Source organism: Tauraco erythrolophus, chromosome 16 (assembly GCF_009769465.1).
Source record: "Tauraco erythrolophus isolate bTauEry1 chromosome 16, bTauEry1.pri, whole genome shotgun sequence".
NCBI lineage: Eukaryota > Metazoa > Chordata > Aves > Musophagiformes > Musophagidae > Tauraco > Tauraco erythrolophus.
In genome coordinates, this window is record NC_141480.1 from 6587770 (window position 1) to 6654991 (window position 67222).

Below are 67222 nucleotides of genomic sequence, written 5' to 3' on the forward strand. Positions count from 1 at the left end.
TCCCTCGATCGGGACGCCCCTGCTCGCCCCACGCTCCTGGCAAGCTACGGAAAGCGTCCGCAAGTCATTCAGATTGGATTGCTTTAAGGCGCTCCTTCCTTCCTAGTTTAGGTGGCTGGAAATCTCCTACCCAATTCCCAACCCACCCAAATCTCAGCTAGGAAATCAGGCCACACCAGCCTCTAAGACAGAGGGAGATTCATTCAGCTTTATCTGAAAGCCGTTTCAAGTATGTCCAGATTCCTAATGAAACTTGGATAAAACCCCAGAGATTAATAACAGCGCAGGGCTTTTTTGGATCCGAGGGTTTTTTCTGTTTCCAAGAGAAACATATATATGTGCTTTGGTGGAATCTCTGCGTACATTTTTTGGTAGAAAAGCCAAAATAAATTCCTTTACTGCAATAACCCTCGAGCAAGATAAGGCAAGAATGTGTTTGCAATTCCCGTGCATTGTTGTCACATGCAGATAAACGGGCATCTCTGGCCCATCTCTGGCCGTGCTGTCCCCTCGGCAAGGCAGGGAGGACAGGGACTAACACTGCTGCAGGAGCCCAGCTCTGCTGCCCAAGTTGGTGCAGGTCCAAGCCTGGTCCTCTCCCATGTTACTTCTACGCAAACACATGTGTACATGTTGTTCCCACGTGAAACTTGAGCTTTTCTGGTACATCAAAGTCACATCAATCTGGAGAATGTGGCTGGAGCCAGCGTGGGGCTGCGTCCCACCCAAGCAGAGAAGGAGTGCTCTCCAGCTCACCTGGGAAGCCCAGGAGGTGACAGGTTTGGGTACCAGGAGCACAAGTTTACCATCCTGCCCACTCCCTTGTCTGGCAGGGGGCAGGCAGAACGGTCAGGTAATGGTCGAGGGTGGTTCACTGAGTGCTCACTCAGAGAAGGGTCTCCGCGGGGTGGGAGGAGTGGGGCATCACCCACTGCTCTGCTTGAGCTGGCTCCCACACCACGCATGTGTTGTATCACCTTGCAGCAAAATCCCCCATCACGAGAGGGAAAGCCACCTCGAAACGGACCTAGTGGGAGGGATGTTACTCCAGGCATGAGCAGGCACCTGCCTGCACTGGGTGAACCACCTCCTCTGCTGTGGCTGCCTGTCCCGGGCAGGGCCAGGGCTTTCGACCTGCAGCCAGCCAGCCTGGCTCAGCACTCATGCTTTTGGAGGATGAGGATGCTGTAAGCAGGACCATCGCCCCGGCCTCGTCTGCTCACGTCACGAGCATCAGGAAGGGCTGGCACCACCACAGCACGAGGCAAGGCTCATGCTGGATGTGCTCATGCAAGTTTCCCCTGCCTTCAGATTGAGCCCTGCCAAACGAGGGTAGACCTTTGAGGGGTTTCATGTTCCTTGTGGGGTCTACCCTCAACACACAGTCGCTTGGTCAAGGGGTGCAGGTCATGGAGAAGCAGTGCTCTTTACAACCCTCCTCCTTCTGAGGCAAAGCACTTAACGAACAGGCCCTCCGTGACTGCCCAGGGCACTAATGCATCTGGCATCTGTCCACTGCCCTCCCTTAACCACTGCGGCTTCTTCCATTTTCATGAGCAGGGAAAGCAATCACCGTAAGGAACGTCTCTAGAGCTCTCACCACGGCACTCAGGATGTGCTAAATGAAATAAACACACATCAAGAGCCCATTAACGGTGCTCTCCTTGTGCCCAGCAGCCACGGTCAGGCACGAGGGGGATCAGGAAGGGACACTAACATACAAAGCAGAAACCCTCAGAAAGGGAGGACTGAATTCTTACCTATTTTTTCCCCTTTTTTCCCTGTTTTCAGGTTGCTGCACCTCCATTGCCAGCCCATGGCAGAACGGTGCTGGCAGAGGAGGGCAGTGGGACACAATGCCACACAGTGATGCTCCTCGCGGTGCACTCCCCTCTGGATGACCCACTCTGCCAACCACTCCTCCCCAGCAAGTTTTCCTCTCTTCCCCAGCCTCCCAGACACAACACACAGTGCGATTTCAGAGGAAACCGGCTGGCTGCAGGTGGTGGTTATGGTCAGGGACTGTGAGGCGAGACCCCTGGGTTGGGGGGCAAATGCTCCTGGTTTACACGGGAGGATGAGCAGGAGCCAACTGTCTTAGGGCAAAGTTATGGGCTGAGAGAGCTGGGGCTGTTCAGCCTGGAGAAGAGAAGGCTCCAGAGTGATCTTATAGCAGTCTTCCAGTACCTGAAGGGGACCTACAAGAAAGCTGGAGAGCAACTTTTTACACGGGTATATAGATAAGACAAGGGGCAATGTGAAAAGTTTGTGAAATCCCCTAAACTGAAAGAGGGGAGATTTCGATTAGATATAAGGGAGAAATTTTTCACTCTGAGGGCAGTGAGGCACTGGGACAGGTTGCCCAGAGAAGCTGTGGCTGCCCCATCCCTGGCAGTGTTCAAGACCAGGCTGGATGAGGCTTTGAGCAATCTGGTGTAGGGGAGGGTGCCCCTGCCCATGGCAGGGGCGTTGGAACTAGATAATTTTGAGGTCCTTTCCAACCCAAACCATTCTATGATTCTATGGTTCTATAGGATACAGCCACGCTAGCAGGGCAGCTCACTGCTGAAAAATAAGGGATTGTTCCTTCTCTCTCAGGCTGATGTTGGGCCATTTAACCAGGAGCAAGAGTTTTGCTCTCGTCAGAACCGAGCTGAGAAAGCTCAGGAGGCTGGAAAGGCGCAAGCCATGGCGCAGGTCCACAGCACAACCCCGGCACAAGCAGCTCCTGCCTCTTCCTGCTCCCTCCTTCCCCTTCTTTTCCTGCCGCACAGCTTTTGACTTAAGTTAAAGCAGCAAAAGACACTCGATGGGGGAAAAATAATACTCTGGACCTCTGGCTTCAGGAACGCAAACACGGCGCCCTTTCCCTCTCCTCCCAGGTAGAGCTGCTGAAATCTGGATAAACACAGCGGAGCTGTTGTGGCTGTTGGTGTTGGCTGTGCTCCGTCACGAGGCTGCCAGGCCTTTTAACAGGGATACACTTACAAACGAGAGCAAAAGCCTGTGGGAAAGCAGGGCTGGGATGGGGGTTGATTAATAATAACAGCCCTTCTGCTCGCTGCATCGACATATTTTAGATCTACTACCAAAAAAAATGAGAAATTAAATGGCTTAATGCTACTTAGCTCTTCAGTGCCAGTGCTGAATAACTGCCACACCAGTAGACACACAGGCAGTTAGACGTAGCCAGAGACACATTTCCAACCTAGATTGTTAAAATTAAGCGTATTGCAACCAAATTTTAATGTCACGTCTTCTGCTTGTCGGAGTTCTCAAATCTGTTCTTTTCAGCTACTGAAACTAAAAGACTGCTTTGTATGCTTCAGGCTTAGAGGTCTTTTTTCCCACAATTAATTAGTTTGAAACTAACAGGGCTGGGTCGCTACGAGTTTCAGTGATGGAGCTGTTGGGATGTGTGTGTATATATATACTTTTTTTTTTTTCCACTTCTGAGCTGCTCTTTCTCATCTGGCAGTAGGCTGCTAGCGACTGAGTCAATATTATTTGATGCCTGCCTGATAGCTTACATGAAATGATCTGATCACTCCAAGCAAAACTCCAGCAGCAAGTGGTCACATCACAGAAACCCCCCTCTGCCTTGGCTCCATGGATCCATCCCAGCCATGGGGCCATGGGGCCGAGGAAGAGGCAGCTATGGAGGCACAGCCCAGCTTTCCAGAGGGGCCAAAGGCTAAGGTGGAGGTGGCAGGGAGGGCTGTGCTGCAGCAGGTCGAGTTCTCTCGATTCTGTTCTTGCACCTTGTGCGGAAATCCTATAAATGTAAGATGGGAATTGAGCGTCGTTTACAACCCCACATCCCCAAAGGCAGTGCGGACCAGATGTTTCAAAGCGAGCTGCTGGTTTCGCCACTGGTAAAGCACTGTGGGCTTGCTTTTGCCTCCACAAATGCGGCTGGTTAATTTATTAATGTAACTTGAACACCCAGGTCTCGGAGGGCACCTGCCACCCAGCTGGCACAGACACCTAAACGACCCTAAGTTTATTTGCAAAATTGTAGGCAGAAAGCTGTCCAAGCAAGGCCGAGCCGCAGCCGGGGCCGTGTACACAAAACAATGCCATGATTCATCTGAGATTGCCATAACCCATCTCGTTTTGTCAGGATGCCGTGGCATTTAAAATGGCATTTCCTCCCATCTGCTGTGCATTAGCAGACAAAGAAAAAGGAGGAGGGGGAGAGAACAGCAAAACAAAGCAGGGAGGAAAAAAACGGGATTCCTGAGTCAGACTGCTCCCAAAGCAGCTCCTTGTCCTTGCAAAGCCCGAGCCCACCCCGCAGGGCAGAGGGCAGCGATGCTGGCTGTGGACAGTTTTGCCCCCAGCGCTGCCCAAGGCCTGGCTGCGGCCCGGGACACGCTCCCCAGGCGTGTGGGGAGAGATGCCAACACCAGCCCTGACTCCAAGCCCCGCGGAGCAGCACCTGGCAGCCCTCCCTCTGCACACCCAGAGCTGAGCACTGCCAAAGCAGGGCTATCAGCGAACAGATCTCCCCAAGCCAACCACTGCTGCAGCTCTCTTCTTCCTCAGTAATTTCCTCTTCTCTTCTATCCCTCCTGCAATGTTCCATGGCTTGCCACTTCCCTGCCTCATCTTCCCTTGGAAATAAGAATCCTTTCCTACATCTCTGCTTTTCCCTTCACCACCACCCTTTTCCTCTCTCTGCCTGTGCTCCCGCCTCCTCTCCTCACTGTCCCTTAACACTTTGTCATCCTCCTCCTTTCATCTCCATTTCTCTCTTACACTCCCCCTGCCCTGACCTGTCTCCACCTCCTTGATACTTTCTCCTCTGCTCAGCCAAGGTGGCACCCCCAGGGCACTTTCCAGGAGGGAAAGAGCTCTTCAAAGCCCTCTTCAAAGGGCACTCAGAGCAGGGAAATTCAGTTTAGCTTCTGAACTGGGCCATGAGGATTATCCTCCTAAATGTGGCTTGCACTTCAGCCAACCATCTGACTTGTGAGACACATCAGAACTAATTGCTGGGGGTAACAAGGGCCCTGTCCTAGGTCACCCATCCACCTCTCGGCTGGGGGATCCTGCTCTGGACCAAGACAGAAGGAGTGCTGTGTCTGCAGCTCACACTTTGGCTGGTATCAGCAGCCATGACACAGGTCAGGCGAGGAGCTGCACCAGCTGAGAAGCAGGCTGAGTGCTTTTTCTGTTGTCCCTGCACCACCACCATGGTATAAACACCAGCAGCTGGAGGCAGAAACTTCCTCGGGCAAACAGCCTGGGATCCCCCAGAATCTAGACCCCACAGGTGCTGTGTACCACGCTGGCATCCCTACGGATCGCAAAGTCCCTTCATTCTACAACTCCACACGGGCATAAGTAACCCAGTGCACCAAACAACAAGGTCGGACCACAGTGGGAGATGTCCCCCGCTGCTACAACACGCTACATGCCAGAAACCTATGAGTGGACAAATACATTAAATCGAAGCTTGCAGAGCAGCAAAGTGTCCCTGCAAGCCCAAGGGTCCAGCAGACGTGCCTAGAGGCTGTCAGCTCCCATCGGGCACAACGGAGGATGGGCAGCGCTCTCCAGCCTGCTAGCACGCTCCCTGAACCCGAGTTTGGCCCGGACACAAGCACTCATTCAGAACGGGATAGGTGTGGACAGGTTTGACCCCAAGCAATAACCAAAGAGCATGTGAAAGTGGCAGCGAGCAAAGCTCTTGGGCTGTACGGCTGCGGACAGGGTCGGGCTGTGCGGTTATTAGCAGACGGAGCTGAGCCGGCTACTCAACTACAGCTGTTTTATTCCCTGTCTGGATTCGAAACGGCTTCCTCCAATCTCTTCGTGACTCAGTGTCTTGGCATGGAGATCGCATACCCAAGAGGTTAGCTTCTGAAATCCACCAGGGACGTTTCACCTTCCTAAAATAAAGAGTGGGCAAAATATTTTCAACCTCCCTCCAAAAAATGCTCACGCACACAAAAAATCACTCCTTAATAAACGTACGTTGTTGGGTCTCAGCTGGTGTTGGGCTGGGGTAGATTTTCCTATTTATAACCACGCAGCTGTTTGCTGACTGAATAGCTCTATTTATTATTCGGCGTGTTTACTGACCACCTCAAATACCTTTTCTACCTGTAACTGTGGTGCAGCACACATATTATTTTTTTTCAGATTTCTTCATTCAAGTGGGTTGTGTTATCCCAGGCCCCGCGCTGCGGTTTGCTAAGGGTATTCTTGGGTTGAGGGTATGGAGCTTTGGACTCAGCTGACCCTGCACTGCAGCAGACCTGCATTAGACACTTGGGGGGAAAAAATGGAGTCAATTTTTCAAGCCATTTGTCCGTGGGCACTCAGGGCTTTAACATCCTACATTTGCCTTTCTTGAGAGCAGTCTCTCCTGAATGTTTCCTCCCATCTATGCTCATCTAGCTTCTTCCTTTCCATGTTTTACTGGAATTGGGCAAAGCCAAACCCTTTCTGCTTTCTAGTGCATGTGAGTCCTGAGCCATGGGAGAAGAGAGGAGGTCTTAAAACACACCATAGCAGGGGCTGGTTGGACTCCTGGTACCCTGATGCTAAGGGAAACTATTGCACTTGGTTTCTCCAGTGACCCTGTAAAGCATCCTCCCTTGGCACAGAGAGAACGGAGAGGTCTGGAAAAGCTGGCCCTGTGGAGTATCTCCAACCCAGTCCCAGCCCACTGCCACCATGTCCTGCAGGACTTTGCTCCCCTCTCCTGCCCATAACGTTGAGCTGATGAGTCTGCCTGTACTGTCCCACCTCCGAGAGTCATCAGGACATACTCGCCCTCCTTTATCTCTCTGCTGGTATCTTGATGACATACTTATATGGTCACCTGCCATCCTCCCAGATCTCCTCCTGCCAGTGCTAAACGTCCCATCCACCCTCCCTTCAGACCAATCTAAACAGTACATCACAATTCCCTGGCCCCCACAGGGCTCCTTTAATGGTGCGACATTTGCTTGGAGAGCTTCATTGCCCAGGAGGGACCTTCTGCTTCTTTCTGCCTCGGGCCTGGGCAGCACCTCCTGTAATTACCAGGCTCCTGATGATAGTGGGCAGAGATAGGGGCAGAGGAGGGTTGTTTTTGTGTTAAGATTTGGGGTTTTTGATAAACAAAGCAAACTGAGCAGTTCTGGGAAGTATACAACCATTCCAGACCATGCCAAAGTAGGTCCAGATCTTTTCATCAATATTCCTGCAGCAGGCAGTGTCCTTCGCGGACCACAGGGGGCTGAATCTCCACCCAACCTCATTTTTGGAGGCCCATGAAGTCAGCTTCCCCAGCTTCTGCCACAGGCTGCCTCCGCCCGTTCAGCCCTGTTCCACACCCTCCCCAGCAGACACCTTTCACTGCTCTCTGCCACAGGATGCTTTTACCTGACTCTTCCTCTCCTGTTAGGAGAACTGGGTCTCCAAAACAGGTCACCAGATGATCAGACCTCACACCTCATGTCATCTCAGAGCAGTGGCAGTCACGCTGGGACCCCATGCCCGCCAGCCACCCCATCGCAGCATGTACCGCGGCCACGTTTACGCCAAGCGTCGATGACCGTCTGCGCAGGGGTAGGTCAGCCCCAGAACGGACTAACCAGGTCTGCACTTCATTTACAGGAGCTGTAAAACTGCCACCTGGCCAGTGGCTTTATGGCTTTGGATGATGCTGGTGTCAAAGACATTTGGTGCAAGAGCCAGCTGGAGCCAAGCCAGTTTTATATTTAATCTTGCCTATAAATACAAATAAAGGGTCTGTATTTCGAGTGAGCGACAGGCACACCATGGACATTATTAAACCTTCCAAAAATAAATCTCTGCCAAAGCGAAGTGAGCCAGATTTTTCCTGGAAAGTATCAGCATGGGGCAGGGGGGTGGTAAGGGGACAGCCCCTCTGCCGCACGGCCCCTCTCCAACAGCTGCTCTACATCAGGAGCTTCTTCCTCCCCCTCGCCGTTTGCTTATTTCAGACCAAAAAAACGCCTGAGCAGCTCCTCAGAGCAGCTTAATGTCCACCCAACGCTAAACCGGCCCCGAGGATCCAGCTCCGCAGCGCTGCAGGATCGAGGCCTCTGCCTTCGCAGCCAGAAAATCGGGTGGATGAAACAATCGCCGCCGTGCCCGCCCCGCGCCCCTTGGCGGCCCGTCCTCCCCGCTGCCCCCCGCTTCGCCCCCGTCTCCCACCGCGGAGGCTGTAACGGGCGCCGGGCGCGGCGCCGCCATGAGGCCCTCACCCCCCCTCGGTACTACACTTCCCAGCGGGCCGCGCGGCGGAAGCGGGTGTGACGCCGCGCGGCACGCGGCGCCCGCAGACTGCGCCGAGCGGGCCGCGCCATGGCGGCGGATGGCCGCGGGGGGCGGGAGCTGCTCGCCCTCATCCACCAGCACCTGCTCCGCGGCGGCTACGCCCGCGCGGCCCGCGAGCTGCAGGCGCAGACCGGGCAGGTAACGGGCAGCGGGGCTGGGGGGGGCCGGCCCCGGGGCGTGGGCCTCGGCGGGGCCCGGTGCCCCGTGCTCGCTCGCCCCCGTCGGGCCCGCGCCGGGGGGACCGGGCCCGCCGTGGGACCGTGGCTCCACGCCAGACCCACGTGTTGGCCCGGCCCTGAGCCGGCCGGGAGAAGGGCTGAGACCGGCAGCCCGCCGGCTAAATCCGCACCGTGCCGGGGGGCACCCGCTCCCCCAACACGTGCTGCTCGGTGCCGCCGAGGGGAGGAGGTGCAGCGGGGTGGGCCACGGAGCGGGGTGGGGGAGGCTTTACTGGGAGCGTGTGTGCGGGGAGGACGCATTCCCGTTTTCCTGAGGTTTCCCGGGGGAGTTTCTGTGGTCTCCAGTTCTCCTGTCTGGTGGTCGCATCCTGAAGTGGGGCCGATGCCTGACGCGTGTTCTCTCTGCTTTCGCAGAAGTTACTCCCTTCCCTCTCGACCTCTCTCGAGGACATCTTTACCCACTGGGAAAAGTAAGTCGAAGGGGATAATGACTATCAAATAGATTCCAGACTGCGTTAACAACCAGGCTGCATGGCACGTGTGATCTTTATTTGCTGGAATTTCCCGTTGTCAGAGTATTTCCGATGATAACTGTGCTCAGCAGACTTTCCTCCTAGCCTCTGGTTTTGGGCCGATTCGTTTCAGATGTTAAAAATGTTTCAGATATTACTTTGGCTTAAAATTTCCTGAGTTTTCAGCAGCTGATGTTGTTCTTGCTGGTTGGAGTTAATACTGGAGTATTGTGGGGCTCAGGGTCATGCTTTACTGGCAAAAATCTTTTCCCCAGTTCTGTTTCACTTTCTTTTTAAAGCCACATGCTTTGCAGGCATGTTGACCCAAGAACAGAGATTTTGAGCAGATGCTGAAAAGCAAAGGCTGTTGCAGAGACTTAACGTTGGCACAAGTCACGTATCTTCTGACTTGGAGGAAGTGTCTTGGTTTCAGCGTGTCCTTTCAAGCTCTTACATGTTCAGCCCAATGCCTTCCCGCATAGTTATGCCACTGAGTGCTGCATGTCAAGATCTGCAGCGTGGAGCCTTCCCGTCTCTGGGGTGCAACGATGTTTGTACCCCACCCTGTGCACCACTCGCTTTGTTTTGATGCAGAGGGGGCTTGCTGGCAGCCACAGAGCCGGGTTATTGGGGAATCAGTGGAGCTGGGCATCTGTGCCGATGGTGAGGAGTGCTGGAGTGAAGACACCTCTCAGTGTAGCTTAGCCAGCAGCCTTTCGAAGCAGATGTTTGCTTCAAAGGTGTCTTCTGCTAGAACGCCTTGTGCCTGTGTGCTACTCTGCTTCTTGCTCATGTGTCACCACGATTTTCTTACTTGAGCAGGAGAAAAACTGGGTCTAGATGAGGATGAGCAGTGTAGAAGCACGTTTACGGTTCCTCTCTCCAACAATTTATTGCCCTCTTGGGTGTTGATAGTGACCTTTCTCTGTGCTAGTTATCCTGGGTGCTCAGCAAGCCCTTCCAGACACTGTTACTTTCAAAGCTTGAGATGCAACAGGGCACTCGCATCATGTTTAATTCCTTTTTCTCTAGTGTCACCCTTGTGTTCTGGTCCTACCCCACAAATAAACCTTTTATTCCTGGTCCCCTGAGTTACGCCTGGTTTGGGGTCAAAATGAGGGATGTATTGACCAGTAGTTTTGTTTATCCAGAAGGTGCCCTGCCTAGCTGGAATGCTTTCATGTGGATGAGCTTGGATTCTTGCATCTTGTTGCTTCATAGGCTTTTGGCCTGAAAATGCCTTTCCTCCAGCTGTGCTGCAGCTCTTGCCCATCCAACTGAGGTCATCCTTGGTGCTCTCCTTCAGAAACTCTTTCAAAGTGAACTTAACAGTTGAGATTTCCAGGTACTTAAGAGTGACCTCCCTCCAGGGCTAAGTTTAGCCTGAGGAGGCGGAAAGGTGCCTGAGTGCAGGGGGAAGCTGAACCAGCTCAGCCCCAGAAGCAGCTGGAGCCCTGCAGCCCAGCTGCTGTTGGACCAGCGCCTGGGGGCACTGCCGTTTTCCCCTACGAAATATCCCTGAGCCCCTGGCTGCTCTCAGCAAATTCTCACAGTAGTCTCTGTTGTGCTGTCAGCTGCCACTGAATCAGGAAGGCATTGGAGTATTATAACTGCCCATATGCCTTGCCCTATTGTTTATTAAAGGCATTACCGGAGTAGTGTCCTGGTTTCAGCTGGGACAGAGTTAGCTCTTCTTTTTAGCAGCCAGAAGAGCTCGGTGTTTTGGTTTCAGTCTGAGACTTGCTCTGAGGAGAACGCTGACAGTGCACTGATGTTTGTAGTTGGCACTGAGGCCTCAAGGACTTTTCAGCTGCGGTGTTCTTTCCAGTGTGCAGGAGCACAACAGGATAGGGGGGAGCATGGCCGGGACAAAGGGCCCACAACTCCCCTTACAATTTGAACTTAGACTTAGGATTGAGGGCTGAATTGGCCAATGAAGTATCCCATATCATACAGCGTCATGGCCAGTATATAGATGAGGGTTGACTGGAAAGAAGGGCCTTTGCTCTTCCGGAGGCTTGCACTCTCGGAGTGCTCTCTCTCTCGCTCTCTTCTCAGGCCTCTCGCTTGTCAGGGATTGCAGTGTTGGGACTTAGCTGTTTCGGGATCGTTAGCCAGAATGGGACGGGTCTTAGTCACCGAGTGGTGAGCAATTATACTGTGCATCACTTGCTTGTATATATTATTATATTATACTTGTTATTATATTATATTATTTTGCTCTTAACTTACAGGTCTCTTTCCCTTTTCCCTTTAATTCCCTTCCCCATCCCCTGAGGGTGGGGGAGGCTGCACAAGTGGCTGTGTGGTGTTTAGTTGCTGGCACAACAAGTAATTAACAGAATTAACAGGACTTTGTAACAGCAAATGTGCCTTCAGCCTAGCCTGCTTGCAAAAAACTTGCTGTTACAGCTACACTCCTGAAACACTCGTAATAAGCACGGTCTCTACTGTCCAAATTGTTAAACTAACCTTATTTATAAATTAGATGAACAAATCAGCTAAACTGGCACAAAAGCAAGGATTTTTCCGCCTCTGATAATTGTGGGTGTTTCAGGGTTTTTACCGGCTTAGAAGTGCTGCATGTGTGAATCACACACAGACATGTGCCCCGCCAATCTTATCCTCATAACAAAGCGAATGTATTACCTATGTTTTCATTTTAAAATCAGTGATAACTTTAGCCACATCTATTCTGCTGATACAGGTAGGATTCAGAGCCCCAAAACATCTTTCTCCAGTTTAATGTTTTAACCCATTTGAACAGTTTAAGTGTTTAATGCTCATCTATGGCTTCTCCCTCCCCTTCTTTCAACACATCTTCTGTAGGTCCAGCCAGTTCCTTTCTTAAATCTCTCTGCAACCTGACTTTTCTGTCCTTTTGGCCTGTGAGCCCAGGTTCCAATGGCTTTTGCAGCCTTGAGATTGACTTCTCATGGCCTTGTGAAATACTGAGACCTATTTGGGGATGACCTAGGGACTGTGTTTATTGACTGGCTACAGCTACCTCTTGGAGACAGAATTTGTTCTGTAGGATGCCTTCGCTCTATGGTAACCACTAACCTGACCAAATACGTTTTTACTTCTCTACTAAAGGAAGAAAGATTCTGCTGAGGACACAGAAAGAAATCTATGTTCGGTATCTCTTCTGAGTATTGCAAGGATACGTTGTCCTCAGGAGTTTCCTGAGGAGAACTGGAGATGTCCCTTGCAGGTTCGAGAAGTATTTCTCCCACCCTCTCAGGAGCTGCAGAGGAATGACGCACTGCGTGTCCTTAGGCTGGAGCCTGACCTGAGAGTGGATGAATAATTGTGTTTCAGTTTGTTCTAGATGTCTTATTTTCCCATTTTGACGCAAATTCTGTTCCCTCAGAACTCCCTCAAATTCCAGGAGAAGAAAAGTGAGTGATGAGGAGTCAGCCGTCCCAGAAAAGATCAGAGTTCCTGATCCCGTGAGCAGCTCTGAAAGCTCAGAGAAAGAAGAGGATGAGAAAGAGAAGGCGAAAGCTGCAAACGGTAGGAGCCTTCCATCTCTCTGGAGTTGGTAGAGTAGGACTGGAGGCTTGCGTATAGGAGCAGCCTGACTTGCTTGGCTAGAGAAAATGCTTGTAAAGCAATGGCTATTCCCTTCTACTTAGAAAAATAGGACAACTAATTTAGCACCCCCTTCTCATGTGGAGTTTCTGAGGAACGCAGATGTCTGCCGAAGCTAGAAAAAACCTGTTATGATTCATTGGGATGGGTGTTGTTGCTTGGATGAAGCTTTGGGAACTTAACACTGCCCACTGTGGAGCACCTTCTAGCTGGTCCCAGGTGTGTGTTGGGCCAGCAAAGGCAGGCCTGTTTCATGGAGGAAGGAGGGACTTGTTAGTTGGTCTGGAAAGCCAGTGCCCTCTGTCTGAGGTGGGGATAGATCGCTGGTGCAGCTGGTGTGGGAGTCGTTGGCTTGCATAGTCTAACAAAAACCCATGTGTCTGATACATTTTGGCTCAGTCTCATCTGCTGTAGACCAGCCCTTGGAAACATGCAGATTTTGACAGGTTCCTTGTCTTGGTGGTGGGGAGAAGGATGGAGTGGAGGAGCAAAGCACTTGCCTGTAGCAAGGACAGCAGTGGTAGAGTTGGTGCAAATGTGGAAATAGGACCCTGCCCTCTCTGCTGGAGCCTTTCTGCAAACCAGAGGCTGTCTTGATGTGAGATGTGCTCATACGATTTCTCTGTGGCTCTCTCCTGTGCAGCGACCAGCCTTTCCCTGGCCACAAACTCAGGAGTGAATGTAGAAAGCAGTGAAGATGATGACTCCTCATCAGAAGAGGAGACACCGGCTGGAAAAGGCGCAATTACGGTAAGGCAGTTCTCCCCTTGGCTTTTAAGGCTGATAGTACTCTGAGGCCCGGACTGTCCCAGATTCCATGACGTGTGTAGAATTGTGGGCTGGGGTGGAATTCATATTTAGATGACCCTCCTATGCTGGCATAAGCCTTCTCTTCAATATCTGTCCCCCAAGTGCTTCCCTAAAGAGCTCTGTGGCTTGCCTGGCTGCCCAATTGCTTGTTTGAGGTATGTTGTGTCTAATTTAACCCCTCATCTGTCTATAGGCTTCTAATTTCTTCTGTTTCCTGTAGGTGACACCAGCTGTGGTGAGTGGCAAAGCTGCCAACTCCCTGCATTCTCCCACCAAACCTGCTGGCCCAGCAGGCAAAGCAGCAGTGCTCTCTGCTGCGAACAGAACTGTGATCTCAAATAAGCAGCAGCCCAATGCACCAGCTGCATCTGCATCTCCAGCCAAGGCTGGGCAGAGACTACCCAGTCCTGGGAAGCCTGGACATGCTGCAACAGCCGTGGCCAAAGTAGGTCAAAGCAAAGCACCAGTAACGACCAAAGCACCAGAAAGCTCCAGCAGCAGCAGCTCGTCATCGGAGAGCGAGGAGGAAAAAGAGACGCCGACTGTGAAGGCCTCAGCCCCCAAAGTGGGTAAGGAGCCTGCGGGGTGCGGTAGATGCACGTGTGCTCCAGCTTTGCAGTGAGTCAGGTCTGAGCCGTGCCTTCAGCGCGTTCCTTTCAGCTCTCTCGCTGGAAAGCTCAGAGTGATGCTTGGTCCTTGAGGAGGCTGCAAGAATACTGCAAAGCAGCCAGCTCTGGAGCTCTGTGGGATGAATCCAGCATGCTTGCTCCCATTTCAAGTGGAAGATTCTGTGCTAAGATGTCTGTCTGGCAGCACCCAGCACTATGGGGTTGGAGATAACAACATAACGTATCTGGAGGAGACGCAGTACTAATACTAAGGATGCTTTCAGCTTTTTGGAGAGGCACTGCAGCATCTTCTCTTTGTTCCCAATTGCAAAGTGATTTGGTTTCGGTTTTGACGTCTTTAGGGAAATCTCTCTTACTGTTTGAAGTGTGTTTGTTGGAGGGGTGAGGAATAGATTGCAGAAGCTCTGAAAATGGTCCTTCTCTAGGCTTTTCCAGAGGAGGTCCAGCTAGGCTGGGTGCCCCTGCAGGGAGCTGTGTGTGGCTGGGCAGCTCTCCATAGGGTCAGAGGGTGGCCAGGAGAAATCTCCCATCTCTGCCTGCCCTTGAAGAAGTGGTGTACGTGTGCCAACATTTATCTGGAGAAGCTGTTCCCAGCAGGCCACTGATGCTTTCAGCTGGGCTAGGCCCTCTTCCCTGCAAATCCCCTTAGCCCTCTCTGTGGCTTGTTTTGTTTTCCTGGCTTCAGAAGCCGCATTAGCATCACGCTCTGGGAGCTCAGAGCAGGCAGCAGCTGTGACATCTCCTCAATTGTGTTGCAGAGCTGAAGCAGGCAGCTGGGGCTGCTGAGAGCAGCAGTGAGGAATCAAGTGATGAGACATCCTCCGAGGAGGAGCTTGCAGCTCCAACGGTTCAGGTAACCTCTCCAACCCAGTGTCTCTAGGAAATCAATTCCCTTCCCTTCAAGCAGAGAGGAAATGCTGCAATGCTGTATTCTCACAACACTCCCTTCCCTGGGTGTGTGAGATGCCCAAACCTAAAGTCAGAGAAACATGCTGTGTGGCTGAGAGCCCCACTAACCCCTGCCAGCATCAACCATTCCATCCCAGTTCCTCCTAGTGCCCAAAGTTGAGGGAGATCCTTTGATCTGTAGGAGGTGATTGGTGCGCAACTCCGTGGATGTAGTCAGGTGGTTTGTGGAGAAAGTCACTTGCCTCAGATACTCCATGGCCCATGGGTCTGAACAAACCTATCTTGGTCAAAGTTAGCAAGGTAGCCTTCTTTAAAACAGGTTCCATGCAGTTACGGCTCTCAACTGGTTTCTTCTGAGATATTAACCTGATTCTTCTGTTCCCTTTTGTTCCCCCTGTTCCCAGGCAAAACCAGCTGTGAAGACAGCGCAAGTTAATGCAGCACCTGTGAAAAGTGCGCCTGCTGCTCCAGTGTCCTCCAAGAAGAACACAGTGAGGCAAACGGCTGTGGCACCAAACCATGCCAAACCCGCATCCACGACGGTTCCTGGGGCTGCAAAGCCTGATGACACATCAGAGAGCAGCGACTCATCAGACAGTGAAGATGAGGAACCTCCATCAGTAACCCAAGTGCGTCTGTTTGAGACTGTCTCCCCTTGCACACCTCTCCAAGGCTGGGAATTGCAGTGAAAAGAAAACTTTGTAAATGCACGTAGTATATAGCAAAGTCGTGTTGGGGTGGGAGAAAAGAGGCATGAAGTGTTTAAAAGGCACCTCAGTGTCTTTGCTCTGAGCTTTCATCAAGCCATTGTACCGTTCTTAAAGTACTGATGGATTTATTTTTTTAATAAAAAAAACCACAGCAATTCTTTTCCCACCTGAGGAGGAAAATTGACATGGTCGAATTTGCTTCTCAGCTATGAATTGCAATAGTGTCTAATTTGTTGAACTGTAGTGCAGCTTAGCTTCCCTGCTGTGGAGAGTGCACAGTGCTGCGATGTACCTCACTGGAGGAGACTGGTCGTATCAGCAGGCTGATGAAGAATGCCTGGTCTTGCTTTCTCATCTTGGGAGACTATCCCCACGCAGCTAGATGAAAGGGTGCCTTGTGTCCTGCCAGTTGCTAAACTTCCTTCAGCATTTGCCTTTCCCAGGGGGCTCTGAAATCTCTTCCCTTGATTACAGTCTGAGCAAACGAATTGTACTGCTGTGAGATTTGCCTTGTTTCACACTGTTCTTGTCTTCTTCAGACAAAGCCACCTCTGAAATCCTCCCAGACCATCCCATCCCCAGTGAAACCTACACCAGCAGCATCACTTTCCGGCAAAGCAGCTCCAGCAAAAACGCTTCCACTGTCCCAAGGGAAGCCAGCACCAAAACCAGCCGTGCCGAAGCAGGCCAAAACCACACCGGGAAGGACTGCTGCTCCCACAAAGCCTGCTGAAAGTAAGAAGCCAGTAGAGAGCTCTGACTCTTCAGGCAGTGAAGAGGAGGATCTCCCTGTGCCTGTCAGCCAGAAGGTAGGTGATGCTACATTCAGCTACATGGGACATGCAATACAATTGTTTGGCCCTTAAATGATACCACTGATCTCCTTGAAACACCAGTAGCGTGTTGTGTCTCTATCCTTCAGAGAAGATCTTTCTTCCTACCTGAAAACAGATGTAGCCTAACTCTTCTCACCCAACCATACCAGAGCATGGTGAGGACTAACCTATTTAGAATAGAATATTTCGGTTGGAAGAGACCTGCAATGATCATCTAGTCCAACTCCCTGACCAATTCAGGGCTGACCAAAAGTTACATGTTGTTGAGGGCATTGTCCAAATGCCTCTTAAACACTGACAGGCTTGGGGCATCGACCACCTGTCTGGGAAGCCTGTTGCAGTGTTGCTACAAACTGATTCACTCCAGTCATGCCTTGCCCCATCTCTGAGTGGGTCTTGTGTGCAGGGTCACAGATAGCTTGGTCTTGACCAACCTATGAGGGTTTGTTGAGACCTCCCTCGAGAGAGGGACCATGAACTCAGACTGGACTCAGACTTAGGTGGCTGAACTTGTAGGAAAGCAAATCTGTTCTTGAGAGCATCCTGAGGCACACTGTACAGAGGTCTTTCACATTGTCTCTGAGATGCAGGGCCCTTCGGAAGGTGCCCTTAAAGCAGTGTTTTGGAGATGACAGCTAGTATCTGCAAGGGAGGAAAGGAAGCCGGGGGCAGAGCCTCACGTGTCCTTGCAAGGAGGCTCTTTGTCAACACGTCCTTTCACTATTGACAGGCAGGAGCTGGAGAGGCTCTGCATTTTTGTCTTTATAGCCTTGGTCTGCTAAGGTGGGTGGAGGGGGACGCATCTCTAACAGTTGGCTCTGTGCTGCTCTCTTCCTGCGTGATTATATGTGAAGATTCAGCTCTGGATGGCAGGAGCAGCTATTCTGATAGCAGTGCCATGGGATCCCGCTATAAACTATTGAGACTCGTCTGTTGTAGCAGGGTTGTAGGTGAAGGACATGCTGGGGTAGGTTTGTTTCCCCTGGTGTTGATTTGAAGCTGGCAGCAGCAGGTAGCTGTCTTGCCAACCGCCATTTAACCACTTCAGCAACTTCCTGCTTGCAAACTGGCATTTACCCCTCAACAGCCACAGTCAGCAAGGAAGAGCTTGGCATGGAGGGAGCTCTGTTTAGCCAAAGAGGCTGCTTTTTCTCATATTAGTAGCCTACAGGCAGAGAACACGAGTAAAGCGTGGAGCTAAACCGTTAGACTTAGCTGTGTCCACAGTCCTGTCCTCCCAGTCAAACTCTTCTTAGCTCATCCTCACCATCTGCTACTTGGGCATATGCTAACCACTGACTTACTGTATCCTGCAACTTCCTCTGGCTTCTGTGCAAGATCCAAACAGATACAGAGCGTTGGAAGCTGCTTCATCTTTCCCTGTGGGGGTGGATTAGCACAATTAAAATGAACATCATGCCTAAATTGAACTGCTTAATTGGTATGTTTACCTCTGAAGACTCAGGAATATTTAGTCAAAGAAGTTGACAAGGTGTTTGCCTGTTTTGGGGGGGAAGGATGTTGATGGGGGGACAGTCTGGATTGACCTTAAAGATGCTGTGAGCTGCTTTTCCTTTGGAACTGCTAATTCTGCTCTGCTTCCTCTTTCTTGGACGTTTTGGACTGAAGATGTTACTTGATCCTTCTATGGATAGGTTTCAGCTGCTTCTTACCAGGACTGGGCATGAGATGCACATGCATGTGTGTGGTGGGAACGTGTGGCTTCCTTGAGCATCCCAGGAAAATCTGTGCAGGCTGCACTGGTAGAGGTTGTGCCTGTAAGTTTTTATCTTGGACCACAGGCCCTGTGAGGAGAGGCCAAATATCCCAAGAGATGGAGGGTGTCTTTCCCTCCCCGAACTCTGTCCCCGCTCCCTTACAGGTAACAGTCGTACCTCTACTGTGTCGTGACACAGCTGAGATACTGGTCCCGGTCCTGATGCTCTGGCGGTGCTTCTGCGGTGCACAGGCAGCAAGGGAGTGTGATTGTTACAGCTTGCTCAGCGCACGTGGCTCAGGGTTGCTTCCTCCTCGTGTCATGCAGCGCTGCATGATGCAAACGGACCCAGCGGAGTGGCAGATGGGTTGTGCAGGAGCTGAGTCATCACACTCGTACTAAGCTGCAGGCAGCTCCTGGTTTGAGGGCTGGAGAGGGAGCAGGAAAAATGATTTCCTCTTGAATTATTTTCCTCTTCTCTGAGTTACTTCAGTACCTGTGACTCTTAAGTAGAGCTCACAAGCTCTCTGCCTGTGTTACCCTGCTCCCTCGGTGTAGCTCAGCCACACTGCTGGCCTCATCCCACCTGGGGCCATGCCATAGGACGTGGCAGCTGTCAGCCATCTGGCAGTGACCGAGATGAGGTGGATGGAGGGACCTTGGCCTCCTCCCAGGAAGATCTGAGAAGTCCCGAGGCTGTGTAAAGCTTATAGTGGTTTCTCTGTGGATGCTGTTATGTTCTTTCTGGGTCAGGATGCTTCTGTACAACAGCTCTTTCCTGATCTCTTGCAACGTTAGAAAACGAAGCAGCCCTTGTGCTGTGCATCCAAGAAGGGGGAGAACCCAGTCCCATTGCTGCAGGGGTCTTAAAGTGAGTGAGTGGGCTCTGATGTCGGTAGACTCTTCCCTTGCGCAGTAGCGCTTGGGACGAGAGGGAGAGGAACTAGCACGTTCAAGTACAGCGTGTGAATTCTCGTGTCTGCTTCAAGTAGTTCTCTCTCTTCAGCATTGCAAATCTGGCCTCTCTCCTGGAGATAGTGACTCACTGGTATCAAAACAAAACAGACAGGCGAGGTTTGCAATCCCCCCCCCTCCCCAAGTGCTTGTGGAGGTTTCTGTTTCTCTAAGCAGAGTCAAAATGTGCTTGGCTTGTTCGGAGAGCTGTTCTGTAATGGGATAAACATGCAGATGCTGTTGTCTGTTTAGTGTTTGGCTTGGAGATGATAAACACTGCCCCAGTGGCAGCCCTTGGTGGGGCTGTGCCAGGAAGCACGGTAAAGATCTGTCCTCCCGGGAGGCTGCTAGGCTGGTGCTCTCAGCTGCTTGCCAGGAGCAGTCCCCGGGTAAGCCAGTGCTGCTGAGGTCCTCCTGGTCCTCTGCTGTGGGCTCAAAGGGTCTTGCTGTGTTAGCAGCATGGCAGGGTTGGGAGAGGGTGGGTGGCAGGGGCTGTGCAGCTGGGCAGGAGTCTCTCTCACCTTCTTGTGAAGGCCTGGAGATGGAGCTGAAGCGGGCTGCCGTCACGTGCGGGTTGGTCGGGGTCTGCCTGCCCTGGCAAGCGTGATGTACTGTTTGGCAGAGCAGCCCGGAGATGAGCGATGAGCGGAGTAAACTGAGTGGGCGCTGAGCACTGCGAGCCTGGAGAATATCCGCAGGTGGTGAAGTTACCAGATCTCTCGGCAAGCGCTCCCGCTCCCTCTGCCACCACTAGCCTTCAGCAGTGTGCAGCAGGGGTGTCTGCAGCCCTCGGCCCAAGCCAGGAGAGGGGCTGGGAAGAGATTGTCTCACCTGACAGTTGCATATCTGCTGCTGCAGCAACTGTGGCTTCCTAGTGCTGACTTATTAGTTGCTTGGGCAATGTCTCGAGGCCCATCCTGGGTCGGCAGTGTCGATGGGTGCTGTAGAAAGGCACAGACCAAGCAAGTTGCAGGGTTTTTACATTGTCTGGAGATTTCTAAATTCTCATACTTGTTGACAGATGAATTTCCAAGGTGCTCAATCATATCTCAGGTCCCAGTATGTCTCTGCCTGCCGTCTGTGTTCCCAAATGCTTGTGTCTGCCCTGTGTCTACGCTGAGCTCTGCAGCAGCTCAGGGTGTAGCTGCTCTGATACTGTCTTTGAATCTTGCAAATGTTTTGGCACAAAGCTTCCCAGCTCCTACTGATTCCCAAAGCTGAGGAAAGGTCATGCTTAAATGAGAGGCTTCCTTGGAATGGGGGTCTTGGGGTTGCGGTGCTTCTCCTGCCCTCAGGCTCCTTTCCAGCCAGTGTCTCGGCCTCAGTAGGAATTGCTGTTAGGACTGTGAGCGCTGCATGCTTGTGCAATGAAACACGCTCGGGCTTCTCGTCAAAAGCATGTTGCTAAACGCAGTGGTACGTGTCTTCAGCAGCTCAGCCCAGGCAGTTACTGAAGCCCCTTCCAATCTTGACGTGCCAAGGATGGAGCGAGTGTTAGTAACAGCTGTGTTGGAATAAAACAAAACCCAACTTCAACTGAAACAGCGCTTAAACTAAACAACACCTGTACTAATACCACATTTCTGGGCTTGTTTTTCTTTTTCTGTTAAGAGGTTAGCAGAACAGCCTGGGCCTGTTCCCAACCTGAGCCAGGCTGCTAAAGCTGGGCCGCCTGACAAAGCAGTGGGAAGCACCTTGAAAAGCCAGGCCTCGCAAAGCGGGAGCAGTGACTCATCTGACAGTGAAGAGGAGTCCCCTGCGGCACAGACACAGCCACCGCAAGCCGGTAAGTCTCCTGGTAGTGCCCAGGATCCCTCACTTGCATCCCATGGGTTTCCTTCTCTTCCCTGCACGTGGGAAGGCCCAGCCTGTTGCGATAGCTCCTGCTCTGGACAGCAACTCTTTCTCATGGTGACAGTCTCTTATGGTTTTCCTGCAGTGAAAACCAATGCTGTGCCTCAGCCAACAACTGTGAAGAAGGCACCGGCTCCGGCAGCAGCACCAGCCCCTCCCCCTGTGGACAGCAGTGATGATTCCAGCGAGGAGTCAGATTCAGAAGAAGAAATAGTCCCTCCATCTCAGGTAAGGAGATGCTCACCCGCTGGGTGTGGATGCTGTTAGTCCTGCGTGCTCAGGAGGTCTCAGGTCTTGAGGCAGTGGTTGGATGGGAGATGAGTAGTGCAGAGAGGACCCCTCCCGTTGACTGGGTCGGGTTTTCTCGGTGGCATCCCTGGGTCTTGCTGACCTCGACTCTGGGTGCTCGTCACGCCCACAGCAAGCCCACAGTATGTGAGAGCAGTGGAGCGTGTGAATGTTTTGGAGGAACATGAGTAGACGCATGAGCCCAGACCTCCTCTGGGACTCTGTCCCGTTTGTCGTACTCCAGGGAGTTAGACTGAAAAGGCAGCCAAATTCTTGCAGGCAGAGCCTTTCCATGAGCTGGGTAGCTCCAAGACAACCCGCCCCTTCTTTCCTCCCAAACCCCTGGGTGTGAGGTGCGGCTGGACCTCTCTGGTGTCCCCCTCCACAAGCTTTGGGAGGCTGGAAGGATCTTCCCTGAAGAGTAGCGCAGTGGTCCTGCTGCCTTTCAGCTGGAGGAGCCAGAGGTAACCCCGTATCTGTGCAGAGACACTGCTGAGTGTCGTGGAGCTGATCCCAGCTCTTTCACCTGAGTCTTCTTGAGTCACATCTCTTTGTGTCTCCATGCCAGTCCCACAGGGCCATAGCTGAGCTGCTTTGATGTGAAGCTGGCTTGGGTGTCTCTGCACCTCTGCAACAGTTTGATCCTGAGAAAGAAACCACGTGAAGAAGTCTTGACTGAGGAACGTGGCTGCTGTTCCTATGTGGTGGTGGCTTGGCTGACGCTCTGAGCCCAGGGCTTAGTGGCCCAGTGTGCTTCTTGTCCCACACATACGTGTTCCCTGTGTGGCCAGTTTTGTTGCTGGGAGAGGAGATTATGTGCATTATGTGCACTCAAGGAAACCCTTCCCCATGTTGGCCTGATGCTGTGGCCGGTGGAAAGGCTGTCTCCCCCCAGCTGGTGGGCAGGCAGCCAGCCTGAGCAGTCCTTGATTAAAGCGTGTTTATAGTACCAAAGTTGTGTAAAATAACGCAGTTGCTGTAACTTGAGCTTTGTGCAAGACGACTGAGAGCTCACGTCGGATTGGCGGCTCTCTGCGTGGTGGAGCGTTGCCTTCTTTTCTGAAGGCCAGATGTTGTGTGAGAGAAATGTCAGCCCACAAAGGCCCAGCTTGTCAGAGATCAGGAGAGGGAGGGCTGCTCACGTAGCCTCGTTTGTAACACAAACCAGGAGGCTGAGCTCCCGTTCCCTCCTCTGCTGGCATTTGTGTCTTGGACCTGATGTCAGTGTCTGATTTCCATGCCCCTGGCTCTTCTATTTTTAACCCCTCTTACGTTTAGTTTGATGGGAGGTTTCAAATGTGAGGCAGCAAGATTGCTTCTTGTTAATTTGCTCTCTGATCTGTGACTTGCTTGTGGACCTGAAGGCAGATGTGCCCTGTGGATGATGTGTTTGCTTTATCTCTGTCGCCCATTAACTTTTGATGTGTGATTTTCAGAGTGTTGAAGACATCCTGGAGTCCAAGTGCCCGCTTTGCAAAGCAGGGTTTGCAACTGCAGTCTTGCTGGTGCTGCAGGGGATAGGGATCTCGCAGCCTGCGAACACATCACATTTTGCCTGCCTGCCTGCTTTAGGCACTCCTGGGGTGCTGGCCCTCACTTCTCTGCTCCTGGCTGTGCCAGAGGCCCTGCTCAGAGGCTCACAGGAGACAGAGCTGGCCTGTAAAGAGGAGGAAAAAAAAAAGAAAAAGTAAATAGAAGCCTTGGTTCTGTGCTGGAAATGAAGAGCTCAGGAGCTAGTGGTGGATTGGTGTATGCTTCTGTCTCTTTTCCCCCCAAGTCGTGCTCTGTCCTGATTTTCTTCTTATCTATTTTAGAGTCTGTCCCAGCAGAACATGAAAGCAAACAAGGTTTCGAGCACAGTGGCTGCCAAGGCCAATGCCACGCTGCCTTCGGGCAAGGGGTTAAAAGCGCCTGTTGTCCCTCTGGTTAGCAGAGTGTCTGAGAGCTCAAGTAGTGATTCCTCGGAGCAAAACATGCTGGTGGGAGAAGTAAGGACGGAGGAGACTAAAGTGGGGAGCTTCCCTGGGGGAGAGTGGGCACATGGGTGTGCTGGAGTCTGAGGCTGGTGCCGTGTCCCCAGCTGAGGGAGTGTGTTCATGGAAGGAGAGGAGGACTGCTTTGCTTTAACCACTGTTACTGCACCATAAGGTGAGGCAGATGAGCAGAGGGTAGCCCTTGTACCTTTGCTTTTCCTGCCTCCCAGATGACTGACAAGTTTCCTCCTTCTTTTGTAATAGCAGTGTGCTGTACAGTCAGGCAGGAGTTGTCTGCTTGGCCACAGCTGCCTGCTCCATCTGTGGGCCCAGGGGAGATGGGGGTCTCTGTGCCCTGCATGGGAGGTTCTTGGGCTAACCTTGACACAAGCTGAAGCAGTGTGGCCGAAGAAGGGCTGAGGTGGTCTGAGCCCATCTGTTCTGGGCTGCTTCTTATAGTACATGGGCATGAGCAGTTATTCCTCCTTCCAGATGCGTTTTGTCTTCCTCTCCCTAGGCCCCCCCTCCTCCTGGCCTAAAGCAAACGGTTCCTGTTGGAAAAGCTCCCCCAGCCAACACTGCTGCCCCACAGGCTGCTTCGCTCCTGGGAAGTCCCACCGCCACGTCAAGGAAGCCAGGCCTGCAGCCAGCGCAGGGTGCCCGGCTGAGCGGGGCCGCACCACCCACGGGGGCAGAGGCGACCTCAGACAGCAGCAGTTCCTCAGACAGCGACGAGGAGGAGACGTCCAAGCAACCCCCCAAACCTGGTCAGTTCTCCCAAGAAGATGCTCTCAGTGCTGCTGGCCAGGCCAGGGTGGGGTCAGTGTTTTGTTATCCCGTGGGAGGTGTCACCTTCACATAGTGGTTGGAGACGGGTTCCTCCTCTGCAGCTTGGCAGAGCGCTCCGCTTTCTTCGGAGGCAGAAGGCCCTTCGGTGGCTGTAACTGCTGGGTAGGTTTGCTCAGTCCCAGGCGGTAATGGTGGGTTTAACGGGATGAACTTTGCTCCTCCAGCAGGCTCACTGCAGAAACCAGGAGGGACCCAGCCAGCCCACAGCTCCTCAGAGTCCAGTGAGGAGGAAGAGGAGGAGGCAGCGTCACAGGTATGGTACCTGAGCAGGCTGGGATCCTCTTGGGTCTTGCAACTGGCTGAATTCTCAGGGTTAAATTCTCAGACGTAGCAAACAGGGTGCTGAGTGGGTTTGCCAGCAGAGAAGTGAGGGCTCCCCAGTGCAGTGTTGTGAGCAGGGCCTTTTGGTGGGGGCAGAGAGAGGCTTTTGAACCTGGAATGCTTCCCTGGGCAGCTGGGTCTTGGGTCCAGGGCTCATGGTGCTTTCCCTGGGGGAAAGGATGGGAGGAGGTGGTGCCTTGCAAGGGTTAAACCAGGAGAACTGGTGCACAGTGCCAATAGCAGCAGGATTTTTTTCCCCCCTTTTTATTTGTAACTTAACCCGTGTCCAAGCCATTAAATACCCTTTGTAAGTAACGTGCAGGGCGTGCAGCACATCTGCAGCGCATTAGCTGTGTGTGGATGCATGCTGATGGCCAGGAGCCACCTCCAAGCCTGCTTTACTGGGCGAGAACAAAGAGGAGACCCTCTCCCCATCAGCTCTTGCTGCTGTAAGCTCAGCCAGCGTCTGTCAGTGCTGGCCCCCTCTCCTGGCAGCCTTGGCCTCTACGGGGCTGGCGGAGCAGTGCAGGATCATTCCGTGGGTGGCCAAAGGTGGGCCCTTGACTTGGAGTATAGGAGCAATAGCAGCAGAGAGATCTGCATGTCTGTTGTGTGGGAGGCTGCCCTGCTGTGACTCCTCAGTGTCTGTGCTGTTTCAGTCCCTCCTCACAGGCTATCTGGGCCTCCCCAGAACCCCAGCAGCACCCCAGGCACCAAAGACAGTTCCCCCTCAGCCTGCAGACAAAGTGGGGCAAGGGAAAGCAGCCGTGACTGCTGCCAACTCCCTCGCCAAGGCCTCTGCAAAGGCAGCCCCAGCCAACAGCTCCAGCAGCGACAGCAGTGACTCCGACACAGACGTCGACCAGGTGGCTGCCAACCACAAAGCAGGTGGGTCTCCTTCAGCAAGGTCGAGAGTCTGCTTGGCCCGGGAGCAAAGCTGTTCTGGCACGGGAGGGTGACACTGGGATGGGGCCCTGTTCCCAGTGTGTCTCCACTGCAGAGCCCAGCGTGGAATGCTGCTGCCCTCTGCTGGCTTCCCCTGGCCATGACACAGCCCTCTTCTTGAACGCTGCTCCTGTGCTGGCTGGCTTGTGAGGCTCTGTGCCTCTGCCTCTCCCAAGTTTTGCTTCAACTGCAATAATCAGCACCATTAATGGGAGCAGGTAGTGCTCTCCCTAAAACCGATGCCCGCTGCACTGGTGTGCTGCAGGAGTGATGGCTGCTGGGGAGCGTTTGAGCACTGGCTGAAGAACATCTGCTACACAGTGCTGGTATTCCAAGCCTCCCCTTGGTCTTTCTGGGCTCTGTAGCATGCCTGGAGGGCAGAGAAGGGGAAGCAGGTGGGAAGACCTATGGAGAAACAGTGTCCTGCCTTTTCCCTATTGCCCTGCTTTGTTGGCAAATTGTAAAACTTGGAGCTGCAAGCTGCTTCTGCTCTGTGACTCTGGCACTTTCAGATGAGCTCTTGTCTGGCTGTGAGCTCTGGCCTGTTCCCGAGGCTCAAACGGGTCTGTTGGCCTCTTGGGCACATTGTTAATTTGTGCAAAGGGCTGTTGAGGAGGTCGGAACTATAAACAGGTTCAGGAAGGCCCAAGTGCTGGGGGTTAGGCCATTGGTGATGGTTAAACGTGGTGGTGCGGATACCCCTTCCACCTTGGGAAGTCCCTGGCTTACTGGGATTGGTGTCCTGGGGAAGGACTGCTCCATCTATGCTCGCCTGTCTTGTGCTACAGTTTCCTCTAGTCTAGTCCCTGTTCTCCATGGATGTGGCCAAAGCTGTTCTGGCTGTTATCACCTACTTCCCTCACCAGATACTTGATCTCAGGCTGAGGCATCTTTCTGTGGCTCTGCTGTAGTTGGGGTGGCCAGCAGGTTTTGCTTTTGAGAGAGAACCAGATGCTTCTCTTCAAATGCATATTTCTTTCCTGCAGTAACTCTGTGGTCTATGTAACGAATCATCCCTGAATTGTCTTCTCTCTCTCATCATTGTTTCTGCAGAAAATAACCGCCCTCCAGGGCAGGAAGCCACAGGAGCCTCCAACAAAGAGAAGGTGGCAGGAAAAATGGATCCACATCATGCCAGCCTCAAACCTTCCCCCGTCAAGAAAGCCCTGGCCATGAAAGAGAACGATGTTGGGGCAAAAGGGGCACAAGCAACCCCAGCATCATGTGCACCGTTCTCCATTCCACAGTCAGAGGAGTCAAGCTCAGGTAGTGAAACTGAGGTCACTGCTGCCAAAGTTCCTGAAGTGCAAACACCAGAAGGTTTAGAAGTGAAGAAGAAGAAGAAAAAGGAGAAGAAAGAAAAGAAGGAAAAGAAGAAACCTTCCTCCACGGCAGACAAGGCTGTGAAAACACCTAAGAGCAAAGACAAAGAGAACAAGAAGCAGAAAACATCTCAGAAGCGGAAACTGCCAGGAGAGGATGGGGCTGTTGGGCAGCCCAAGGAGAAGAAGCGGAAAGGGCAAGCTAATGAAGAAGTATCCAAAAAGAAAAAGAAGAAAGCAACTGGTGACCTGGAGAAGCTGCCAGGTGGCAAGGAGAGGAAAAAATCAGCTAAAAGTAAGCATCTCTCACTTGGGGCTGCATTTGCAATAGGCTCTTGAGGCTGATACACGTTCAGCCTCTTGTGCGAGGCCTTGTAAGTAGCACCCACCTTCCTATTAGCTTTCTCCTTGGCTGCTTCCCTCTTGGCCTACCCAAAGCCAATCCCAGATTTTTAACAATCCACTGGTTTTCTGCAGTCTCAGCACCAGGTTGTGTTGCAGACAGCAAGCTGGGCTCTTCTATCCCTCTGTCCTGCATCCAGCACAGTGGGAGGTGTGTTAATACTTGCCCTGATCCTTGCTTGCAGAGCAAGCTGATGACCCTGTGTATCTTCTATGGCATGACCTGTCCCTCCAGGGCTTTCTGCTTTCCTGGCCTTTACTCTGGCTGGAAGCAGCTGCCCAGCTGAGGGCTGACAGAGGGTTGAGGTGAGTCTGCGTTGAACTTCCTGGGGCCTTTTTGCCCCCCTGGCGTGGCCTGCCAGCCTGCGCTGGGCTTGAAAGAGTTCTCACAGGTTGTAAGCCATGAGGCCTGTGTTCTGCGTGGAGCCCTGCTCTATGCCTGCAGCACAGCTCTGCTACCCCAGCTGCCTGCCTGGCTCCTCTCTGACAAGCACAATGTGCTAGCGGAGAGCCGAGGTGAAACGTGGCTGGGGACGGCATGCAGAAGGACCCTGAGGTGCTGTGAGCACGGTGGTGGAAGCTCAGCATTCACATGCACAGGGCTTTGTGTTCCTTGGAGCTTCCCAAACACAGGCCCTTGCTGCCAGCCCCTTTAAAATAGATCAGCCTCGAAATCTGTGCTGTCTTCTGCCGTGTCAGCCACTGCTGTTCCTGCGAGCTGACAGTGCTCCTTCCTGACCCTGCCTGATCAGTGTCTGTGCTGCATCATGGTGAGCAGCTCATTCAGGAGGTTTGATTCAGGGCTATTGCTGCTGCCTTCAAACCCCTGGAGAAAGAGGAGGGTGGTACCGGCCTCCTGCTCGTTGCTCCCCATTAAGAGTGTTTCCTGCCTCTCTTGTCTGCACCCCTTTGCAATGCTCTGTTGGCTGCCCTAATGCAAAGGCAATTTTTTTCTCCTTGCAGACTGCATTTGCAAATCAGAGCTGGTTCTGTGCTGGGTCTTGTAGGCTGCTTTTTTCTTTTTAAAAAAAGGAAAAGAAGGGAGATGGAATGGGTGGGCCAGATCTGACAGGGTTTTTTTCTGCAGAGATGCAGCCCTTTGTTCTAAGGACACAGACTTGTCTGTCAGCCCTTGTGTGAACTGTTGCACAGGACTAAGCTGGAGCATCTTGGAGCAGTTGTGCTAAGCTGAACCTTGTGTCCATCCTGTGTTAGTAGCACCCCTTGCTCTGATTTCTGGCATGTGCCCAGCTACTCCAGTGCTGAAGCGGTTCCTCGGAGAGAGTGGGCAACGGTAGGTGGGAAGAAGGGGATCCTATGTAATTTGCCCACACATGTGCATAGATGGTGAGGTCAAACCACTCTGGCTCCGAGGTACTGAAGAAACAGCCCTGGGCACAGCTGCCTTGTAGCAGGGCTCTGCTCTGGAAAGCTTGCTCGGGTTCAAATGTGATCAAAAACGTACAGGTGATGCTCCCACCGCTCTCTGTGCCCTTTCTCGGAGGCTGGCAATAGCAGAATCCCTCTCTTAGTTGACTTTTCTTTCCCTTACCCAGAAAAAAAGACTGGAAAAGAAAAGAAGAAGAGTAAAAAGGTGTCTTCAGAAGGGGAGCCAGCAGCAGATGGCTCTGCTGAGGTTCACAAGAAGAAGAAGAAGGTATGTGTGAGACCCTGGGATGAAGTATCATGGGAGAGCTGTTCTGAACTGTGGTCGTGACACTTATCCCTGCAACATTCCAGGCTGGAGAGGAACAGAGCCATGGCCTGGCCGAGCTGGCAATACAGAGGAGGCTGCTGTTAGTTGTGGCTGGTCTTGAGACACCCTGACCTTTAATTGGTTGGAATTGGGGTCACTCAAAGAAGGGCTTGTTCCTATATAGCTCCCCCAGGAGAGATCCCTTTTGCTGGAAGGGTCAAAACCAGGGGCCCTTTTGCTGGCAGAGAACCTGCCCAAGGTCTGAGTGCTGTTCTTTGGCTATCTTCATCCAGTTGTTTTCAGAAGAAACTGGAGCTCCTGAGGGCTTGGCAGGCTACTGCATCCAATCCCAAGGGATAGGAAAGGAGGTGGAAGGAGATAATAGGATATTCCTCATAATGGATATGTACCTGTAGAGATGACAGCCGAGAAGCCCATGTGGCATAGGGCTCTACTCAGTCCTTCTTGTTTGTGGTGCAGATAATACTGAATTTTTTTTTTTCCCTTTTCTTTTTAGAAGAAGAAAACAGCTGAGCCTGAAGCATCGTGAGAAGGTACATGGCCTGTTGGGACTATCAGTTGGTACCTCTGAACGGCGGTAACCTTGGCCAAATTCAGTACTCCTGGGCCAGTCTTGGGAAGACAATGTGCCCTCTAAACATCCACTGAGTCAGCCTGGCCTTAGCTTAGAGGGCCAGGGAGTGGAGCGGTGTAAGGAAAGTCCTAACAGCAGTGTGCTGGCTTCTCTGGATGTGTTTTGACCTCAACTCTTTAGCTGCTGAGAACTGGATGTCCAGCCTGGATGTTGCCGTCCTCTGTCATCAGCAGAGATAAGCAGCCTCTGGCAGTGTTGGTCTGTCCCTGCTGACCACAGGGATCTCGGAAAAGTAATGTGGATTAGATGGTGATGATGTAGCCACCTGGAAGTGGACCAGATGACTCTGCCCTTGCTCTGCTCAGCTGTAAGGCTGTTCCCCCCCTCCCCATCCCTAACTCTTAACTCCTCTCCCCAAAGGTACCGCATCCCTGTGATTAAGGATTTATGGGTGAAGATCAAACAGAAGAGAGGAAAAGGAAGGTCATCAGGAGAATTCCAACTTTTTTTTTTTTAAATAATTTATAACTTCTTTTAACTGTGACTTTTAGAGCAGAGCAGCATAACTTTCTGCCTCCTCCTGCCCTGCTGGGGCCCAGAGACATGTTTATTCCACCCCCCACCATGGCTCACCTGTTGCACAAGAACTGAGCTGCAGGAGGCAGTTTGTCCAGGGAAGAGCCAGCTTGCGTAAACTGCTTCCCTCCTAGTTGATACCCACCATCTCTTTCTCATCACAGAGCTATATTTTTACGATAAACTTTTACTTTTTTTTTTTTCCTTCCCTCTTCTGTGATTTGTGGTGTCAGTCCTTTTGCTACTATGGAAGAGAGCTCTTGGGTTTACTTTTTATTCTAACACTGACGGCAGTGATTATCATGTCCCTGGAGTTGCACTGAATAGCTGTGTCCAGCAGCTGTTCTCGGCCAAGGTGGCGTAATTTTTCTGTGGGTTTTTTTTATGGAGTACAAAATAAAAAAAAAGAACAGTGAGATTTTGCCTCGGCTGCTTTCAAGGGAAGGGAAGTGACTAAGGCCAGGCCGGGGAGGCAGGGCAGGGGCTGGGGCTGAGCCTGGGGCAGGGCTTGGCTGCATCTGGAGGACGGTGCAGGTAGGAGGGCAGAGCCCACCTGCCACCCAGGTCCATAGGCACCACTTCAACCCCGGGGTAAAAATTAACTGCTTTCTGCCTGCTCCCCAAGGAAGAGCAGATGCTGTTGCTCCTCAGCTTTGAACTGTGTGTTCTTCTGGTGTTGGTTTGTATTTTCTCGTTCCTAAAATGCTGTGTGGAGGCAGGTGCCGAGAGCAGGCGTGTGCATCACTTGCTGCCCTGCCAGCAGCTGCTGCCCTGCACCTTGTACTAGGCTTGTGCCTGGTTTCCTCGCCTCACTCCCAGCCCTGAGGTTTAGCAGGAGAGGAAAAAGGGACCGATCCCCTGGTGCTCCTCCCTCCCTCCCAGGCCGTGCAGCTGCTGTGCTGCCTGGCTCCTGGTTCTGCTGGCGAGGGCCGAGCTCTCCAGCTGCCACCTGTGCAACCTGAGCGCAGGAGGGAGCCATAGGAGGGAGATGGCTCCCGGGGCAGGGAGCTGCTCTCCTCTTCCCGCACGTTTGCAACTCATTTAAAGGAGATTTTAACTCGTTAAAGGTGTCTCCTGGACCATGCTGGGGTGGAGGGGAGACTGAACAAGCACCAGGAATGTGGCAAGGGAGATGTATGATCCCGGGGTGGGGATGCAGATGTCAGAGTGTCTCTGCAGAGATTTTTCTTTTCCTTTTATTTTTCTTAAGATTTATTTATTTTTAACCTAGGACAGCTGAAAACTGTTTGCAAGCACTGCCCTGCCAGAGTCACTTACAAGGCTTTCTTATTCAAAAGTTTATTTGAAATAATTAGCTTGTGAGGTCATCTATAAAGGAACTATCAGATACATTCAGAAAAATTAGAAGGCCCTCTGACTGCAGGATCAGCTCCTCTGCCTGCTGTTAACTGCTACTACGGCTGTTCCCCAGCCCAAAAGCAAAACCTGAAGCTCTATCTACAAAACTGAGTGCTCCACAAGAAAAGCCCTCTCCTCTAGTGATCTAACAAAGCTTCAACCAGTTAAGGAGCTGTGGAGATTGTTCTGCTGCTTTTAATGTTCATTCAGTGTAAGAAAGCGTTAGTGGCTCAGTGTTCAGCAAGGGTGAGTTCTGCGCCTGCCGCTGCCTGGGTGCTGTGGGATGCCGATGAGCAAAAGGGAACAGGATTTACGGGTCTGACGTCGTTGAAATCATTTTCCAGCCTGCTTTAACACTGTCTCTAGCACTGATCCTGGTGGCAGCTCACCCGTCTGTGCCCTGTGGCAGGGGAAGGTTCGCAGCTGATGCCTTGAGGAGCAGGAGCGCAGAGGGGTGCCCGCTGTTAATCTTCTCAGGAAAGCAATGTGAGAGCAGAAATGAAATAGCGAAAAAAAAAAACCAAAAACGTGGGGACTGGTATGCTGAAGAGGGGACAAGCATCTTCTGATGTCCTCTTCTACTTGGCTGTTGGGCAGAGAGAGAGGAGAGAGTTGGTAAGACGGCTCCAGGACCTCCCAAAGCTCAGGGTGGTTTTGCTGTGTTTCTGTCTCCACCCTCCAGCTCACTCTGACTCTGGGGACTGGACCAGTGCCTCCCCCAGCGTCCTCACCTGCTCTGCCCCAGCCCCAAGGGCTTTTCCCAACACCCCAAGCCCCATGACAACACTTGGCCTCTTACCTTTCTCCGTACTCGCACCCAGCTTTTGCATGCCCACCCCAGAGAAGAACATCTCCTCCGGCTCTATGGCAGCATCTGCAGAGGGGGAGGGCAGGATGTGGGTGCTGGACCCTTGGGGCTGCCCTGTCACCCCCACCTCTCTGAGGACAGCAGGGGAGAACCTGCACTAAGCCACAGGTTTGGAGGCAAAGGGGGCTCGTGGAAAACTTCAACTGTGTGCCTCTGCTTTTGCTGCAGCTACCCAAGGAGGGCTGTGTGCCTGTGCGGTTTAGGGTCCCCTTCACCCTTTATGTGCTGGCACCAAAGATGGGTGAGGGATGCTCTACAGTTTGGGCACCCTCCTCTCCCTGGCAGCTCTCCTCCTCCTTAATCACAAAACGGGGCACAGCATCCATGCACATTGCTCATTCCTCTTCTCCTTCCCCTCCCCAGTGACCTACCAGGGCAGTCCAGCTTTTCCCGAGTGGCAGTGCCCTCAATCCTGGTGCCATTTTTGTAGGAGCACCAGCAGTAGCCCGAGGAGGCATTGCACTGCTTGGGCAGGTAGTCGCCGTTCTCATCACACTGCGGGCGGAAGCGACCAGGCTGGACACCCCCAAAACTGGCCTCCACCTGGCACTTAGTTTGCACTAGGGCAATAAAAACAAAGGGGAGATATCGTGAGCCCCCCCAGGGCCTTCTGCCACCTGGCAGCCTTGGCGGGAGCATTTTATGCAGAGGCACTTAAATTAAAATTAATAGGTGAACAAGTCCCACCCCAGTGACCTTTCTAAACCTCTCGGCTGGCCAAGGACTGAGGGGCTGATGGACCTTTGGCTTTTCAGACATTTGCTCATCCCAGGGGGCCTGTGGGCAGTGGCTCTGTGATGTCCTAAAGGCCACCAACCAGAAGCTCCCCATGGGACGAAGGGGTCGGTTGCCTTTGGGATACCCCGTGCTGGCACCTCCTGGGGTAGTGGTTGCTTCTGAAGGGCCAGTCCTGACCCTCCCCAGCTCAGCAGCCCCCATACCTTTCTCTGCTGGGATCGCCTTACGCTCCTCCGGCTGCGGGTTCTTGGCCATTTCAAACAGCAGCCACTTGTGCATCCAGGATTCAAAGGACTGCAACAAGGGGAACCAGCACGTTAACCGGGACAGGGAGGAGACACCACAGGGGAGCCATGCTGCAAGCTCCAGCTTGGGCCAAACAAGGCTGTGAGCACCACCACCTTCCTTGGGATGGGAGTCACCCAAGCCTGGCTCAAGCAGAACTTTGCTTTTCCAGGTGGCGACACCCCAGTCCCTCCCCAAAGCCGGGTACTCCTGGAACAGGAAGAGTAAACGGCAGCAAGTACTGACCTTCCAGTCTGTATCAGTCATGGTGTTCTTCAGGTTCTGCAGGTTGCGCATCAGGTTGTCCTTCAGGTCTGGGAACGTCTTCATGGGGTCTCCTTGCTGCAGAGTGACCACCACAGTGAGACAGGGCAAAGAAAAATGAGGTGGAGAGTGAAGCTCAGCTTCTGTCAGGCAGGTGGACAGTGCAGGAGGCCAGGAGCTCCCTCCAGCTCTGAGCACCCCAGGAGACCCCAGACCCAGACAAGTGACAGCGAGCTGGAAGCAGGGGGTCCCATCGCCTCCTGCAGCACATGGGGCAGCTGTGGGGTCGGTGAGGGAGTGGGGGACCTTACCAGGAGCAGCTGCTTCACTTGGTCCTCGGTTTTGTTGCTAGTGGGGATCATGTCCTCAAGAGAAAAGGCAAAGGGGCAGCGTGAGCACAAGGGCTGGCAGCAAGCCCCGAGGGCAGCAGCCAGCAGCTGATGCCAAGCAGCAGTGGGCATCTCTTACCATGTTGCCTACAGAGGGGGCGAGAGGCAGGACCTTCATGGCCAGGGGCCTGCTTGCCATGGCCATCTTCATCTTGTTCACCGGCTTGGCACCTGTCAAGGAAGGAATGGCGTCAGAGGCACCGGGTCAGGTGGTCCAGTGGGACCTGTCCCCTCTCCCCGGCCAACCCTGCCACCACGCTGGTGCCTGTGGGGCTACTGACTGGCAGGCAGCTTCCTCTGCAGTGCCTCCAGCTGCAGGGTCTGGGAGGTCTTGGTCAGCTTGCTGATCTGCCCGCTCTGCTGGTAGACGAAGTAGATGGTGACAGCCTGGCCAGCGATCAGCAGGGCCACCAGGATGGAGAGTGTGGAGAGGGCGGCTTTGCGGCCCCACGCAGACCTGCAAAACGTGGAGAGGGAGCTCAGCCCCAGCCACCAGCAGCAGGAGATGTCCTCGTACCTTGCCCTCGCTGCCCCAAACCCCTCCTGCAGCCCATGTCACCTGCCCTGTGCCACCCCAAACACCTTCTCCCGAGGGGTTTGCAGCCAGACAACTGCAAATTCCCCCGTTGCTGGCATGCAGAAGTGAAATCTCAGCGTGAAGGTCACTTCCCCGCACTGGGGGAACTGAAACCCACTGCGGGGGCAAGGGGTGGAGGCACAGGAGGGGTACCCAAGGAGCTGCCAGGGGGTTTTGGGGCACAGCATCGCTCTGGGCATCACCTTTTGCGGGACGATGAAGCCACCTTAAGCCTCACATGTCCAAGGGGACAGAGGACATACCCCATGGGATGCTGGACTGCACTTAATTTTTAAAATTTTGTGAAAAAAAGCGAAGGTATGAGGCACCCTGAGCACCCAGGCAGCACACGGAGGGGCTGGACAGGTGGGTGGCGTGGCGTGGCGTGGCCATTGCACTCGGATGGCGAAGCCAAGAACCGCATGGCCACCCGCGGTGCCACCAAGGCCTCCCCCGGCCGGATCCTGCCCCGCCGGGGTGGACGGGGCACTGGTGGGGTGCAGCAGTGCCCAGGGAGCCACTGCCAGCCCCCACTGCCCGACGAGGCGGGGGCACCCATGGCTGCCGCCCGGCTGCTGCCACCGCTGCAGGCAGTGTCCGGAGCGGGACTGTCTGCCGGGCTGTCTGCCTAGTGACTGATGATGTCACAGCTCCCGGGCTTCTGATTGGCTAGGAGTGTTGGGGGGTGGCCCCCCCAAGGGGGTTGGGAGTTGGGGGCTAGTTGGGACATGAGGAGCGGCCGCATGAAGCTGGGCTGGGCCCTGGGTCCGTGCTGCGTCCCTGCCTGCCCCATGGCCACGTCACCAACGCGCCCACCCCACAGCCACGCTGGGCACACGCCTGCCCCACAGCCATCCTCCGTTCTGTCTGCCCCATAGCCACGGCTGGAACCTGTCTGCCCCACAGACATGCCACTCCCCCACAGCCACACCGTGAACCTGTCCACCCCACAGCCACGCCATGCCCCATCCACCCCAGAAACACACTGTGACCCCCCTTGACCCCATAGCCACCCTGTGCCTCCGCCTGCCCCACTGCCATGGCCCAGCCCCTTCCACCCCACAGCCAAGCCAAAGCCCCTTTGGCTCCACAGTGCCCCATAGCCACAGCGTAACCCTCCTTCTGCCCCACAGCCACTCCGTGCCCCCTTGGCCCAACTGTATCCCCTTCCACCCCACAGCCACGCAACGCCCCCTCTGCCCCACGTCCCCGTCATGCCCCTTTGTGCTCCCCGTGCCCCCCGTCCTCCTGCCAGCAGCACCTCTGGGTGTTCCCAACATTGAGGACGCTGCTGCCGCGGTCGGAGATGAGGTCCCGCTGCTCCTCGGCCATGGCTCCTCTGTCGGCACCCCGATGGGCAATGTGAGCCCCGAGTGTCGTCGCTGGAAATACCCCACGGGCCTCCACCCTGCCCTGCCACCCCCGGGGGGGGCCCTAAAAAAAAGCCCTATTGGCTGCTGGCACCAGCATCACCCGTTGCCAGGCAGACCTCTGCTCAGCAGGTCTCTGGTCCAGAAATTATTCCAGAGCTGGCCATGAGCACCATGGCCAGTTTGTCGGGCACCACTTCCCGCCCCACTGCCACGGGCAGGTCCCGACACCCAGCCTGGTGACACCCGGTGCCGTGGGCTGGGGCAGGGGGTCTCCAGAATGCCCAGAGGGGCAGGGGGTGGGATACAGGGTACAGGATATGAGAAGTGGGACATGGAGGTGGGACGTGGGAGGAAGGAGGTGGGATGCCATGGGGAGGGCTCCCCACACCAAAGGCTGAGCAGGACCCTCCGTGGTGGGCGTACACCCCTCCTCACCCTCCTCCACTGCCCTCTTCCCTCTTGCCCTGCCTGCAGCGGCTTCAGGGGACTGAGCACGTGAGAAGACCCTCACCCAAACCTGAGGGAGGCAGGCGATCCCCAAAGCACCGGCCCACCCCACCCCACAGCCCCAGAGCAGCCATCCACCTCCACAATGCGATTTTAAGTGATTTTACACACGGAGCCGGGGCAGCCCAGGGGTTACATGCCCCTGACACCCCACACCCAGCGCTCTGCCACGGGGCTTGGCTTCATTGGGCATGTCACAGCCAGCACTGAGCTGGCTCCAGCAACGGAACCCAGCACGACCATGGCCAGGGTTCAGCTAAAAGCGAAACTCCAGGTGTGAAATGAAAAGCAATCCATCCGGGCATCACCAGTTACCAGGCAAACCTCCTCATGTGCAGCCCAAGGGCCAGAAAGTGGCAAGGCTGAGGCGAGCACGGGCAGGTTTCTTCAGTGACTCCATCCCTTCTCCCTGCTCAGCCCCAGAGCCCTCCTGCCGGCACAGACAGCCCGCAGCCAGCATGCTAGGAAAGCAGGGTTAAGGAATAACCTAAAAGCATTCCCAAGGAGCGGGGCAGGGTCTCCCTGCAGATGCTGTTTTTGGAGGAGAAGCAGGAGGTGGTGGAACGATGCTCTGGCTTCCCCAGTAGGACATTGAAGCCGCCGTGCAGGGGAAGGGCTTCAGTGCTCATAGCCCAGTCCCATCCCCAAGCTCATGCAATCCAGCTGGGAAAGGCCCCAGGCACCCAGGGCATCCACCAGCCTTGCCCCAGGCCACCAGTGCCCCCAGCTCCTGCCCCAACCTGCATTCCTCCCCAGAGGCTATTTTGAAGACAAATAACTTATATGCCACTTTTTAGGTGATGCTGCATTTGGGGGCACGTGGGTTTTTCTTGTAGCCGCAGCCCCCACACAGCTCCTCGCTGGGGCCACAATCCCCCCCCCCCCATCCTGGGGCCATGCTCCAGCACATTCCGTGACGGGCCTCAGCCCTAAGGGGAACTAAGGACAGTTTAAACAGGAACTCGGTGAGTGAAACCCCCAGCGATTTCATGGAGCTGGGCCCAACTGCAAACCACAAATGTAGGAGATAAACTGGGGGGTGGGGGAGAGCCCCGCTCCCCGTTCCGGCCAGGCTGAGCTCCCTGAGCCCCCCGCCCAGCTGGGGGACTGTCAGCAACAAACCAGCCCTTGCTCTGCACAGACATTTCCATCAACTTCTTCAGCACTTCTCCCCACTACACCCTTCTGCATGGGGCCGCGGCATCTAGAGCGTTTTAAGGCTATGAATCGATTTTCCTGGGAAGATGCAGACCTTTTTACAGAGCAGCTTTCAGCCGGCCTTATCCCTCTCTCTTTTCTTCCGTAGCCTGAGGCTGGCACCCGGACCCAGCGCAGGCTCATCACCTCCCTGTCAGCGCTGAGGCTTCGTATTTGTGCACATTTTGTGCTGTCCATGTCAAACTTGACGAGCACCATTACAGGAGGCAAGGGAACCAGCTGTCTTTGCAGGGAAAAGAAGGCATCTGGAGCAAGGAGCAGTTTCAGGACTCAGCTCAGACCTGTCTGTTCCTCTGGGGCCTCAACCCAAGCTGGCAGAGCAATTATTTCAGGCGGGGAGGCGGAAATAACCCTGCGGGTATTCACGTGAAGCCATTCGTTACCAGCCGAGCTCCGTCTCGCAGCCCTCAGCCCGCAGACCCTGCACAGACCCACCTTTGGTCAATAAATCCGCATTTCTCACTGCCCGTGAAACAACCCTCGGCAGCACAGGACAGGCCCCGGGCAAACCGGAGGGGAACGCTGAGCCGCAGGGCTCACCCGCGAATGCAGACATGTCCCCGGGGACTTTGTGAGCTGGGGATACGCTGCAGCCCCTGGGCAGCCCCATGCCCTCGTGGGGGGCAAGCATCCCTGCTGGGGAGGTGCAGGGTGGGCAGCCACATGTGTCTCCTATCCACGCAGCCAGAGCCAGGGAGCCATCACCCAGCTGTAGGGGGGTTCGCAGGTGATGCTGTTCCTCACCAGATCAGGTGAGACAAGACAGCTGGGTAGGGGCAGGAACAGGCGAGAGCCACGAAACACATCCACACCGCTCACCCAGGAGAGCCTTTCCCTCCAGACAGCCTCGGGACATGTGCCGGGCAGCCCGCTCTGCACAGGGACCTGCTGGTTTCTCTTCCTTATTCACCGTTTCTCCCCTGGGGGGTTTCACGCCGACGCAGGAAGTTGTTTCAAAGATGTCGGCTAAGAAACAAAATCAATTTTTGCCATTAATTGTGCAGCGAGCCCAGGGAACACCCTGCCCAGAGCACAGCACGGCGAGGGCAGCAAGCGGGGGCAGCCCCACGCACCCACCAGAGCTCCTGCTCCCAGAGATTAAGGGCTCATAAAGCAAATCCACCTTCCTGCACTGTGCAAGCCCCAAAAAAAACTCCCTAGGGTAGGACACGCCAAGAAGGGCAGCAGGTCTGGGTTCCTCCTGCCTCGGGTTAGACACGAAGGTCTCAGCAGATGGTTCAGCAACCTCCTCTCCAGAGCCAAGCAAAGCCAATGCCACCACAAAGCTCACCGCCAGTGGGTGCCAGCCAGGTCCCTGTTGCCCAGATGTTGGCCTGACCCTGCCATGCAGGAGGATCTTGCCACCCAGATGAAAAGCCGTTTCCCTTCTGGTGTCCAGGGAGTGGTACTGAGCAGACACCTTCCCTTTTCCAGCTCAGCCCTTAAAAACATCAGGGTAAGTCAGTGGGTGACAGGGTGGCTGTGCTCTGCCTTGGTTGGCAGCAGGAAGGAGACGGAACCGAGCAGAAAGCATCACAAACTGCACCCAAAGAGACAAGAGGGGTCTGTTACATTTGTACCGCTGCAAAGGTCCTGCCTCAGGTTTTATGTTCCTCTAGAGCTTTCTCCAGACGTACCCTGTGAAGTAGCAATGTTGTCACCTGGGACAGAGTAACACCTACCAGAACAGCAACAGGTTTCACTGTATATGAGAATACAAAAAAAAAAACCCTGACTAAACGTGTCCATAGCACACCACATACCTTCGTCCACCCCTCCCCTGCACACCTCTGCCCTGTTTCCTCCTCAGTTCAGCTCCACGTTGGCTGAGCCACCGCTGGTTTCATGTTTTCAGCACCTTCTCCACAGAGTTCAAAGAACACTTCAAGTACAGGAAAACAGTGATTCGAACAGCAAACAGCACACTTTTAGGACAGGAAGGGAAGTTTATTTCTATAAAGTTTTCCATGGTCACATATAAAATTACAAATAAAACACTATGGCTGCGCCAAGGGAAACGCTGGCTTAGGAACATCCGTTCAGGCACAGATTTTTTTCCATAGAAAGGGGAAGTCACGTATTAAGCAACAGTTGGTGGAAATCCCAGCAGTAGTTTGCTCGCTCACAAGCCCAGCTTTCTTTTCCACAGCAAGAACAACTCCAAGAGATCATGACTCACTTTGAAACCACAAGCATCCAAGTTGTTTTCACTATGAAGACCGAGACCAACCATGGCTTCAGATCACACAGGCTCCTTTCCTCCTCTGTCAGACTTGTCCCCTTTCACCATGCAAGAGCTAGTTAGTGCTCAACAACTGAAGACCAAACCTGAGAGGAGCAACACGCTCTGGATCCAACCCAGGCTCAGTAGAGACTGCTTTGAGAGTGGAGCACCTCCAACACTGTCAGTCAAAGCAACCTTTCCCGTGAGGGGAGGGAGGCTCAGAGGGAGTGGGCAGGTGAAGGAATTCCCCGTGAAGTGTTTTAAGATGCAAAGGTGTAGGAGAGAACCTACGTGAAAGCAGTGAAGTTCTCAAGCCTTGGGATCTGGAGGCACACCTTGTCCAAGAGCCCAGGACACCAGACCACTACCCTCCAGCTTGATTTTATAGGTCTTGCACCATCATTTATAAGACTATTTGCATCTGCCTTATAACTGTGCTAAAAATCCCAAGTTTTTCATCAGTCCTGATAAATAACCATAACTGACCACAACTATGCCTGGGCAAATATTTTACAAGCACCAGATGAGCTCACTTGCTTCTTGCCAGGAGTCCCACTGAACAGCAGGCAACTGCAACAGAGGCAAAGCGTGACAAGTTACACCTCCTCCATGTCTCCTGCATTGCTGGAGACCACAGGACAGCACAGCACAGTCCCACACCGAAACAGGCACTGCGCTGCCCGAGGGCTGACGTCAAAATTCTTTCTGCGAAAGTGTGACAATTTTGTCTGTCTCTCAAGAAGCAGAAACCACAGCTATTTTAACCATCACTATGACATCATGAGCATAAAGCAAACCTATCTTAAACTGTACTTCTCAAGTCTTGTTGTGCCAATAAATCTTCCCTCAGTCTAAAATCCAGAGCTGAGGAAGTGACAGATTTCAAAGCCTGGAGACCTAGAAAGGGAACACTGGCAAAGGTGGAAACAGGCATTTATTCCAGGTGATGGCAGCACGTTCCATGGAGGGCAAACATCACTGCAGGAAGCAGGGCACGACCAAGAAGCAAGGAGTCATTTTTCTTAAATACCTCTAGAAGTACAAATACATAAACAAAGTGGCTGAGGGAGCTGCAATTCCAGTGCTTTTAGAAGCTTTTCCCTTGTATATTGAAAAGCACCTCCGCTGCAGCAGTACTACCAACCACCCACACCAGAAGGCCAGCTTCAGACCACAAGCCATTCCTCAATGTGATTAAACTGAAGCCACTGAAGTTCTGAGCACACCTCGGTAAGAAAACACGCAGCTGAGAAGAGGTTTGAAAGAGCTTTAATAACGAGAGCTGCAGCGGTGTTTACAGACGACGTCCACGGCGACCGCCCTTTCTGCGCGTGCTGTCAGAGGGGATGGGGGTGACATCCTCTGAGGGGAGAAGAAAACCCAAAACACAGTTACTTTCCTGAAGAACCCAAAAAAAACAAGCGGGCACAGCCACTCAACGCCAGCAGTCACCCTGACATCCCACGGCGGCACCTTGGCAGCCAGCCACCGCAGCAGCCACGCGGAGGCAGAACGAACACTCCATGGGAGTGAAGATATTTGTGAATTCACCAAGGGCTGGGTATCCAGGGCTTTTAACACTTAGGGAGAAAAATCCCCACCTCCCATTCCACTAAACCAAGCAGCCACAGCATTTCCAAAGAAATAGAGGGTGCTCAGTGTAACTTTCAGAGCAGCCAATGCCACTGTTTCTTGTGACTCTCCTACAAAGTTCAGGACTCTCCCTCAAACAGTTGGAGGAACACACATTATTACTGACTCACAGTCTCAAACCGAGACCAACACAAGACGTCCAGGTGACTCAACAGCTCTGGCACAAACGCTGTTACATCGGAGGAGCACCAGCATCCTGCTGCGCAGCTGGAGTTGACCCGCGCAGACAGAAACCTGGTTTCTGAAGTCTGCTCACGCCACCTCCTGGTGACTGTCAATTTAAGGATCTGTTTAAATTAAATCATACCTTTAAAACCCTCTGACAGAGGCCAAGAGGAATATCCCAAAGTTAAATCGTCATACCAACAGGCACATGTGCCTACAAGACTCCTTTTACTAAATAATCCCTCAAAACTGGTGGGTTTTTTTTGTTGTTTTGTTGTTGTTGTTGTTTTTACAAGTAGCAAGGCTCTGCACTGACACACCATGACACACGTGTGGCTATCACTTTCTCCATCACTCACCAATGCGGCCGATCTTCATCCCAGATCGGGCCAGAGCTCTCAGGGCTGACTGGGCACCAGGTCCAGGAGTCTTGGTCCTGGTGGAGAGAACCAGAATCCACAATCCCTTAAATGATTCAGCAGTTGAACACAGTTCACAAACAACTGACAACGTTAACATCAGTTTCCTCATCCCAAAACATCCAAATACCAGAACTCACCCTCCTCCTGTCCCCAGACCCAAACCATTCACAATCAGCCACCAGACAGGCACTTCACTGTCATGGCAAGGTAACACATCTCCAACTCTGACAGCACCTCCCCATCCACTACGGGATAAATAACAGCACACCCTGGCTCCAGCCAACTGAGGATGCCCATTCAGAAGGAGTTCCAGATGCTCGGATAGAGATGACATCAGCAGTCACCACACAACGTGACAGACACCCTCTGGGTCAAGTTCACAGAGTGCATCCACCTCACCAACTGAGGCAGCAAAAGGAAGGGATGTGGTGCCACCTAGCACAGTTCTAAGACCGGACACATCCTTCAGGAACACCAGGGCCCATTCCCTCCAACGTACCTATTGCCACCGGTAGCACGCAGCTTGATGTGGAGGGCAGTGATGCCCAGTTCCTTGCACCTCTGGGCAACATCCTGGGCTGCCAGCATAGCTGCGTAGGGAGAAGACTCATCTCGGTCAGCCTTCACCTTCATACCACCAGTCACACGGCAGATGGTTTCCCTACAGAAGAGAAAGGCGACATTCAGAAGAAAGCCTTTCATCTTTCCTCCCCACAAACCAGCTTCTGGGTACAGACAGAACCCGTTATTTTGAATGTTACTGGATCAACAAGCTGCCACCCAATACCTTGAGCACAATACTCGTCACAGAGGAGCACACCAAACCACCTGGTCTCCGTTCACATATACACGCCATCTCATCTCACAGCTCAGCAGAAGCTCATGGGCTTGGTAGAGCCTCTAGCCAAACCCAATTTCTGCTTTCAAAACCGAAGCAGCCTGGTGCTGCGGGGAGGTGAACGGCGTTCCATACTCACTTGCCAGAGAGATCAGTCACATGGACGAAAGTGTCGTTGAAGGAAGCAAAGATATGGCAGACACCAAACACGTTTTCTCCTTCAGCAACCTGAGGTCCCAAGCTGATGACCTGTTCTTCCTTCTTCTCCTTGCCCTTACGAGGTGCCATTTCTGCACGACAACAGAAGAGAAGCATGAGTGATGGTTCTCAGCATTCTCTCACAGGACCTTATGAACTTGCTTGCTACTGCAACCTTTTACCAAGCAAGATAAACGAGTTTCTGGTGGCGAAACACAGGTAGTGGTTTTTGGGCATAAGTGGACTTCTTGCAAAACCTGAGATTCCCAAGTTTGCTGTATGCTGGCAGGCAGGTCACCACCTACAACTGTTCAACAGGGTCTCCAGATGCATGTCCCAGCAGGAGCAGAGCTAAGCTGTGCTTCTTATCACCTGATGCTCTCAGACACCACTGCACCCTTTCCTCCATAACCAGCAACACTGTGAGCTTCCCCTCACCTGTTTATGTGACTATATGGAAGCAGAATATTTAATCAAGCGGTTATTAAAGATCTATTTACTGTCACAATGCTCTGACTCTGCAAACCTCTCAAGGACCACCTTGGGTTCTTCCATATTAGTCTCCAAACCACATCCTTGGGATTAGCCCAGGGAAGTCTTCTGCCTGTAAAGCCTACATCCCGCTCTGGAGCACAGACACAGCGCTCGGTCAGGTGGCTGGGGATGCCGGGCATCTGCTCCCAAGCAGAACCGAGAAGGCAATTCCCTATTGCCCTCTCCTGCCGAATACCAGCTACAACCTTGCGCCGACTGCTCCACCAGGGCCTCCGCGGCTGCCCTGACGGAGCCCGTCGCTGTCCTCAGCCAGCCGAAGGCTCCCGGGACGTTACCGCCGCCAACTGCAGTCCCCACAGCCCAATGACACCGACATGGCAGAAAGAACACCGAGCGGCGGGCGCCGTAACGCCGGTATTAACCTCGAAACGACGAACCCGCTGCTCTCCGGTACTCGCCTCAAGGCACGCTGAGCACAGCCGCGCCCCGAGCGGAGGAGGCCGGCACGGCGGGGGCGGGCTGCCCGCAGCAGCCTCCCGCAGCCCCGGCCCAGCCTCCCCGCTCCTTCACCCAGCCACGTCCGGTTGCTGCCCACACGCAGCCGGGAACGCCGGCCCTTCCGCGGGCGCCCAGCTACGCCAGCCCCCGGCTCGCCCGCGGCCTAGCGCCCCGCTCCGCCGGGCGTGCCTCCGCCGCGCCGGACGCGCTGCGCCGCGGGGCCCCGGACCCGGGGAGGCGGGCAGCGGACAGGGACACCGCGGCGAGGCGCGGGGAAAGCGGATGGCAACGGATGAGCCGCAGCCCCACACTCACCTGCGCGTCTCCTCCGGCGGTCGCCACTAGAAAGGAAGCGGCGGGGGTCAGGGGGCGGGGCTCACCGCCGCTCACCCGGAAGGGATGGCGGGAGGCGGGCGAGTGCTGCGGGGAAGCGGCGTTTCCCTGGTCGTAGAGGTGGGACTCTGCCCCTCTGCCGCTCCCGCTGGGAAACCGCGAGTGGCGCTGCCGAGGGCGAGCCGGGACGACCGCCCCGAGATGGCGCGGCCGCCTCGCCGCCCCCGGTCCCTTCCCAACATGGCGGCGTCCACCTCTTCCGCCGCGGGGTCCCTTCCCAACATGGCGGCGGGCGTGTGTTCCCGGCAGAGCCGTGCCGGGAGAGCGTTCGGAACGCAGGCCCGGGTCGGTTTGGAAAACCACTGGAGTTGCTTTTCAACAACAGAATGCAAATTTCTAGCGTTTTACATTAAGGTGATCCAGCAAGTGAATATTTTCTGGATCCAACTGATATAAAAAGGGTCCCGGAGAATAGAGATGGAAAACATCAAAGACCTTTGGAAAAAAGGCAGATTAAGCCTGACTTTATAGCACTTGCAATACACATCCTGGGCCTGATCCTGCCCCACTTCCAGATGCCTCCCCCATGGCTGCCTCCGGCATCCAGCCCCCCGGGGAAGCCACGTGGGACCGGGTTGCGGGTGGCTGAGCAGGAGCCCACCGTGGGCACCTAGTTGGGGAAGGGTGTCCAGATTTTCACCCAAGAGCTGTGTTCAGAGCTGGTCCAGCCGGAGGAGAAGCAGATGTTTATACAGCTCCTTCCTTACAACGGCCCTGCTAGCGCAGCTGCGCAGTCCAAAGGCCTGAGAACGCATCTGCAGGGAGGCTCCGGCACCTCTGCCCCACTGGCAGCGTTTGCCACCAGCCCGGGGGAAACTTCTGAGCCCCCTCTTGTGCCCATCAGCTCCACAGCTCTGGGATGCTGCATGTTTTTAGGGGAGCATCCATGTGCCCAGCAAGGCTGACATCTTCCAGGATACCTTTTCCCTTCTCTGGCCAAGCATCCCAGGTGCCTCCAGGATGCAAACCTCTCAGCAGCAGTGAAGAGGTTTGGTCTATAAGTGCTCACAGATGCCACCCTAACTCCTGCCTTGGCCCTGTGGGCCGCCATCGCCCACTTCTCTCTTCGTTAGCAGTTTGCTGCTGCAACAGGGATCTTCCTGTTTAAATATTGAAGGACAAAGCTTTTAAAACATACATTGCTGGGACTGCTGTAATTCCAGCCGGGGGCTCCAGTGACACCGGCTGTGGCCTGATTTGATGGAAGGGGTTAGCAGCAGGCGAGCGCTGCAGAGGTCACAGCCTGCATCAGGCCACGTGTGCCGTGGCAGCTGTGGGTGACCCGTCTGAGAAGGAGCCATGGAGACAGTGAAGGATGCACAGGCATCCTGAGCCAGGCAGGGTGGGTTTCTCCCAAAGGAGCTGCGCATGCAGGGCAGGCTGTGACGACCCTCCACAAGGCTCGCACCAGCCTACAGATGTTCCTCTGGAACAGATGTGAGCCAGAGGCAAGGAAACGGGCAAGCCTCTACTTATGCGGGAATGGGCTGAAATAACTAGATCAGCTTCTGAAAAAATCTAACCCAGCGGTTCAAAATCCAACGCTGTCCTCAGCCCCAAAGCGGCTGGGAGGCAGGCTGCTCCCAGTCCCTCCAGGCTCTGTGCGGGATGGGGCTTTCTTCACTCCCTGGGATGAATTCTTTCTTTTCACTTTGGCTTGCACCAGTCCTGGCGTGTCTGCAAAGGAACTGCTTGCCCTGCAAAATGTTCCTCAGGCTTGAATGCCAGCTCTGGCCAGGCTGTCTTAGCTGCTGAGGACAGCGCTGAGGACCTTCCCAGGCTGGGATGAGTGAGAAGGGAGGCACCCAGCAGGAGCTGCAAGGATTGCGTCCTCCAGCCTGGCCAGGAAGGATGCTCAGGCCACCGTGGGGTCAGTGCCAGAGATGATGTGTATTTGCTTTGAGAAATCCCCCAGATTTAGTTCCTTAATGGGTAATTAACATTCCAGCTGCTCCTTGGTAATAGTCTCTCCAGCCCATGGGAAACCCACAGACAGAGTGACGCTGCAGGCAGATTTCATAACTCAGCCAGTGACTAAACAAAAAGGGAGCCCGAGAGCCAAGGCAAATGGAAACGCGGCTCTCAACCTTTTCTCCTGCCCGGACCTTTGGCCCTGGTGTAATCTGGTCCTGGCTGAGAGGGGTCAGTGGGCAGCAACTGGCCTGACCTGCGAAGCCCTTGGCTCTGGGCTTCCCGTAAGCAGGAATTTTTGGCACTCAAATGTCTCTGTTTCCGTGGCTGTGCCTCGTTCCCACGAGCCACCGGTCCAGTGGCCTCACTGGTGGCCTTGAACAGAAGCTGGAGCTGGAAGAGGACAAAACTCCTCCCAGAGGCTGAACCCTTGCCATCTGCCTGGTACGGAGCAGGGTCTGCAGCCAGGGCTCTCGCAGGACTGGTGGGCGACAGCTCTGGGCCCCTCAAAATGGCACCTTTCCTCTAATAACCCCGGCAAGGAGAAATTCAGGACCCTGAACGCAGCCATTCACAAGTAAAAAAAAAGAAAATAAAGCTTTTTCTGTTCACTTTTAAGGCCGTTTTTAGTTTCAGAAAGGCCAGTTTCAGTTGCATGCACACATGTAAAATGATGTGTCAGAAACAAGCATAAGAAGATTAAAAAAAGAAATATCCAACGCTGAAGTTAAAGCACTTAAGGAATTGGCAGAGGCTTCAAGAGCCGGTTTCTGGTCCTAATGAAGTTGGTGGAAGGGCTGCCATGGACTTCAAGAGGACCATAATTTGGCTGTAACTCAGTAGGGAGCTGAAAGTGTTGATTAATAAATTGGAGACAATGCGGAGAAAAGCTACTGAACTTCTTTCCGACAGATGTGCTAAAGAAGAGCCTGTAAGTTAAAGCGTGCAGGGAAGGAACCGGTTTCCTTCGTGTTTGCAAACAGCAGATAGGCCAAAAAAAAAAAAAAAAAAAAAGCTACCTGATAGCCTGATAGTCATGTAAAATGGTAGAGCTGGTATTAATAAATATCCGTGCTTTTCTGAGCAGCCTTCTGTTTCCAGGGAGTAGGTCATTCTTTTGAAAAAAATGTATTAGCAAACGCCAGACCATGCATTCAACAAATTCCTTTTTCTCAGAAGTAATTATTGAGTGGAAAACTTTACCGCTGGAGATTGCGGATTCTGCAGATTGTCCTCAGAGTTTGGTGCGTGCCTTTGATTACTCATTGCTGGCTTTTTGGTCGATGATTTGTGCATGAATCTCCTCTGCTAAAACTCTGGATGGAGGTTAGCGTGGCCTCAGAAAGCCATTCCCAGTGCAGATACATTTTCAGGCTGAGTTTGCAAATCATTTAAGACTGAAAAAAAAAATCCTTTTAATATACTTTACAGCAGTTCCCCGTTGAAAAACTTCCTGTTTGTCCCTTTTCATTTTCTGAGCTTTCAAGTAACTTTGGCTTAGGCAAAACATTCAGAGATCTTCAGAGAAAAGCCTTGTGAGGGAAGTGAAATGTTTAAGGATAAGAAGTCTTTGACTTCAATGAATGCTTCAGAGTGCGTTAGAAAATTTGCAGCCATAATTGTCTGCAATTGTTTGCGTCTCCTTCCCCACGATTTCCATTCTTCTTTTCTTTTTGTTTGTTTATCTACCCGTTTTGTTTGATTGAAATTGCTTCCTCACCTCCTGTTAAGTCGGAAGCTCTCCCGGAGCACGCTGCCAAAGCCAAACCCAACAAGACGTTGTGGGCTGGACACGAAACTTGGCAGGGTCTTCTTCATGCACGGCATCCCTTCTCACGCAGGCAGTGAGACGGACCCGGGCGGCTCTTGCTGGCGATTAACTCAGGCTCCCTTCCCCTGGACCGGAGCATGTCTGCACGTGCCGGCAGAGCCTCCGGCAGCCTCTGCAGGGAGGGCAGGGGAAGGAGCGGAGCGGCTGAGCCATGTTAAGCTCATTTTTCCCCTCTCTGAGGAATGAAGGGAATTTTGTGTGTGTGCTCGCAGGTCCAGGGGCAGCCAGCCCGTGACTCAGACCTGTACCTTGTGCTTGTCTTGGAGTCGGGGCGGAAAAGCTGAAATGATGTGATGCACCAGTGCTTCAGAAATCACTCCGGGTTCTGCGACTGGGGCGGAAGATGGAGACAACCTCGGGCTTAACTGGCTTCAAAAATCTGACACAAAGAGTGCACACACACTGGGAGAAAGATAAAAGGATTCTTTGTAGGAGACATCAGCCTCACATCCCAGTTACACCAAAGGCGCTGCCTGGGCCTTACAATTCGGGACAACTTGCCGTGCTTGCCCTGGGGAACGGCAGTGAAAGCGAGGAGCTGTTGGGAGCATCGCTGGGTAGATCATCACACGTGCCCCAGGCCCGGGGGATCGAAGGAGCCCACCCGTTGGGAGATGATCGCACGGCTCATGGTCATCCATCCCCCGTGCCCCAACACGACGGGGGCCGGGCACGGCTCCCGTCTCCGGGCGAAGGGGCCGGGCGCTGTGCCAGGCAGGGGATAAACGGAGCGGTGGAAGGGCAGCCCCGAGGGTCCGACCCCTCCGAGCCCGCGCTGCCACCCGCCCTTCCCCGCCGCGCTTCTCGGGGTCCGCCGCCGCCCGCCTCCCGCCGCCCGCCAGAGAGCCCAGCGCGGCCCCCGGGGCGGCGCTCCGGGACCGGGGCCTGGCGGGGGGCGGCGGGGGGCCGGGCCGGGCCGGGCCTGGCGGCGGGGCGGTGCCTGGCCGGGGCGGGACGCGCCGAGCGGGGCCGGGCCCGGCGGAGCCGAGCGGAGCGGAGCGGGCGGCGGTGGCGGCGGCCTGGCGGAGCGGTGCGGGCCCGGCCGGGCTGGCAGGTACGGACCGACCGGGGCGGGAGGCGGCGGCGGCGGCGGCGCAGACAAAGGGCGGCCCCGCCGGGCGGCAGCGTGGGCCGGGACCCTCCGGGCCTTGCACCGGCGCCGCCGGGTCGGGCTGGGGCGGGGGAGCCGCGCCGGGGGAGCCGGGCCCCGCTGCCCTTCTTGCCCCCCCGGGCACGCCGGCTCCCCCTGCGCCGACCCTCCCCTTCCCCTCGGCCGGTTGCCCGGTGCCCTTCGGAAGGAGCCGGCCGGCGCCGGGGGTCCGGCGTGGCCTGCCCGGGGCGGAGCGGGGCGGCTGAGCGAGGGGTCCGGCTCAGAGCCCACCTCGCCCCGAGCAGCCCCGCGATCCCGCGGCTCCGTCAGCCGTCACGTCCCCCCGTACCTTCCCATCCATCCCGCCTCCGGTGTGCTGCACGGGGGGCTCTGGAGGAGAAGGTGAAGCCGTGTGGGGTGGCCGGGGGTGCCACCATCGGTGGCCCGGTGACCGGGGGCATCCCACCTCGGTGTTGGGCACTGCCGTGCAGGCAGGGATGCTGGCTGCCGCTGGAAAAGTCGGGGCCAAGCTGCAGAATGGGTGCCGGGGCGTGGGGTGCAAGGCCGAAAGCGTCCCCTCTGGAGAGGCGTAAGTGGCATTAGTTAAAAATAATGAAGAACTGAAGGAGATCGGGACAGTGCGGACGAGCTGGTTTGATGGTGCACGCATTTTGCGTGGCACAGGTTGTCCAGTCTGGCTGTAATCCCCATAAAACACCTTATCACTCCTCTGGAAGAGGGCCTGGCGTTCAGGCAGCACCGGTGAACTCCGGGGCCTTTCATGCACAGCTGCATTTATTATTTCCCCCAAGTCCTTTGGGCTTTGCCCCCAGCGCTGCACAGGCATGCTGTCCCCAGCTAATGGGGGCAGCCCATGATGCCCAGCAGTGCAGAAGCCATGCCAGCTTGGCTACTGTTGGGCATCACCTGGAAGGAAGGCTCTGCTTCCCTTGGAGGCTGGTGCTCGCTCCCAGCACTGCATTTGCATCCCAGCGTCGGTGCTCTCCCTTCCTGCAGTCCCAGCCAGCTGCCTCGGCACACCATGGGGCTGGCCTTCTTCCCGGTGCTGGTACTCACAGGGTTGTGAAGCCAGCACCTTGCAATGCCGCCTTGTCACCGACAGCCTTGAAACAGCAGCTCTTCCTGCAGCAAAGCAGCATCTTTGTTACTTTAATCTCTGGAGTGTGTTTTGCTGGGGCAGACGGGGAGGCACACGGCCCCGTGCTTGCTCCTCTCAGCTGCACACGGAGACCACGGCCGAGGAAGTCGTCCTTTTCCAAATAAAACAACCAGGACGATTTCAATAGGAAATAAGTTCCTTGCTTCTGAGTGAACTTGCCGTGGGTGGAGAAGAAGGAAATTAAACAATAGAAAAAACGTGCGGGGCTTCATACGGCAGCAAAAAATAAAACCCAACCTCACTGGCCTCTGGCAGGATGGCCAAGCATCTTCCCTTTGTCCATGTTGGCCCTTCATTTCGGCAAGGATGGTGGAGGCGATGGCGATGCTCATGTTTTCCAACACCCCTCTGTGTGTGAAGTGCTGGTGTGGGGAAGCCAGGACCTGCCGCGTTGCCATCCTGCCAGTCCCCAGGCCACCCCGCAGAGTCACCTTGCTCAGCCTTGGTGCATGCCGTACCACCCCGCCGGCTGCAGCCCTCAAATTCCTCCCTTCCCGCCTGGAGCCGCCAGCGCAGATGCTGATGGGAAAGCTCACGCATGCGAAGCCTTTCCCGTTTCCTGCGCCTTCAGGAAGCTGATGGATCTGGTCTGGTTGCATTTGGGTGGGGATGGAAAACCCATCCCAGCCAAACAGACTTTTTCTTACAGGTTGTTTTAGTTTTTTTTTTCCACTTTTTCTCTCTGTGCAGCTCTGTCAGTGCTCTAGAACAGGACATATTTAATGCGCTGTTGGTGGTAATTTAAACAGAAGAAGAAAGATGCCTCACATGTCAAAAACTAGGCTGGAGCGAAGAGGGAATGATTAATATTTTTTTCAGTAGCATGTCATGGTGAAGTATTGCACGGCCGAGCGTGTATCTGCTGCAGAGTGTCACCGGCACCACCTGCCCCTCGCTACCTGCAGGCTCTAGCTTTTATAACCAGGTTGGGTTTTGGGGTCATCTCTGGGTGCCAGGGCTGGGGACACAGGGCTGTGGTCCCACCGAGCGTCCTGTCTCAAGGGCTTCTGGCTGGGTGCTGGAGATGGAGCTGCTCTCTTGGCTGTTCGTGCTCTGGGGCAGGGTCATTGAGGGCTTTTTTTGTGGGATTTTCCCTCCTAGGTGTGCCTTGTTGAGTTGGTGTTTTTATTTTTGAGATAGAGCCTGCTAGAATGAGGTTAAGACTCAAGGCAGAGAGAAAAACAAGGTATTAAGCTCCTTTATCTTGCAATGGCTTCATGGCCGAGGAGGGCTGGGGTTCCAAATCCATCTCACCGGTGTCTCCAGCCCTGCTCTTGAATGCCTCAGGACTGCCCTTGGAAGGCTTCCTTGCGTGTTTTTGGCCGAGGTAGTGGCATTGCTTTGTGCATTTTTACAATGTGCCATCGTCACACGTGGGCCAGTGGCTTTGGAACCTGAGATGGTGGAAGGAGAACTCGGGCGGAGGGAAAGCGTGATGCTGCATTCTTGGAGACCACCTCACAAACCTTAGGGGCTGTGATGACTCAGTCTCCAAGTGCCTGCGGGAGATGGTGCTCCCTGCACACCCCCTCTGCGCCCATCCCCAGGTGCGGAGGAGCAGGGCAGCCCTTGCGCCAGGACCCCTGGAAGGGCTTGGTGAGTCACACAGTGCAGATGTGGGAAGAGGGCTGCCTGTAGCTTATGATTCATGTTATTTTCCTGCAAAAGCCACCGGCTGTAATGGCAGAGCTTGCAGAAGATGAATCAATATCGAGCCGTAAATCCCGCACGTGACTGCCGGCCGAGCGGTGAGGGGCCTGGGCTTGGGATCGCCTCGGTTGCCGTGTCCTCCCCAAAAGCAGCAGGACCTTGCTGCAGCCCTCTGCCCGGGAAAGGGGGTGAGATCCTCCGTGCTACCTTCAGGTGGTCTGAGCCTTCCTGGAGGGGTTTAGGAAGGTCAAGAGATTCCTGAACGTGGGGTATCCCGGGAGGGGCTGCCCTGGTATCTATGCAGGGGACATGCCCGGAGTTCAGTCTTGCTGCTGGTCTGGTCCAAAGCCTTGGAGAGGCAGGTTGTCTTGGAGAGAGCGAGACTCTCTCCCAGGGGCTCTACCCTGTTGCTGACAGAGAACCTAAAACATCTTGAAAATCTCATCACTGGTATAAAGTGGGGAAGAAGGAAGAAGTATTTTCTGTCTGTCTTGGCTTGGGCATGTTGAGGGTTGGATGTACAGCGAGGGGTGTCCCTCTCAGCTCCCTCTGCCATGTGGGGAGATGTGTGTCTTGCCCAATGGCTCTGCGTATGGTCTGGAAGGATGACAGCTCCCGGGGTGTCCCTGCTCCTCCAGGCATCCTGCTGCTCTCTGGGCTCTATCTCCTGTGCCTTGGCTTCAGCCAAACCCAAATGCCTCTCACCTGCTTGTGAACATCTTACTGAGTATTCCCCTTCCTTCCCAACCACCATCTGCTTCTTCATAGCCCTGCAGCGCCAGTGCTTGGAGCCTGAAGTGGTACTGGGTTAGGAAAAAGGGCTGCCTTAAAAAGGGTTAATGGCACAGCCCTGAAACATGGCTGCAAAATGCTATTGATGCCTGAAGTCTAAACCTACAGCTCGGGCCATTTTATACGTCCTCCAGCGGCCTCGATTCATCCCTTGACTGCCCTGGTGCACTGCTGGTCTCACGGATTTATGTCAGAGAAGGGGATCAAGGCCGGGAGGGAGGGAGGGAGGCCTTGGTACCCGGTACCCGGGGGGTGGCCATGGTACCCGGCATGGGGTGGGAGTGCTTTGCCTGGTGGCTGGGTGGGGACATGGGAGCCCACCTGAGTGGAAAATGTCCCAGCGCAGCTGGCCGGTGGGATGCGAAGCAGCACGTGTTACCGGTGGTTCATTAGCTCTCGCCGGCTGAACCCCTGAGCTGGTGTGCATGAGGCAGGCAGTGTGGCGCAGGGATGGAGGGGCAGGTGGGGCATCGGAGGTTGGTTCCTTGAGTGTTCACTTTGCTTGGAGCCCCTGCAGAGGAGGGGAGGACAGGGCTGATGCCTGGGAGCAGGTGAAGGCAAGCAACAGGTTTCCCATGGAAGTGCTGCTCAGTTTGTGCAACATCAGACACGGATCTGAAAATCAGGGAGGCAGGAGGCAGCTCGGGTGCCAGCGGCCCTGATGCTGTACTTGTGGGGGGCAAACTTGGGCTTTATCAGGGGTGTCTTAGAGGGTGCAAACAGAGCGGATGTTGCAGGTGTCTCTGTACTCTGTGCCTGTTTTTGCTCTCTGTTTCTCCCGGGTTGGTGAGCGTTGCAGCCTCTGGTACTTTTTAAGGGTGGCAAAGTTTGCGTGCAGAGGTAATGTCTTTTATTAGCCTAACTAATACCTTTAGGAAAAAACAGATGTGCTCTTGGGCTCGAGGAATGCCTGCACTCCCAAAACGTGTCGATTTTTCCAACTGTGTCCGTTGGTCTAATAAAAGACCTGACCTCTGCCTGGCCCGGCTGTGACCTTGGAGCGTGCCAGCCCTGGGAGCATCCCGCCTGTGCGTCAGCGTGCGCTGCCCGGCCCTTCGCCAAAGGACCTGCCAGCTCGGGAGCTGTCACCAGAGCACTCATGGCAGGCGCTTACCTTACTTCTAACGCAGTGCCGACTGCGAACACCCAACCCCGTGGGTGCTTTGGGCTCCTGGCAGGGTCTGTCCTGGCAGACTGCAGAGAAGCAGAGGTCGACTGCGGCTCAGCAAAGCATCGGGGCATCAGGCAGGATGGATGCAGTCCAGTGGGAGCATCCCTGGGAGCCCCTGGGAGGAGGGGGCAGCTCGTGCAATGCTCTGTTCTTGCAGGGATTTCTCCCGAATGTGGGTGCTGAGGGGTCAGTTGCTCTCTATAAGCTGGTTCACGCCGCGGTTTTATGGATGCTGCTTTGCAAAAGAGCCGTTTTGGGGCTGGGTTAGCACTCAGCAGGGCAGCCTGCACTCCCTGGAACAGCTGGCGGTTCTTCTGTGGTGGGACGGAGCTGCTCTCCTACCAACTTCAAATTCCCCGTAATGGGAAGCCGTCAAGAAGATGAAGCAGCTGGTCCATTCCATGGGGCTCACAGCACTGCCGTGGCCAAGGTGGGGGAATTGCTGCTGCCCTGCAGCTCTCCATGATCGAGCATCACCTTCGTGCTTATGGCAGGACCAGCATCTCTGCGGGGAAGATCTGGCCAAGCAAAGTGTTGGAGGCAGCAGAAGGTTGTTCAGTCGGTGTTTTTATGAGTAGGAGTCCTGTGCGACCTGCAGTGAGAGTGCAGGCTGCTGCTCCAGCGAAATATAAAAATTCACACAAGATTATTTTGCCGTTACCTTTTTTCATTTTAAAATAGTTGGAATTCAGGCCCTGCTTATCCAGAAAGGCTCTTGGGTGCTTGGAGAGCCACAGAAACCAACATGGCACATTTCAAAGCAGGAAAACCGATTCATTGAGTGGATTTTTTTCCCCCCTCTGTGAACCCACTTAAAATTCATGGAGAGTTTTGTCATTAAGAACCTGTTTCAATTAACAGACAAAAGAAACTCTCCTCGTTAAGCGCCTCTTTCAATTAAGGTTTGGGTGAATTCCCCCAGCTCCGCTTCCTCCGGAGCGAGGCTGTTCCCGAGGCTTCAAGGGCAAAAAATACCCATGAGGAGGAGCAGCCTGCGAAGGGCTCCAGCTTTTTTTTGAGGGAGGCAGCAGCACAGCCTGAACCGTAACCTGACTGCAGGGTGTCGGGGTGTTTGATTGGGATGGTGTTGGGGAGTATCAATGCTGGAAATGGGGATCTGTTGCCCAGTCCAGCATCCCTGGGGTGTAGGAGAGCTAATGACTGCTGCTAATTGCTGGCCTAGATAATGGAGGAGGCTGATTTCATGCAGGTATTGGGAGATGGGGGGAGTGTGGAGAGGTGCTCTTCCACATCAGGGTGCTGGGAACAAGAGGAGTGGCAGCCACCAGTGCCCCCTTCCAGCCATTGATACCTAAGGCTCAGAAACGGGGTGACCTCCCTGGAGGGTTTGTCTGTGCAGCCTCGCTGGCAGGGTCTGCAGCACCTCAGGGCTGAGGAAGGGGCTGGGAACCGGGGGTTAGCAGAGGCAGGACCCGGGGAGTGGGCTTCAGACGTGGGGTTTGCTAGAGCTGGTCTTGAAAGCCCCACTGGTCAGGCTTGCTGGCTGCTCTGCCATGGAACAAGTTTTAATCCCGGGCTTCCAGAAACTTCACCCAGTTACTTGGGGTTTTGGGTGTTTTTTCCATTTGTTTGGGTTTTTTCTCCCCTAAAAATTCAGTGAACATTTGCAGTGACTCGCCGCACACCGAACTTTGCCTTTCCATCCCTCTGCAGGGAAAGAAACATTGTCATGATTGTTTTTTGGAAGAAAACCCGAGGAAAACATTACTTTCATCTTTTCCAGTAAAACTGAAGTGCTAACGGGGCTTTCTGTGTAAAAAACATCTCTTCCAGAGCTAGGCGCTTTGGCCAAAAATAACTTTTTTAGCATGAAGGTCTTTCACCTCTTTTACCGGGCTCATCACTCGTCTTGATTTCTTTCCCACAGGAGTGGGCAGGCGGTGGGCAGCTGGAGCCAGAGGTTTATTTCCAGAGAGGAGCAAGATGTTGAGGGGAAACTTGGTTTGGCAGCAGCAATTCAGGTGGATGCTCCGACTGCTCGCTTCTGGCCACGCTTTATAAATCAGTTCTTAAATAAAACGTTGAGAAGAGGGGAGGATTTTCCTGCTGAAGTCCTCCTGGGGTGCAAACGCTCCAGACCTTGAATAAATCAGGGATAAATTTTCCCAATATTCCCTTGTGTTTGCTCCTATCCAGCCTGTGTGTGGCAGGGAGAAGCCAAGCCGGGTGTTTTTGGGGTGGGAGCAGTGCCAGAGGCTGCTTGTCCCTGCCCGTCCCAAGGGCAGCTGCCAGGGCTGCCATTGTCCTTTAATTTTGCACCGTTTTGGCACGAGGGAAATGCTGGTGTCCTTAGGAAAGTCCAGCCAGCAGCAGAGTGTTTTTCTCCCTGGCGTGTTGTAACTACTGTTTGCAAAGTGCTTAAGCAGCCTGTGTAATCTACCACTAAGACGCTCCTTATCTGGCATTATAAAACCGTGCCGGTGTGCGCGGGCAGCGTCGGCGGGAGCGGGCAGCCGGGACGATCTCGTTTCTGCTCAGTTCTGTCCTTCTGCTCGTTTTCCCCTCTCTGTCTGCTCCGCATCCCTTTCCCTTGCCCAGACATCCTGGATTTGCAGTGTGGCAGGAGGCAGCTGGACGTCCATAGAGCTCATCCCTCCATCCGTGTCTCTTTGGGCCCATCCCAAAGGCTCGCCCAGGCTGTCAGTAAGTGGGGATCACCAGGAAAATCCCCAGTTTTGCCACGGTTGAAGCTTTTATGCCGAGTTGGGGCTTCATCCCCTCCGATGCAGGGCTTCGGTCCCTGCTCAAGGAGCACCTCAGAGGTGGGATGTGCAGGGAGCTGTGACCTGGTGCCTCCTGTGCTTTGATATGGTGTGCATCGTCACATCACCGTACACCAAAGCAAAGGAGTTCACCTCCTTCTGGTTGTGCCTTTTCTTGGCCAGTGGATCCAGCCCTGGCTGGGGAGGGAGGTGATGGGGACAGGGACAGGGATAGGCAGTGGTCCTTTGCACCTTGTGATGGCTCTTCCCCCATGCCAGTACTCCCAACTCTTTGCAGGTGTTTCCAGTTGCCATTTGGGTCACCGCTGTTCAGAGTTGATAAAGGCAGCGGTGCAGAAGTAGCTGTTTAAAGGCAGGTTTTTCACGCCAGTTAGTTTTTTCATTTTCAAAGCAAGCTCCGCTGTTTTAAGCTCATGGTTGTCTCTTGAATAATATGGTGGTATTAATCTCCTCTCTAAGGACGTGCTTAGCTCAGTGGTTTTAGATCTACAGCCCTCTAAATATTAACAGCAGAGTGAAGGGAATTCCTTCTAGAGGAAACTTAAAGCTATTAATAATAATTCATCTGCCTTTTGTCCATCTTTTATAGGTAGTCCACAATTCCCGGGGCTGCGGGGCACTGGGTAGTGACCGCTGAGGATGCTGGTGAGGACTCCTGAGACAGCAGGCGTGGTGGGCTGAGTGTTGGCTCCCCACTGGGGACCTGGGGGGCTTTAGACCTTTTGCCATCAAATATCCAAGTGGGAGACTAAGCGGATGCGTCAATGGGGCCAAGCGGTGGTCGGATACGGGAAGGAAAGCATTGGAGCAAGCAGAGGCGATCGCAAATCGCTGATCTGGGCAATGCAATTTAGCATCCTGCCTCTAAATCCTCCTCCATCCAGGCTTAACCCCCGGGGCTGGCTTATGTGGGGAAGTGGAGCTGGCGTCGTGGTGATGAGGTGATGACCCAGCGATGCCAGCGTGGTGGGGCTCTCCCGGCAGCGATGGGGAGTGAGGAGCAGGGGTGCCCACCAGAAGGGTGCCGGCAGGAGAGGAGCAGGAGGACCCATCTGGCTGCGGTGTTTAGGATATGGCCCCATCTCTATGGGTTGAATGTTGGGCATCTGCAAGCTCATGGTTGGGGTTGGGGTCCTTGCTCATGTGGTGGGGAGCAGATCTTGGGATCTGTGTTCCATGAAGGTGGATGTTTGCTCCCTCCCTTGCAGCCCTTTCCAAACGGTGCGAGGGAGACGTGCGAGTGATTTCTTGCCGTGTCACACCCGTGGTTTTGAGCTCACCTCCCATCCCTGGGCTGTGGGGTTGGGGCAGTTGATTTATTTGACAGCCGGGACTTGTGAACTGCCTGATCTTCACTGCTTGCACCTGCGGCTGGAACTATTGCACCCCCTGATAAATCAAACCCTGCTGTGGGTGTCTGCTGGGACCGCTGACCCTTCCCTCTCCTCCGGATCCTCTTGCACTTCCTTGCTTATATTTAATCCTCCCATTGCATCCTTGCAAAACCCCACCGGAGGTTAAAGGGAGAGTGCTGCAAGCTGCTGACGGAGATGGTTTCATCCCCTCTCATCCCCTCCGGTGCTCCTCTGCCTTTCCGGGGGTTTGTGGCCATTAACGCTGCCCGGGGGAAACCGCAGCCCCCAAGCCTCACTGGGAGGGGGGATTTAGAAAAGCTTTTCAGCCATTTTCCCCTTCCTCCTGCAGCTGTCTTCGATTTGAAGCACTGATAGTAAAGGGCTTCCCTGGCCACTGGTTGCGCTCCCTGCCTGCCGCGGGGTGGGATCCGGCTCCGCAGGGTGCTCCAGGCTCCTGGCTGCGCTGGGGAAGCCACTCGGATGCTGATTGTGTTTGTCAGGGCAGCCGGATTAAGAGCGCTGTGGCTAAGCCGCCTCGCTGAGCCTCCTCTCCAGCAGAGCCTGGGCCGGGGCTTTGCTCGGAAACCCACCAGAAAATGACGTTTTCCAGGGCTCTTTCTCCTGTGGTCCCTGATGCGCGGTGGTGGCTGAGCACCCGCCTGTGCCATGGGAGCCTGCCGGTGCCGTATGGTGCTTCTAGGGGCCTGAGGTCTGTGTGCGGGACTCGGGCTGACATTTCCAGCCGGTGCCTTTTAAATAACCACCATGGTTTTAAAAGGCACCTGAGCAGCTTCTAAAAATCAGGTTAAAAGGAAGTTTGACTCCGGCTGTCACCTTGCCAGCTCTTGTGGGTTTTTTTCTGTTTTACCATCGCATTTCTCTCTTTGTTTTAGAAAAGCTGTTGGTCTTGAGAACTTGTTTTGTGCTCTTGGACCTAAACCTGCTTCCTTCTCCAACGCGGAGCTGTTGGCTCTCCTAGCGCTGCCAGGGATGCGCAGGGGTTTGCTGGGTGATGTGCAGCCAGCACCCACTCACGTGGGGAAAGCCCTGAGCAGGAGCATCTCCACCCCACAGCATCGCCCTGAACCCCTCAACATCCTCCCTGTGGAGGGTTTGCTCCGGCAGCGAACCGGCAGAGCAGGATTCCTGCCCTGACAGCGGGTTCGTGGGGCGGGACGCTGCCTGCCCCAGTCCCGGCTCACACCTGGCTGCTCCAGGGGTCCGGTGCTGGCCTCCTGCCTGGGCAGGCGTTGCCTTCGTGCTTTGACGTGGCAGCTTCTCTCCCCGGGGAGAGTCAGCTGGCATCTGCCCGGAGATGCTGTCTCCAAAGCCTGGTCATTAAGTACCATAATTAAAAGCTTTTAGAAGAGGATGGACTAACGAAGCGCCTTTGGAAGTGGCAGGTGATGTAGGTGCGGGGCCCCGTTCCCGTCTGCTCTGTCTCACGGAGGGTGGTGCGAGGATGGACACGGGGTCCTGCCCGTCAGCCGCTGGCTCTGGTGCTTGGCATCAAACGGGCTGGCTGTCACCTGCCTGCCCATCACCATGGGAATGTGGCTGCCAGCATCTGCCACTCCTGAAAGACGAAAGAAACAGAGGGAGAGCGAGATGGCATGGCCAGGATGGTGAATAACGCCATCCTGGCCCTCTTGCATCCCCAGGGATGGTACCCAGGTAGGGGAGCCTCCCTCTGCATGGGCACATCCCTAAAAGCAACATCCCCATGTGCTTCTCCTTTTGGTCCTGACTGGATGATCTGTGTGTGCAAAGATTAATTACAAATTGATAGAACCAGGTGTTCCGCCGTGCCCGGCACAGCCAGCAGTGGGTGATGGAGATGGTGATGGAGGCTGGCTGCTGGTGGCGTGCGTGGTGTCAGGGCGAAGTCCTGCTGTGCCGATGGGGCTGGGAAGCAGAGCCTAAAGCGGGGCTTGCTGCAGGGAAGGGCAGGGATGACAGGATTACCCTGCCAAGCCCCAGCCTGTAATCCACGGTATCGTTCAGCCAGCCACGTTTAATCCTGTTACGTGCCCGACTGGTGTCTGTAGGCCGGGCACTTGGTTGCGGTGCTGGTGGGGCACAGGGTGCTCTCCCCGGGGAGGAGCGGTGACCTCTGCCATTGTCCCTGGCACCAGTGGTGGGTTTTGGGACGGTGCTGCAAGCCACCGTGCTACCATTTTTATTTTTCCTTAAACACACTGGTTGCATCAATTTTCCTCCTGAGCAGTTTCACCTCCTAGCAAGCAGTGCCCATATTTTTGTTTGTTTTTTACTTTCTTTTCTTTTTTCAAATGGGCCTTTCACAGGGAAGGGAAAAACACTCCCAAGGTCCCTTTGGCTCCACGTGCCACGTGGGTGCTCCTGCATGTCCATCTTGGTGACCTTGGCATGCGTCTCCTGGCTCGGCCTCGTGCTGCCCAGCTGGCCAGCTGCCTGCATCCCTCCCTGCCAGCCAGGCTGGGCAATGGGAGGCTGGCACCCCCTGTACCCCATTCTCCTTGCCGCAGCCAGGCTCCCGCTGGGTGCCTGGCAAACAGGAGAAGCGGGGATGCTTCTCTGGCTGCTTGGTGCAACGGGGGCTCGTGGCGGGCCAGGACGTCCCCCCCATAGCACCTTGGGCACGCACCGCAGCCGAAGTCCCGCGGCACGCGTGCGCGCTACACTCCCACCCCGGCACCATCGGGAGCTCGCAGCGTTCACGGCAAGCCCTGGCACGCCGATGAGCTCGCCAAGGGATCTGCCAGGGCCGCCGTGCTGGTGTAAATAAAAGCATTGGCGTTGGTGCCAACACCGTTCCTCCCTGCTCATCCTGCCACTCTCTTTCAGGGTGCCACGCGGAGCTGGGGGACCGGGGCGTCCCGGGGAGCCGCCATGCCCGCGCACCCACCGCGAGCCGTGCCGAGGCCGCCCGCCACCCCCTCGCCCCGCTGAGGCCATGGGGCTGCTGCTGCTGCCGCTGCCGCCACCGTGGGGATTTCGGCACAGCAAGGGGACTCTCGGTGCATCTGCCATGGTGACATGAAGCGGACAGCGAGGGACGCCGGACTGCTGGAGGGGAGAGAGCCTGCACAGGCGGCCTGCTAGTATTTTAATTTATTATTAGTATTCCATTTTATTTTACCTATTTTTTTGGTTCGTTAGTTGCTTCTTCCCCTCCCCAGGGCTCGCGAGGGGAGGGGGCGGGCAGGGGAGAGGGGCCCCATCTCGCCCCGCGGATGCAAGGATGACTGTGCTGGCCAGGGCCCGGCGGGGTATCCGGCAGCTCTCTCCACAGGTGGTGTTGCTCCTGCTCTTCGTCTTCTGCCTACTCAGTGTTTTCGTCTCTGCGTATTATTTATATGGGTGGAAAAGGGGCTTGGAGCCCTCTGGGGACGTGGTGGGGCCGGACTGTGATGAGCCCAAGGTCGCCCCTTCCCGCTTGCTGCCACTGAAGACCCTCAAAGTGGCCGACTCCTCCCGCACAGACCCCTTGGTGTTGGTCTTCGTGGAGAGCCTCTACTCCCAGCTGGGCCAGGAGATCGTGGCCATCCTGGAGTCGAGCCGCTTCAAATACAGGACGGAGATCGCCCCGGGCAAGGGGGACATGCCCACACTGACTGACAAGGACCGAGGACGCTTTGCCCTCATCATCTACGAGAACATCCTCAAGTACGTCAACCTGGACGCCTGGAACCGGGAGCTGCTGGACAAGTACTGTGTGGAGTATGGCGTGGGCATTGTCGGCTTCTTCAAGGTAAGGGGGTGCGTGGGGCAAGCCGAGACCCCACGGCCAGGCCGGGTGTGAGCAGGGGGCTGTGGTGTCCTGCTGCCCTGCAGGGACTTTGCTCTCCCCTTGCTTTCTGCAAGCAGCCCCGGTTGGTGTGGAGCCGGCCTACAGCGTGGCATGGGGCACAGGTTTCTAGCAGAGGGCACCATCTTAGCCCTCTCCTTGTGGAAGGGCTGTGTGGCCCCTGAGTGTTTTGGGGGTAAAAACACACCTCTGGGATCGATCCGGTTGCTTTTAGCATCTCGTTTCCCAGCAGTGACCCTCGCTGGGGTTTGCCAAAAGCACGAGCAGGTATTTTGCTCGGTAACCCCTTGCCCATCTTCTGCCCAGGGCTCGCGGCCCCAGGGCGCTTTGCACCTTGAACATGAGCAGGACTGAGTGTGTGAGTGGGGTGAGGATGTCCCATGCTCGAGAGAGGAAGAGGGGGGACATGGCACCCAGATCTCCGGGGGTTGTGAGCCACCTACTCCCTCACCATGGCTGTTGGTGCCCCTTGGCGTGTCTTTCAACGCCTCCATCCCCCGTGTCCTGTCTCCTCCAGCTCCCGTCTCTCCCCATGCAGGCCAATGAGAACAGCCTGCTGAGCGCCCAGCTGAAGGGCTTCCCCCTCTTCCTCCACTCCAACCTGGCGCTGAAGGACTGCAGCATCAACCCCAAGTCGCCCTTGCTGTACATCACACGCCCCAGTGAGGTGGAGAAGGGCGTGCTCCCCGGGGAGGACTGGACCGTCTTCCAGTCCAACCACTCCACCTACGAGCCGGTCCTCCTGGCCAAGACCAAGTCAGCCGAGTCCATCCCACACATGAGCGTGGATGCGGCACTGCACACCACCGTGATGCAGGACCTGGGCCTCCACGACGGCATTCAGAGGGTGCTTTTTGGCAACAACCTCAACTTCTGGCTGCACAAGTTGGTCTTTGTGGACTCCGTCTCCTTCCTGACGGGCAAGAGGCTCTCCCTGCCCCTCGACCGCTACATCCTGGTGGACATCGATGACATCTTTGTGGGCAAGGAGGGAACGCGCATGAAGGTGGAAGATGTCAAGGTGCGGCTGTGATGCCCTGGTTGGGTGGGCAGGGGGTGTGTGGGGCCAGGTGCTTGTGCCTGCTCTGGGATGCTCCAGGGATGAGCTTTCCTGCCTGCAGAGCATCCTCTGCCCCCCACCCCCGGAGCCCCTCTGTGAAGCTCTAAGGATTGCAGGTCCTCGCCCTGGTGTGGCAGCCATCCCTGCGGCTGCGTGCTGAGGACATCTTGCTTTCTCTCCCCCTCTCCCAGGCGCTGTTTGACACGCAGAATGAGCTGCGCACCCACATCCCAAACTTCACCTTCAACCTGGGATACTCAGGGAAATTCTTCCACACGGGTGAGGAGGGTGAGGGTGTCCCTTTGCGTGTTGGTGCCATACGGCTGGTGTTGGGGCACGAGCTGGTGCTCAAAGAGGCTGATGTTGGGGCTGCAGGAGGGGTCCTCAGGGATCCCACCCTGCTGTCCTCCGTCACTCGGTCAGCAAGAGGGGCTCCCCCTCCCTCTGCACCGGCTGCTCCTGCACAGCTCTGCGTGCCCGGCGGTGACAGCGAGTGTCGTGCCCGCAGGTACCGATGCTGAGGACGAAGGTGACGACCTGCTGCTGTCCTATGTGAGGGAGTTCTGGTGGTTCCCCCACATGTGGAGCCACATGCAGCCTCACCTATTCCACAACCAGTCAGTTCTTGCTGAGCAGATGACCTTAAACAAGAAATTCGCTGTCGTGAGTAAGATGCCACCGGTGGGGGTGCTCATGATGGGGGAGGATGGGAGAAGTGGGGCAAAGAGGCTTCCTGGGGGATCTGGGTGACGGTCTCTGCTTGCTGGAGCAAAGGGACGTGGTGACGTTAAGTCATGTCCCCCACGTTGTAGCTGGGTGGGTAAATCCGTTTATACACTAATAACCTGGAGCAAAAGGATTTATCTGCACCAGCCGACTTGGCTGCTGTGGCAGCAAACTGCCTCGGTGCCTGTTCGAGGGGAGACATCGTCTGTTCCTTGCAGCCGTGCCCACCTGGCCTGGCACCAGGGCATGGGTGCGGTTTGGGTGCTCAGCCCAGCGCAGTTTGATGCCACACTGGACAATGATGCAGGATCCTGGAGCGGTGACCGTGTGCCGGGAGGCTCCAACTGTTGGAAACTCCCTCTGCAGGCAGAGCAGTCGGGGACATGTTTGTTTTATAAAGGCGGGCTCTGACCTTCAGGTTGTCCATCCTCTGGGACTGTCCTTTATGTGGCTTTGATAAAGGCAGCGTTGAGACCAGATCACGCTGTGATCAACTGGTTTGCTCGCAGCTGTCTTGAATCCAAACAAATAAAGCCAGACCCAGGAATAATAATTGGGTCCTATGGCCTAGGAGAGGGATCTTCAGGCTAACTTGAATTCGTTGTCTGATAATTAGAGGTGCTTAATTAGAGAGAGACCAGACCATCCCTACTTGAGATGGCCAGTTTTCCAGCTCAGAATTTCCAGGCTGTTTTATTTCTACTGGTATAAACCAATTTACAGTTCTGTATAGATGTATCTCCTCGTTCTCCACGGGAAGGGCTTTGCTGCTGTTGTTTTGTTGGTGACAGCAGAAATGGCAGGGGTGAGGATGGTCCATGTGAAGCAGAGGAGCGAGTATGCACCCAGCACATCTGCTCCTGGGCTCCCTTTCATTGAGGCAGCCCTGGTTAGGAGAGGATGTTGGGCACAGCCCTGCCCTGGTTGCTCTCCAAAGGCATGAATAGACTATTTGAAGTTGGGATTGGGAAGTCTCTTGGGGAGAGATTGGTTTGGGACATTGTGGTTTTGAGGTCTCTACAGTCACCCACTCCCCATTCTCTTCTCTGCAGGAGCATGGCATCCCCACTGACATGGGGTACGCTGTAGCCCCCCACCACTCAGGCGTGTACCCCGTCCATGTGCAGTTGTACGAAGCTTGGAAGCAGGTTTGGTCGATCAAAGTGACAAGCACAGAGGAGTACCCCCACCTGAAACCTGCTCGCTATCGCCGTGGCTTCATCCACAATGGCATCATGGTAGGTGGCCAGGCTTTATCTCTGGTGCTTGTCTCCTCTTGCTTCTCCCACCAAAACCCAGAACCTTAGTGGGTGGTTTCTGGGCAGCTCGGATGCTTTGATTTGAGGGGGCTGTGCCCTCTGCTCATCCTGCCTGAGGGAGGCTCATGTGAGGACAACTTTTGGCTTCTCCATCTGTCCAGCTCCATCCCTGTGGGTAGCAGGATGCAAGTCGAGGGTGGTGAGGGGGAGTGCAGCTAGTCCTGACCTCTAAGGGCTTGAAGACTCCCTTTTCATTTGGGAGGAGAAGGAGAGCCAGCCCTGGGTGCCTGGAGAGCAGGCTGTGTGGCTGTTTCATTGTCCTGGCTCCTCCACCTGTGCCATCCATATCTTCCTCCTTCCCAAGGTACTCCCCCGGCAAACCTGCGGCCTTTTCACACACACCATTTTCTACAATGAATACCCCGGTGGCTCCAGTGAGCTGGATAAAATCATCAACGGGGGTGAATTGTTCCTGACTGTGCTCCTCAACCCCGTGAGTACTGCTGTGCAGCTGCCTGGGGACAGACAGACGGGTGTCTCTTGCAGAGCTGTCCCTCAGTGCTGCGGTGGGAGATGTTCCCATGTCCTCAGCCAGGGTGGGAGCCACTGGCATGGGACAGCTGCCAGGTGAGGCTCTGCTAACCCCTGCTCTGTCTTCTCCGCTTCAGATCAGCATCTTCATGACCCATCTGTCCAATTATGGCAACGACCGCCTGGGCTTGTACACCTTCAAGCACCTGGTTCGCTTCCTCAACTCCTGGACCAACTTGAAGCTGCAGACGTTGCCGCCTGTGCAGCTGGCACAGAAATACTTCCAGATCTTCTCCGAGGAGAAGGACCCACTGTGGCAGGTACCTCCTGTGCCTGGAATGGGGGGAGCAGCCCCGTTTATTGTGCTGGGAGAGGGAAGTGGGGTATAGCTGGCCCTGCTCTGAGCAGGAGGTTGGACTAAATGACCTCAAGTGCCTTCCAACTCAGATTTCCCCCTGATTCCCTGGGTAAGCAGCTTTTTTTCACCTCTCTGTGGTTCTGTGGCTGGTGCCAGGAAGGAGTTTGTCCTGTAGACCTGGAGATAAGCCTGGTCTTTGCCGTGCCCGCTGAGCAGCGTGGCCTCCCCATGTGTCTGCTCAGGCCGGAGGTGTCTGAGCAGTGGTGCGTGGTCCTGTCCAGGCTGCCCTGTCTTTAATCCTCCCTCCTGCATTTCAGGATCCCTGTGAAGACAAACGACACAAAGACATTTGGTCCAAAGAAAAGACCTGTGACCGATTCCCAAAGCTTCTCATCATTGGGCCTCAAAAAACAGGTGCTTCCCTTCACCCTTGGTGCCATGAGCGTGCTGGGAGGCTTGCCAGGTCCCCCACACTCCCCAAAAGAGCCTCTCCTGCCCCAAAGCAGATCTCGGAGGGAGGTGTGGCCCAAGTCAGCTCTGGCTTTCTGTCTATCTGAAGGAACGACTGCCCTTTATCTCTTCTTGGGGATGCACCCGGACCTGAGCAGCAACTACCCCAGCTCAGAGACTTTTGAGGAGATACAGTTCTTCAATGGACACAACTATCACAAGGGCATCGACTGGTAGGTCTCCCCACTGCAGGGGCTGAGCTGGAAGCACCAGTTCCTTCAGGAACAGGAGCAGCAGTGCTGCTGGGTTTCTCATTGACCTTGCAGCCCAATCCTGCTTGGGCTCTGACATCGCTATGGTTAATTCCTGAGATGTCATCCTGAAGGCAAGGGCCACTTGCCAGGACTCAGGCAGAAGCTGGGTGCCTCTGTGTGTGTGTCTGCTACCCTCTGGTTTTGGGGTCTGCCTGGAGAATCTGGTGAGGCCTGACCCTCCAAAATGGGTGGAGGGGATTGTGGGGCCCCAGGCTGTGTATCAGACCTGGAGGAACCCTGCAGGATTAGTGTGTGGTATAGAGTGTCTGAGATGTCACCTGCAAGGGGGGGTGCTGGGGGCATCTCACAGTGCCAGTCCGCCTGCCTCACACTGTGCCATCCCCAGGTACATGGAGTTCTTCCCCATCCCCTCCAACACCACCTCCGACTTCTACTTTGAGAAAAGTGCCAACTACTTTGACTCAGAAGTGGCTCCCCGGCGAGCCGCAGCCCTGCTTTCCAAGGCCAAAATCATCACCATCCTCATCAACCCTGCAGATCGAGCCTACTCCTGGTATCAGGTGAGCTGCCTGCCTCTGCCTCTCCCCTGCCTTGGGCAGCCCCGTGGGGCGGT

At 54.7% G+C, this 67222-nt stretch overlaps 4 protein-coding genes across 6 annotated transcripts in view; 2 read left to right on the plus strand and 2 right to left on the minus strand.

The window, feature by feature from the left end:
• Positions 1–8328: 8328 nt before the first annotated feature.
• Positions 8329–30449, plus strand: TCOF1 (treacle ribosome biogenesis factor 1). The gene is made up of 16 exons (XM_086621420.1): positions 8329–8439; positions 8895–8950; positions 12366–12508; positions 13230–13336; positions 13617–13965; positions 14784–14878; positions 15339–15563; positions 16184–16453; positions 20763–20937; positions 21091–21233; positions 23784–24033; positions 24280–24368; positions 25096–25324; positions 26435–26998; positions 28662–28762; positions 29322–30449. The coding sequence occupies exons 1-16, from the start codon at positions 8329–8331 to the stop codon at positions 29349–29351; spliced, it is 2937 nt and encodes a 978-aa protein (XP_086477546.1). The 3' UTR covers positions 29352–30449.
• Positions 30450–31255: 806 nt separating this feature from the next.
• CD74 (CD74 molecule) lies at positions 31256–35851 on the minus strand. 2 transcript variants are annotated; one of them, XM_086621607.1, is made up of 9 exons: positions 35714–35851; positions 34157–34332; positions 33955–34046; positions 33798–33851; positions 33469–33564; positions 33141–33231; positions 32571–32759; positions 32131–32205; positions 31256–31917 (listed from the first exon to the last, which is right to left on the minus strand). In XM_086621607.1, the coding sequence occupies exons 1-9, from the start codon at positions 35782–35784 to the stop codon at positions 31910–31912; spliced, it is 852 nt and encodes a 283-aa protein (XP_086477733.1). In that variant the 5' UTR covers positions 35785–35851; the 3' UTR covers positions 31256–31909. The 2 variants fall into 2 exon arrangements, with proteins under 2 accessions (XP_086477733.1, XP_086477734.1); XM_086621608.1 differs by lacking the exon at positions 32131–32205.
• A 5176-nt stretch (positions 35852–41027) lies between these two features.
• Positions 41028–44427, minus strand: RPS14 (ribosomal protein S14). The gene is made up of 5 exons (XM_086621541.1): positions 44359–44427; positions 42992–43142; positions 42514–42675; positions 41952–42028; positions 41028–41136 (listed from the first exon to the last, which is right to left on the minus strand). The coding sequence occupies exons 2-5, from the start codon at positions 43138–43140 to the stop codon at positions 41069–41071; spliced, it is 456 nt and encodes a 151-aa protein (XP_086477667.1). The 5' UTR covers positions 43141–43142; positions 44359–44427; the 3' UTR covers positions 41028–41068.
• A 16923-nt stretch (positions 44428–61350) lies between these two features.
• NDST1 (N-deacetylase and N-sulfotransferase 1) overlaps positions 61351–67222 on the plus strand; it is an 8033-nt gene continuing 2161 nt past the window's right edge. For both annotated transcript variants that reach the window (XM_086621306.1, XM_086621307.1), the window contains exons 1-10: positions 61351–61893; positions 62489–62971; positions 63202–63289; positions 63519–63673; positions 64789–64974; positions 65360–65488; positions 65664–65846; positions 66202–66298; positions 66444–66567; positions 66995–67169. In XM_086621306.1, the coding sequence (XP_086477432.1) occupies positions 61384–61893; positions 62489–62971; positions 63202–63289; positions 63519–63673; positions 64789–64974; positions 65360–65488; positions 65664–65846; positions 66202–66298; positions 66444–66567; positions 66995–67169 (2130 nt within the window). In that variant the 5' untranslated portion in view covers positions 61351–61383. The remainder of the gene's footprint in view (positions 61894–62488; positions 62972–63201; positions 63290–63518; positions 63674–64788; positions 64975–65359; positions 65489–65663; positions 65847–66201; positions 66299–66443; positions 66568–66994; positions 67170–67222) is intronic.

Bases quoted from the DNA above. Each gene is read 5' to 3' on its own strand.
- TCOF1 (XM_086621420.1), top strand. From the start codon at position 8,329: ATGGCGGCGGATGGCCGCGGGGGGCGGGAGCTGCTCGCCCTCATCCAC. The intron at 8,951-12,365 runs GTAAGTCGAAGG...CTGTTCCCTCAG, and splicing joins ATCTTTACCCACTGGGAAAA to AACTCCCTCAAATTCCAGGA. The intron at 13,337-13,616 runs GTAAGGCAGTTC...TGTTTCCTGTAG, and splicing joins CTGGAAAAGGCGCAATTACG to GTGACACCAGCTGTGGTGAG.
- CD74 (XM_086621607.1), bottom strand. From the start codon at position 35,784: ATGGCCGAGGAGCAGCGGGACCTCATCTCCGACCGCGGCAGCAGCGTC. The intron at 33,232-33,468 runs GTCAGTACTTGC...CCCTTGTTGCAG, and splicing joins TGACTGATACAGACTGGAAG to TCCTTTGAATCCTGGATGCA. The intron at 32,206-32,570 runs GTAGGTCACTGG...CCCCCTCTGCAG, and splicing joins GGAAAAGCTGGACTGCCCTG to ATGCTGCCATAGAGCCGGAG.
- RPS14 (XM_086621541.1), bottom strand. From the start codon at position 43,140: ATGGCACCTCGTAAGGGCAAGGAGAAGAAGGAAGAACAGGTCATCAGC. The intron at 42,029-42,513 runs GTACGTTGGAGG...TCTCTCCACCAG, and splicing joins CGTGCTACCGGTGGCAATAG to GACCAAGACTCCTGGACCTG. The intron at 41,137-41,951 runs GTGAGTGATGGA...TTCTCCCCTCAG, and splicing joins GATGAAGATCGGCCGCATTG to AGGATGTCACCCCCATCCCC.